Source organism: Dermacentor silvarum, chromosome 7, assembly GCF_013339745.2.
Source record: "Dermacentor silvarum isolate Dsil-2018 chromosome 7, BIME_Dsil_1.4, whole genome shotgun sequence".
NCBI classification, from domain to species: Eukaryota; Metazoa; Arthropoda; class Arachnida; order Ixodida; family Ixodidae; genus Dermacentor; species Dermacentor silvarum.
In genome coordinates this window covers 94,482,339-94,543,286 of record NC_051160.1, presented here as the reverse complement: position 1 = coordinate 94,543,286, position 60,948 = coordinate 94,482,339, and the positions used below count along the sequence as shown (strand labels likewise).

Below are 60,948 nucleotides of genomic sequence, written 5' to 3'. Positions count from 1 at the left end.
CACGCCGACTGCAGATGACCCTGACCCAGTTGACCCCAAGTATTCAGCAATCCTGAACTACCACAGAGGGAGTCGCTTGCGATATCCCCCACCCCATCAAATACTAAAGACGGAGGATGCCGCTGCCTGGCGTAGGCTCCAGACAGGCACTTACACGAACCTACACATATTACATCGCATGCACCCCACAGCCTACAGGGACGAATGCCCGTGGTGTGGGGCCACACCAACCCTATACCACATTACGTGGGAGTGCACGCTACACAACATAGAACACCATGACACGAACACCACGAGGGAGCAATGGGAGGCACTGCTGTCCAGCTCGGCCCTCGACGACCAGCTCAAGCTGATCCATAGAGCAGAGAAGATGGCAAGAGCCAGCGGAGCCCTGGACTAGGGCCTCCGACCATTAGCGATGCCCCATTGGGGCAAGACAAAACTCTATCTTTGCATTAAAGTTTATCTATCTATCTATCTATCGGTCAAAATGCTATAGTGAGGAAGCGTGGCAGCAGCAGCGAGTTAATTGACCTTTGTGCTGCGTTTCGCATGAACGCGAACTAAGCCGCGAAAACACAGCACACGGCGGACTGTGCTCCAGTCGCAGATGACTTTCAAGATACAGCAACCCCGGTGGGCGTGCCCGGCTGCCCCATTAGAGTGCCCCCTCCCACATACTCCCCCCGGAGCGTTGCGCGCGACGGAAGACCGCACTTCCTTCTCGTTCTGCTCGAGATTGAGCTGCCATTGCCGGCTCACCCTCGCACGCTATCGCTCGCACATACAGCATACGGCGTGCGGCGGCGATTTTATCGCCCTTGGTCTTTATAATAAATGTCATGACGACAGCGACGGCAGCAATGCGCCTGGAGTGTCCATATAATTGCTATCGCAATAAAATCGTTCTTTAGGTTATAGTGCAGATATTTATGAGTCCTGCGACTTGCTTTATAAGCGGTCTGCACTGTACATGCTCGATAATAAACCTGAAACGCTTCTCGGAAGGAATGTCGATGAATGAGAAGTCTCTGCACAGTGCCGCCGAGCACACGATGCTCCTAATAAGCATGTGCAAATGCCTTCACCGCATGAAACTTAGGGGGAAATGCGGATTGAAAAATCGCGCTTTTGTATGTTTTTTGCACCAATCATGTACATTTATATAGTAATAATGATTAAACATTTTAAGTTCGCAAATTACGCATTTTTTTGCAGATACAAGGCATTACATTTTTCGCTTGGCAGACATGTGGTACTCGCCAAAGAATGTTTAAGCATTAAAAATAGTGCTTAGCTGGCGACTTGTAGCCGCTTGCTCAACCCGGTGCAAAACACGTCAGCATATCGTATGCTCGACACAAGCCAGGCTTCACACCTCCGCAGACCAGCGCGAGCACTCAAACCTTCGAACGAACTTCTGCAGGATGCAACAAATTTGCAGCACCATAACCGCATGGGACGCAGCCGCAACAAAGAAGGCGCGCATCGGGAAGTGCTGCCGGTAGCGCGACTTGATCGCAGCGCTGTTAGTTCTCGCGACCGCCACGGAGCCCATGTTTTCAGCGGAGCTGTGAAACTGAGTTGGTTCTATTAACGTTGGTGCTGTGTTAAAGCAGTTTCTTTGTCTTGACCAAAACACTGCTCTAACACAGCGCTAAGTGCCGTAAATTGGTACGGTATTAGAAGGAAATAGCCTCTCGATGTGGCTAATAAAAACTTGTTGCAACTCAGGAGATCTTTTGAGATATAATTCTTAAAAACGCTGCCTATTAGGTCACGCTCGTGTGTTGCCGTAAAGTTCATGAAATTGTGTAAGGGGCAATGTCCAAAATTCCTGGACATGCAAAGAATTGCTTATCCTGTTTCTTTGTACATTCCATCTAACGGTCTTGCTCAAAGACTGGCGTTGAAGTCCTGTATCTCGACATGTTCGTGTGTGGATTGCAGTGTGGAAGCGGCCGTAAGTCTTAGTCTGTGTCGTATAGCTTTGTGTTAATCTCAGGCGTCTCAGTTTTCTGTCGCGTAATTATCTTGACATCTGCCTATTTGCTTTTGTATTGTTGCTTTTTGCTTCGACTCTTTCCATGACTGTGAAAGAGGCGTCCTGCAGGCAGTGGCTGCAGTGCGTGGCATTGCTATAGTTCCAGGTAGTCAGCGTCTTGATTTACACGGCAGTCTCACTTTTCGTTGGTATGGTGTACGTGTTGTCAATCCAGATGCTGTGCCGGCATAAGATTTCTGAGTGCTGAGGTCTTCGACTTGTCGATTTCGATTCTTGCGTCCAGCCCGTGTAACTTGTTTACTCGAGCTGTCAACTTGTGACTGTTCCTGCAACGAGCAAGCAGTTTGAGTTTTGCTGGCTGTGCCCGTTGCTAATGTCAAGTCTTCCACGTCTTTTCGAAGCACATAATCGTTTAACACTGCTCGGATGTGAGCACAGCCATATTCAAAATTATTAGGAAAAATATCTCGTCGCTGCTTGCGCATTTGCGGCTTCGCTTTCAGGAGTTCTGCTTGCTGTAGTTGGCTCGGCAGTACTCTCGGTTTTCTCAGAATTGCAGTGGGAGCATTCGGCACCGTGTGGCTATCGGCTGGCGCTGGACCCAGTGCTCTTTTGGCCTCTCTCTACACATCAGTAGACTCGAACAGTATGGCCAAACTACAAGTATCCTTTCCCATGGACGCACTGCATTTGCAGCAGTAGCCACGTCTGCCACTGATAATGCTGACGCGAGAGGCGGGTTCGCTTCTTTACGGTAGCTGCCCATCAAGGTGTCCCTGGACAGGGCTGTTATGTTTATGCGGCCGCTGTCATAAACACGTGCCGACATGGGGCTCCTTAGTCGCTTAATATGTTGCATGTGCTCTGGCCGACTAAGTCTGCACAGAAGCTAATCTAAATTAATCTTCGAAATTAATTCTATTGGGGGCTTGTACGTTCTAGCCGCATGTGGAATTAAACGGATGGTCTGGTTCACGTGCTTCTAAAATACGAACGCCTCATTAGGTTTAGTCGTAGTCATGAATGGTGGAGTCGAGCACCTGCCCATCGACGTGCTTCAGAATTAACTGACCATTAATGTTAAAGCGCGTCCTTGGCATGTAGAAGCTCCGACGGGGCCGATGCCTGATCTCCTCTACCTCCACGATGAATGACTTTGAGGCGGGTGAGATCGCTTGTCTGTATCGGGCTCACCAATGGCAGCTCTGTGTCAGGCGGCGATTCGGACGAGCGTGCCTTGTCCCTCGTCGTCAGCAGAAAGGGATTGTACGTAGATCCCGGGTTCCACGGCACCAGGTCTTCCGAATGGGACAGCAGCAGCTGAGAAAGTCCATGGAGGCCATTACTGATTTTATTGTTGTTCTTTTGTCCGAAACACTGGCTAACGTGCACCCACTACGGGGGATCGGCCAAGAAGTGAAACGCCCGCTTCTCGGTTTTATTCCAATCCAAGTAGATGCAGATGTATAGCCTAGGTGTTAAACCAGCAAGGGGGATTGCCCAATCCAAGCTTGTGATCCAAGCTGCCTCCGTCCTCTTTGCCTTCTAATTTGTAACAGTATTCGGAGCAAAATGTATCTCCTCGCTCGGCGTTCAAAGACTCATATAGACCGTTTCATTAAAGTTTTACATCCATCCATCGAGCGAAAAGAACATGGCGCGCGTTGAGCCTTTCCTCCTCTCTGGCGTGGGCGGGCCAGTGCGGGCTGCTTGAATGTGTTGCCGTCGTAGGGTTGGTAATATCGATGAACGATTATTCGATTAAATGTATTCCGCAAGACGATTAATCTTCAGCGATGTCCACTTTTCATTTAATCGACATGTTCGATTAATCGTTTTCTAGAGTTCGACAAAACTGGCACGAAAATTGTGAAATCGCGCTAGAATGGCGGAGCACGAGCAGTGACTGTGTGACTGTGGTAGAGCAATTGTCGACTGTTTTTGTGAGTCCTGAGTGATGCCGAGCCGAGCGCTTCACGCATCACACGTCAACAAGGCACCACCATCCGCAAAGCACAGACACCCTTCCAACCCTAGTCTGCCTTCACCTTCTCCAAAGTCTCACAGAAGATCCCCCTCCCTGCATACACTGTGGCGACCCCCGAACACCAATCATATCTCCTGGATATGCCACCCTCCCACTCCTAGACTTCCTTATCCCACCTCTTTATCCTTACCACCTGGGTGGCTGACTACACCACTACATATCATAAACAGGAATTACCTGGCAGTGTGCATCTCATCCGCTATCATGCACACTGACAGAGACGGCCTGGAGTGAGGCCACCTCCTCAGTAATCCACTGAGTGACAATAAAGCTTTCTTTCTCTCTCTGCCCTCTCTTCCTCCACACCGCACATGCCGGAGGCTTGAAATGTCCTCGCAATTCAAGGCACACTATGGCAACACAGTCGTTGATGGTCGTTTTACTCCCAGTCCACGAAAGACGTGGCACAGCATTCGCACCGGTTCGGAGCATGTATTTGAAATAGCGATAGAGTTCATGTCGATTCCAGCAAATCTATTGACACTTTTCGCGGTGATCCCGCGGGCGCGTCACGTGGTGAAGCGTCCATTGCTTGCCTCAACTGCCTCCGTTGCTGCCGTGTTTACAATGGATGTGTATGACGCCCGTGCGGCTTAGCAAACCTCTGTTTCGGGAAATATCGTAGGCGGTGACTGGGTGGACGACACGAAGCTTCGGCCACAGCTTCAGAGAACATGCAAAATCGCTTTCGGAGCGATTAAGCTATATATACGGAGAAACGGCGCGAGCAGCGTATCTGGTGCTTGCTCTAAAAGCGGGGCTAAATATGTATTCGAAGCTATCCAAACTTTCTGCTCATGAGTTAATAATTAGTGTTAGCGTGTTTTGCTCTTCGTTCTTCATTTGGCAAATAATTTGAAGCAGCGGCTTGTCATGTTTCCGACTCTAAGGTCCGCGGTGCGGTCCCTATCTGATTATTTTCAGCGTAATGGCTCGCGGGTGTGCTCACTGCTCAGTTCCATTAGATTGGTACTTGCTGCCCACAAGACTTGAAACGTAGCTTTTCTGTACATTGTAGTACCTTGTAGCAAATATGTATTATCGCTAGTAACTCACTTACTCTTGTAGACCATCACGGAACATTCATCGTGGACCGTACGTGCGCTATCAGTGTCGCTACCATTTTTGCAGCCAACTACTGTACACGCCTTCAATCCACATGGTCCAATCCAGCATGATTAGAGCACAGTGCGTTAGCGAAGACTGAGTTGCATTTCCGACAGCTGATCGCACAGAAGCAAGGTCGAAGTGGTAATGGTTTCGTATTCGTGGGCGGTCGCTGAGGCGACGTACCGCGCACCGCCGTAAGTGTCATCTCGTTTCTCTACAACAAACCGCTCCGCGAAAAGGGCCAATATGTTTCAAGGTTGCATTGGGTTGACTGTACAAGACACTCTTATGTGTTAGTTCATACGCCGAGCAATCAGACAGGGACAATATTTTCTATTTTACACTGGCTTTATTCACAGACGCCTGTTCTCTCGATCGAGTGAAAACGGATACAGCCAAAATATTTCACAACGCATACACGCACCGCGGCAAATGATGCGTGTCACATTTTTTGCGCAGCGAATATAGATTTCAGATACTGTAGCCACTGCTGGACCAGTGGTTCGACGATTTCGAATGACTTAACTAACATCACCCAAATTTCACGGAGAATGAGTTTAAACATCTCCAAATTGTTCTGCAGCACGCGACGGCATAGTAATGGTCTATTATTTTTTATGTGATTAACGATTAATGATTCATAATTTTAGCCTTAATGGAATAATCCCTTTCGATGCAGGGTTTTTCATGGATTAATTGAATAATCAAATTTTTTGCCGGGCACTTTGAAAAGGTTGAAACAGAGTTATCGACTTTTTTAGGACCCTGTTTTAATGCTTGAGAAGTGGAACCAAGTTAGAAATACAAGTGTATAAAGTTTGATGACGAATCATCTTTAATTTGTTAAAGATTGGAGTAGGCACTAGTAGCCTTTGAAAAGATAAACAATATATGGTATAAAATGGCACTTGGAGCAGAATTAAACAAGATAAATGGCGCTATAGCGAATTCCTGTAAAGTACAGTTAAACAAGAAATGAAAAAAAAAATATAGCAGAAGTGAAAGGTGAAGTCCAACTAAAATATGCAAGAAATTGCGTTGTGCACAGGCGAAAAGAAACTTACTGGTTTAGAATTTTAAACCACGTGCTCTTTTCTACAGAGCGAAGGAATGTCAATTGGCTCGGATGTTTGGGTGAAACCGACACTTTGCTTCAATGGCCACACAATCAGCATGCGAGAATAGACGCTCGGAAGCTATTGACCCTTTTCTCGGAGCAGTTTGTTCTTCGAGGAACGAGATGGCGCTTTCGGCGAAGCGCCGCACGTTGCCTCGGCGAAAGTGCACGACAACGAAACCATATACCGCTTCTGCCCTGTTTCTGAGAAATTAGCTGTCGGAAATGCAACTGGATTTTCGCTCATGCACTGTGCTCCATTCATGCTGCAAAATGTGGAGCGGTGGATTGAAGACGTGTGCAGTAGTTGACTGCAAAAATAGTGACTGGCATATTAAGGAATGGAATGAATGTGCGACCAAGGTCACGGATCGTTGCTACATACGGACAGCCTGTGTGGCCGGCCCTTCTCGCTGCACGACTTTCCTCGTGAATATACAAAAAAAAAAAATCAATCATCCGCCAGCGTTGTATCGCTAACCTTCAAAGAAAAGAACTCCGGAATGTTGTCGGCAAGAGTGAGTACCGCTCGTTAAGCAATAACAAAGGAAGTAGCGCCGCTTTCTGACATACAGTGGAATCTCGATGATACGAATCTCACGGGGTCACGAAAAATATTCGTATTAGCCGAATTCGTATCATCGAAACACAATTAAAACTAGCTAAATTATGGGGGGATGAGAGCATGATATAGCGAAAATCGCGAGAAAAAAATTATTTTTGAAAACCACGCGTTTCGGTATCTGCAACGCCTAATCTACGCTGTATCAAAATGGTTTGGCTGAAAACGCGCTAGAAGTGGCCGAAAAATATTTATTCGTCAGTGCGCAGGGCGAGAAAACAGCTTTAAATCGCGCAAAATCACCGCAATTCACGGAGGCATATCTCGTATTTCCCGCCATCTCGTATTTCTCGTATCGTTCGAAAGCTCAGTTTCGCCGTTCCGCTTCTCAATTCGTCCGTCGTCGCCATCTTGTAACAAACGCGCAAACTCAAAAGAAGCACGGTTCTGCGATAGGTAGTCACACGGACCCTCCGATGAAAGCGGCCTCCGATTGGCTGCCGTGCTGAAAGGCGTCTCTCCATTGGTTGCTGCTGTGGCAGGGGCAAGATGGCAACCGCAGTTGTCTGCTTCGTAAACCACGCCGGCGTCTTCGTTTGACACGCAGAATTCGGATTACTGAGAGCTCCCAGGTTAGTGATGGATCGTCGCTCGTTGGAGAAAAAAATTTGGACGAAGCACGCCTTCGGAATACGGAAGCGCAAGCCTCCTACGGCAAGAAAAATACGGCGATTAGCGGGAGAAGCGGAGGAGCGCCCGACTCGGTAGACCGAGATCGCCGAGATCGTATCTCGGTAGACATAGCTCCCTGCGACTAGGCAAAATGGCGCAAACACAAAGAACGCGGCCCGAAGCACAGCAGCCACTCCGTCCGATGGGCGGCCGCCGAAAAGGAGGAAAAGCACGAAGGCAAGAAAAGCGCCACCGCTTCAAATTCTTCGCGCCCAGTCGCGGCCTCCGCGCTGTCCGGCGCCTCCGCACCAAAAGAGAAAGGGAGAAAGCGCGTGACTGCGCGCTGTTCTCTTTCTCGGCCGTCGGTGGGGCGGCGTTTATTCGTATCAACTGACGCGGGTCGAAAATCGATTCGTAACAACCGTACTCTAGCACGTTGCAAAGTAATGGGGCTTGGCCGGGACCACAGAAATTCGTATCATCCGGAAATTCGTATTAGCCGTGATCGTATCATCGAGATTCCACTGTAGTAAGTTTCGCGCACGCTATCTGCACACACCTACCCCAACATTGCCACAAGCTTACGCCCACTCTATCGCCAGCGTATTAAGGATATGTGAATGGGAAGCACACTTGAATCAATGCGTTAAATCATGGGTGACAGCTACTAAACTGAGAGCACACGAATGGTCGAAGCTAAATCTTTCGTGACGATCCAGAGCAGTAAGCGAGTTGCCAGCGATAATACACCTTTGCCACAAGTTATCACAAAGTTCAGAACAGCCACGTTCCAAGCCTTGTGTGCAGTAAGAACAAATCTATTGCAACCGAGAAAACCCGCAAGCAATTAGCCAGAAAATAATCAGATAGTAACCGCATCGACGAACTTCACTGAGTCAGAAACGTGGCAAGCCGCTGTTTCAAAGTATTTTACAAATAAAGAACCAAGTGGAAAACACATTGATTCTATTCAATTCATAAGCGGGAAGTTTGGAATACATTTCTAGCGCTGCTTTACTACAATCACCGTATACGCTGCTCGCACCGTTTGGACAAAGCTTAATGAGCTCCGAAAGGGCTTTTACATGTCCTCTGAAGTTGTGGCCAAAGCTTCGTGTCATCCACCCAGTCAGCATCTACGATATCACCCGAAACGGAGGTTTCCTGAGCCGCACCCGGCCTCATGCACATTAATTGTAAACACGTCGGCAACGGAGGCAGCTGAGGCAAGCAATGGACGCGTCATCACGTGACCGACCATGGCAGCCCCACGGGATAGCCACGAAAAGGGCCAATAAGGGCTATGTAGTGTCGTGCTGCCCTCTGGCGCCATACAGAACACTCACCTTCAGAGCTTGTTATCTGCAGTGTCGGCGTCAGGGGGCTGTGCGCTCATGTCTGTTAGACATAAGAGTGACATTGTAATTCAAACTGTAAATAAACCAGGAGGAGTCATCAGATATAAATTGAGAGAAATGGAGACAGTGAATTGGATGCAAAGAATGGAAACAAAAAGGACCTTGGAAATTTACAAGAATGAGAATAGAGGAGAAGGAGGAAAAACATTACTTTCGTCAGATGTACAGTTATTTGAATTGCTGGGTTCCTTCTTCTGCTAGGCGGCGGTAGGTGGCCGTAAGCCCTTGACTTTCGGCCAACTCAAAAGCCTAGTTGACGGACCGCAGCTGCACCGCGGGATCCGAGCTGGACACCGCTACCTCCCAGTCAGAAGTGTTATTAAGTTGGAGTTCCGCCCTAGGTTTGAGCCCGGGGCAGTCTGAACGACATTGCCAATACATTTGTCAGGTCCACTTTATAGGCGTCGCAGTTTTTGCATTTAGGTGAGAAGCAGCCCGGATATATTAGAGAATACTTGTAAGTGTTGGCAAATGAGCCAGTCTGCAACTGTCTCCAGGTCACCTGTTGCAGTTTATGTAGTGATTTATGTGGAGGGGGTATTTTTGTCTACCTTCGCGGTAGTGCATAGTAATTTCAGAAATTAGGAGGGAAAATCTGTGAGAAAAATGGAGACAGTGATTTGGATGCAATGAATGGAAACAAAAAGGACCATGGAGAGTTACAAGAATGAGAAGTAAGAAATTAGGAGGGAAAATTTGTACGATAACACAAAGGGCAGTTCCTTGCTAAATGAGGCTCGAGCGGGTTGCCTAAGGACAAAAACATATCGAAGCAAATAGTCGGAAATATATGAGGCAAAACTCCGGAGACCACTCAGCACATCCTAATGGAATGTGAAATCGGACGTCATCTCGCTAGGGAGTAAGGGCACAACACAAGGTTCAGTACTCTCGCCTGTGCTTTTCAACATCACCCTCGTCGGACTCCTGCGGGAACGTATCTCTTTCATTCCCGCCTTCATCACGGTCTCTATGAGTACGACCTCACTCTCTGGATCGCAGGAGGCAGTGATGGTGAAATTCACCGGTACAATGCACCGGTACAATGCACCGGTACAAGCACCGGCACAATGCACCGGTACAAGCAGCCATCGATACAGTGATAGCATACATCGAACTACGCGGTCTTTCTTGTTCTTCGGCTAAATCCAAACTCCTCATACTCGAGCCTGTTCATTGGCGACGACGGTCAGAACCTCACTCTCCATCCATTGACCTGGCAGCCCACGGCGCCACGGCGCCCCTATCCCATGCATTCCTCTCCGAGGCCTCGGGCTCCGCTTACAGCAAAACGGCAAGAATACTGCAACTCTGCATCATCTTAGCACCCACGCTGCACAAGTAGGTCGGCTTATCTCACGTATCGCTACCCGACATACTGGTATGAAAGATGACAACATTCTTCGGCTAGTCCAGGCCTTCATCATCAGTCGCATCTTATATGTTGCGCCCTTCTTATGCCTCTGCCTGGTGTCCCACATGCTGAGAAACACAAGATTGATATCATCGTCAAGAAAGCATACAACAAGCAGTCCACCTTCCGGCAAATACCACCAATGTAAAGCTGGCCGAGTTGGGGCTTCATAATACTCTCGACGAGCTCATCGAGGCTTTGCGCCTAGCTCACTATGAACGCCTCTCCCACACCGCGACAGGACCCCAACTCCTCAGTAAGCTGAGCATGCCTTACCTCAAGCAGGCTGCATGGAGTCAAGCTTCCCATACGGTCGGCATACGCAACCTTTTCCTAATTCCCCCTCTCCCGAAGAACATGCACCCCGACTACAATACAGCACGTCGCACTGCAAGGGCTCAGCAACTCGGTAATAGGTATGAGGGTGCTTCGCACGTGGCTCATGTCGACGCCGCGGACTACTGGAACCACTCGGCCGCGACACTTGCCGCGGTCACGGGCTTGAATCTCGGTTCCACAATAACCAGCTCCATACACAGCAATCATCCTGAAGAAGGCGAAGATGCTTCTATAGCTCTCGCCTATCCATCGACTACTGCATCGTGCATCATCACTGATTGCAAGACGGCCCTGCGTAACTACACTAGAGGACTCATCTCGTCCCAAGCGCATCGCATCCCTTTAGGCACACACCCCTCCCGTCGCCGCAGCGTCCAGCTGATCTGGGCCCCGAGACACGCAGGTCTTAACGGAAATGAAGCCGCACACGACGCCGCCCGAGCAGTTCTTCTGGCCAGCAGTTTTCCGGACGGCCTCACTATCCGCAAGCCCCTGATCACGAGACTCCCGGTGCAGGGACGCGCGCGACCCCGTGATCACCTATGACGACATCCTCACGTACTACCGTAAAGCCCGCCTCAAATACCCGCTCCCGACAGTCTATCAGCAAGCATCAATCGACCACGTGGCGGCTCTTACAGACGCGCACCTTTCCTACACCGTCCTTTTACCATCATGTGTTCTACCCCGATGCCTTCACACAGCACTGCAAAACATGCCGCGCGCCACGCGCAGATCTCGACCACATTATCTGGGCATTTGGGCCCCGCAACATCACACACCAACAAACACAGCACCAATCCGACATTCAGAATCACCACGCCCGAGCAGTGGGAGGCCACGCTGCCCAGCGAATGCCCGAAGACCAACTCTGGGTAGTCCGGCTGGCCGATGACGCCGCCACGACGGTCTGGCGGCCGCCTGAAGAAGGGAGGCTCCGGTGGGGCTAGTCTCTCGGCCCCCCGCCTCCCTTGACCCCAGCAAGGACTTTCAATGACGTTTTGTCTCTCTCTCGTCCCGTGGAAAAAAAGCGCCACCTGCGCGCTGCGCGCAGCTTGTGTGTAAACGTTCTGAATACATTGTCTGTGTGGGTGCCGGTGAGTGTATGCGCTGCCTTCGTATTTATGTGATATGTATGTCACAACTGTCACCTAACACCTCAAGTGGAATTCAAGGTGATCAGTGAGGCTAATACCTCCAGCTTATCAGTAAAGTTTGTATTCCTCCCATTGCTACATAGTGTAAAATGGTTTCAACACAGTGTAAAGGGCATAGACGTGTTGTGAAGTGCTTGTTAAACAAATTTATCAGAGGAAACGCGCGTTCCACTTGCGGTTACAGCTTGTTCGCTGCAAGAAACGAAGATACTCATAGCTCTCATTTTTCGCCATCATCGCGTTTTCGTGGTTGCACTTTCATGCGAACGCGTTTCAGCGAGCGTGGCAAGTATATACAATACGCTATACGGCGTTTTGCGGTGTCAGCGCCGTCTGCGCGGAATGTACATAGTCTGGCCTATTGCCTCTACATAGCTGCATTTCAAGCAGGTTCCTGGCTCGTGACACCGAATTCTCCCAGCTCAGCGTCGAGCCCCAGCTCTGATGTATGGTGTATAACATTACCCCCTCAGCACGTTTCATTGCAGACTCTTGTCGTGTCCTTTTCTTTTTTTTTTTCCCTCGTAAGCACGTACGTACGTGTCCCGCCGACACCTCGAGAGCACGCATCGGCTACCGATCAGGTAATTAAGAAAGAGCCTGGCGCGTCTCCCCGCGACTATCCGGTTTCCTGGCGGCTCGCCTTCCTGCGACCGTAATAAAAAGGCGAACGCAAACAAAGCCGGGCTCGCAGAATAGCGCCTTTCTTCCGCGCTGACGACAGTCTCTGCCGCGACTCGCCAGAAGCGACCGCCACCTCCGGCCCCTTCCATATCAAGGCTGCGCAAGGCAAGTCTTGCACTTGCCTCACCGGCCCTATTATCGACGCGCCGGTGCATAACCGCCTCTACAGAGTGTCCCGGCTTTCTAGTCTTCACGGTGAGATCCAGTTTGTCGCATTGTATTCGATATGAGACAGGCAGGCGCTCGAAAGACAGTGGGCCAACTCAATTTGTCGTTCCGAATTGTTCAGCTAGGACAGCCCCAGGCGATGTGTTTGCGTCAGTACAAATTGTCCGGAAGCAGCGTTTCGAGCAGTCGTATGAGCTATCCGGGTCGATAAATTGAGGAGACCCAGTTTAGTTAGCTCGTACTTCAGAGTACTTTCACGTGCCTCACGACACCATATCCGATCGGCCTAGGCTGTTGTGAGGACACTGTGGGGAGGAATGTTGCGCTTTTGCGCAAAGTATGACGCAGTGACAGCGATAGCATGTTGCTGAGACCTCTAAAACTCCACACATTTCGCGCAGTACCATGAACCACCAGTGGCACGCGAACAGTCTGCTGAGACGTAGCACGGCTATTGCTTCCTTATCTTTCCTATTCGGGTGCATCGCTTGGTGCTGCTTGTTTCAACGAGACCTTTTTTACTTATCCGCGGATACTGTTTTGCCCGCATTCGGGGTTTCAACCGCTTCTAACGAGTTAAAAAGGGTATGGGAAATCATGAGCTCCGTGTCAGTAAGAATGATCGTCTTCTCACGAAGACGCAAGACGTCTTGCAACACGCAGTTGTTTAAATGTCGATTAAATACTCGGCGTTATTTGCCGCCCCGGTATACTCGTGACTTCAGCGGGATAGTAGTTTGTCCACCTTTTTTTCCGCCTAAGAGACACTGCAAAAAAAAAAAAAAATAATAACGTTGTACGGAAACTGTTACCAGTAACTGGGATCTTGCGGCGGACTCTTAGACTGGTCACTGGAGTCGCCTGATTTATCGTCTTGATGGAAGTGCTGGAACAGACAGCCAAGTAATACAGCGGCCACTATGGTGATTGACACTTAACCATGTCACTGAATGAAAATAAACAAATGGCTTTATTTGATATGATCGGCATTGCAGGCTGAATTTATATATTTATCCGCCGTGGTGCTTGACTTGCAGGAAATTCCACAAGAAACAAATAAATTTGCATTGGACGCTGGACGTCTGTCCTCACTGTCAGGCGATCGACACGAATAGAAGGTGGCCTTTAGAAACAGCAATGACTATCCATCGTTGCGATTAATGTTTGAAGATTTCAAAAATACACTCTGCAAGAGCTAAGGCGTCTAAAGTACTTTTAATGGCATGACCGATTAAACAAGTGCATTCGGCATACAGCACAAGTAGAAGGCATGCTAGAAGCACTGAAATCATTGGAAGGTACATGTACGATGTTACGTTGAAAAATGATCACCTCTGTTGGCTTGAGTGACTTTAGCGAATCGGCCAATAAACAAAAGAATGGCTATGTAAACATAATGGCACAGAGCCAAGGCTACACCATTTGCTTATTCCAGGGCTGCTAATGACCAGCTTTGAAATAAAATAACCGCTAGTACCTGTTCTCGAAACCAATTAAATTTTCTAGCTCCAATTACCTGACGTCTGCATGTTGGATGTTACCGGAGAAAATTCTAACAGTGGCCTATTTCAACTGGACCAACATATTGCAATAGCAGTTCGTATATGACATAAAGCAGCGCTAACGCCGGATAAGGACGATGAAGTAAGATTCACAATATGGGTGCTGCTGCATGTCAAGGATAGATAACTTTACTGAATCAGAGATACGATAGGATATGTGGGGGTGATGATTGAAGGCACTCCGTCCCGTACCACGAAAGTATAACAGGAAGAAGAAACGAGCTTGGAAAATGTAAATAATTTGTGTGTGCACATGTAGAGAAGAGAGTTTTGGATGTGAACGATGATGATGAAGAAAAAATTTAGGAGAAGAAATAGGAGAGTTGGCGATCGACGGTGGTGTCTATATACAGTCCTGGTTCAACCAGAAAGAGTTCGAGAGGTGTGCGATTTCGCTTTCTTGTGGGTGGTGGGCTGTCACGACCTTGCGACGTATGCTTTTAGTTGTGCATCCATCTTGAAGTCTTCATCTTGAAGCTCTTTGTCTTGAAGGCTGACAATTAATAAGACTCCTTTGTAGGATTGTGTCCTTGAAATCCTCTTGGATTGATGTGTATGATGCTCAGTGTTGCATGACGGTGTTTGTCGTTATTTTAATGTTTGTTGTGGTGACGAAGCAGGATTTGCTAACCATAAAGCTGCTCGGCCAGAGAAAGCACAATAGCAAGTCTTGCGTCTGTCTGCTCTAAAATATTTGTGGGGAAAAAGAGTGCTGCGTGAAAGCGATCAATTGAGGCCGCCAATAAAATTGACCATGGACAAGAACATCTCTACCTGAACATTTTAAACGGACAGGCGGCTGAAAGAAGCGTCGGGTATTATTTATTTATTTATTTCGTACTGCCAGCCTGTTTTTACAGGCCCTAGGCAGGAGTGGGATGTACATAAAAGGTTTAGCAAGCTAATAACATGTGAACACAAAAAAGAATGTAAAAAAAAAGAATGGTGGAAACAAGCAAAGCGTAATCTCGTTACACAAAAAAAGAAGAAAGAAACAACATTGAAAAAAGAAGAAAGAAAGCAACGAGGATATCGAGGAATTCTGCAATACAGTACACATTTACACAATGGCTTATACACACACAAAAATAAGGGTGCCCTTAACATGTTTTGATCTATATCACACAGTATATGGAATAGGACAGAGATCGTGGGAAACGTTTCGTGTCATAGATTAACGAGAGCGTGCACAAAGGATGATAAGGTTGAGCTTTGAAGAATGTTTTCAGGCAGAGCGTTCCAATCATGAATGGTTCGAGGGAAGAACGATTGCTTAAATAAAGTGGTATGGTGCGGATACTCGTCTAACCTGAATGAATGTGATGAACGCGTTAGGCGCCGGCTACAAGGTGTAATATACAATTTCTTATCTAATTTTACGTGCTCCCGATGAATTAAATATAACATTTTGAGCCTCTCTCGATATCGCCTTACCTCCAGGGTTTCCAGGTTCGCCTCCTGTAAAAGAGCGCTAACTGATGTATGACGGCGGTAGGAATTAAAAATAAACCTGACTGATTTCCGCTGTATCATTTCAATAATATTTATGTTTGCTTGGGTGTAAGGGTCCCAGACAGGAGTAGCGTATTCTAACAATGGTCTGATGAAAGTCTTGTACGCTAGTAATTTTATGTTACTTGTAGATTTAGCCAAGGTCCTCCTCAGGTATCCGAGCTTTTTCATGGCTTTTTTTTATGTAGGCTACATGGCCATTCCACCTAAGGTCCGACGTAATTACTACACCAAGATATTTATATTCTGTAACAGAGGATAAGTTATGGCCACTAATGCTGTATACAAAAGGTAACGGCTTCTTTTTCCGTGTAATGATCATTGATACTGTTTTTCTTAGGTTAATGCTCATTTGCCACTCTAAGCACCATGTCGCTATTGCTGATAAAGATGAATTTAGGATCGACTGATCTGCCTCGCTGTGAATTTCATGATAAAGTACGCAGTCATCTGCAAACAGCCGAATTTTAACTGGTATATTATTCACTATATCATTGATTAAAACTAAAAAGAACAGGGGGCCCAAGACTGATCCCTGTGGGATTCCAGATTGCACATCGGATAAGTCTGATTTCGCATTATCAAGGTCTGTCGCCTGCCCGTAAGATACGCCTCAATCCAGTGAAGTAGTTGGTCGTTTTTGAGAATAGGTCTTAACTTTGATAACAACTTTTGGTGGGACTTTTGGTGGTGGATATTATCACTTATCACTGGTGGATACTAACAACTTTTGGTGGTGGATATTATCAGGAAGCCAAAGCAGTTCAGATAGTTCACAAAGTTCATGCAGCTTGCAGTTCATTCAAATGAAAAAAACAAAAACAAAAACAAACAAACAAACAAACCACGAAGCAGGAAAAAAATTGTTGATCCCTCTTTCATAGGAATCGGTAGAACACGAACGCGAAACGTGTTTTCACAGAAGCTGTTGCACCTTTATTGCACGTAAAGAATTAATTTGCAAGTAGCCATCAGCGGCACCCGATACTGCACAGGGGTCCTCGACACTTGTCACACAAGCGAAAGTTCTCGAACGACCCGCGACCGGGGAACATCCTCCGGAGACATTAAATTGCATGCCCCGAAGCACTGCGCAAATACGCCATAAACCACAGGCGCTAGCACGGTCCCCAACAGCGAAAGGCGCACGATGAAAACGATGCATTGCGTACATATCACCCATAGTAGCGCCATAATAATGATAGAGGATACTTATTGTGTTCTACGAAACCAATGTTCTGAACGCGGAAAGTTAGAGTTCACTTTGTGTCCGAGGAAGTCGTACTATATAGGTGCAGCTGCACTTGCACTAAACAGTAGTATTCATCGAAGCTCTCTGCCTCCAGATTCGGTTGCACACTTTCCTAGAAACACATAGCTTAGCACTTGCCCATGTTTCACTGAGTACGATTTATTGTAAAAAAACATTCCAAAAATTTCCAATGTGTAAAAGCGAAAGAGTAATTCCTCTAAATAAAGACGCCAGTGTTTTCAGGCACCGTTCTAAACCGTTTTCTATAAATAACACTCAGAAAAAAAAATGCGTCACAATCCGAAAAATTTCGTATGTTTTCTTCTTTCTGCTCTTTTCTCGCCCTTAAAGGGCCCCTCACGAAGCCGCATAGCAAATTTTGGCTATACGCTGGAAGTGGTTACGTGACCTCTAGGGAGCGTTCTACGGCAAGAATTGTCAAATTGGTTCATTAATACCCGAGATAGAAAAATATTTCTGTAACGCGAATCTATGATTTCAGAAGGTGAGCGCTACTGCCAAAAGAGAGACTCTCTCCGCTTGCCCTGTCTTTTCCTTCCCTGAGTTCTCCCATGCTGCGGCCGGAGAATCGCGTGGCGCATACGCCACGGGCCCCGCCCTTTTCTCACGCGTAAAATGGCTTTAGATCCAGTTTTCGGCGACATTCAAGTGACCTTCAGCCAAAAGCCAGAGCTGTTATCCTGGCAGTCATACGAGACCATCTGGGCAACCAGTCAAAAGTTACGAAAATGCTTTCTCTGGCCCCCAACCCTTTTTACAGAGAGAGAGAGAAAAACATTTATTTAGACCATCGAGATCGTTGATCTTGAGGACGAGTGGACCGCATTACCATACGCTAGTTACTTCCAAAACAAGTTACAGGAAATATTGCTTCCGATGTCTTCCTAATGTTTGTTCGCAATATCACTCAAGCTGTAACTTCTATTACGACGAAGTTTTATTTGTTATTTCCAATAGCGACGTTCAAAAGGCCGGTAGAGAGCCCCATACATCATTTAGTGCAGAGATTGGGTTGCCTGTGCTCTTTGGAACGCCAGTGGTCCGTGAGTCGTGAGCGGTCCGCGACAAGAAGTAGCAACCGACGCTGAATGCGCTGCAGAAGTGGTTGAAGGCGGCACCACAGGTAGCAAAAGTGGACATATGGTAGCCATTTCACGCTTAAATCTACCCTCAATTGCGGGAGAGCCAGCATTATTTTTTCGCTTTTTTGCTGCGCGGCGCACTTCCGGTGACGGCTTCGAGCGCGAGCTGCTGCGTTTGTCTTGTTTCGCGCGGCGCACAATTTTGTGCACTGTGCACGAGAACACCCAACTAGCGGTATAAGTTAGTGCTGCACCACCACTGAGGCAGACGCAAGCGGATCACAGAGCATGATCGCGCGCTGGAACACGGTAGAAAATTTCATAGTTTCGTTCAGCGCACGCCTCTGCCCGACGTGGGAACAAGCAGTCGAAACGGGAGTACATCTCTCTTGCTGCGGTGCGAAGTAAAACAAGAACACGCAGACATTCGGCTTGTGTGTTTCATTATTTCTTTAAACTTTAATTCATCCATTGAAGCGACAGATCACACAAATAACAGGTATTGCCTTGAATAGTTCTAGCGGTCAGGTGTCACTATCAACGACGTCACAGCACAGACACATGTACGTAGGCGCACTTGCACAGATACGTCAACCCTCCGGCGTGGAACGCGGCGCCAGCGAGGGGAAGGGCAAACGGCGTTTAGTTTGAAATTTCAGCTCTGTCCGCGGCACGTACCGATGTAATGCTTAGCCACGGCCGCTGGATTAAAAAAAAAAAAAAAAAAAAAAAAAAAAAAAGGTGCGGCCTGCCGCGTCGGGCGCGTTGCAATGGGAGCGAATGTGACAGCCGTAGTTGCTTTGTCGAACGGCGCTAGTCATCGGCGATGGAACGCGCCGTCGGCTGACACGCGCGACGGCGTTCCAAGTGCGTTCCTGACGCATTTGCTATGCCGATGCCAGACAACAGCCCCCGACGTGTGGCGCCGTGGCGGATCACATCGTTTTCGATGCATGCGGCAGGCCGCACCTTTTTTAACACGAAAGTGTTTTATGCCGGGGTCCACCAAGACTTCACTGACGTATTTCCGTCACGGAAATACGTCATAGAACATAATACAAAGAAAGAAACCAGAAGAAAAAGTTCCACAAGCATGCAAAATTTGGAAATCGAACCCACGACCTCTCGGTCCGCGACGATAGATCGCCGAGCGTTTAACCCATTGCGCCACAAACGCATTTACAGAGAGCTACACAGACGCGCCTTATATATCTAACACTCCTCCGTGTACCCGCGCTCTTGCTCGGGCGGTGCCGCCGCCTACGAGCAGAAAAGAGAAGTACTGCATTATGACACTAACGCGCACCGACAGTGAACGCTTCGGTGGTCTCAGCACTACGACGCCTCGATGCCAGCATTCGAAGGGACGCTGGCATCAAGAATAAAGTCCCTAAAAAATAAAGTAGCGCCATTCGTGTCGCCCATGCAGGCTCCTCCTCTCCCGCGTGTCTTGCAGATTGTAAATGGAGCCAGTTGAGGGGTGGAATGGCTGTTGGCCGAAAAGATGGGCTTGTTCAAATCTTTCCGCTAAACGGACTAGAGCGCTGCGGTCTAAAGCGATTCATTGGAAGAGTGTTCGAGAGATAAATACGGCAAGTATCATGCTTTGTAGACCAGTGAAATAATAAAAACGCTTGCACTGCAAAAAACATCACCTCAAGCAAGCAATACTGGATGCGAGAGCCGACCGTTTGCTTGCGGACGCGCTCGGCGCTGACGCTCTCGATGGCAGCGCTACTATCGCCGTGTAAACTCGGCGGCGCTAAGAATCTGCAAGCATGACGCACTAGCTTTTCTGAAGGTAGTGAAGGCGCCATTTTGTCTGTCCACTGCGTTGTTTATTTTGGCACGCGATGCCGACCCGAAGAGCCGCGCGCCGCTTTCGCTTTCGCGTCCGTAGTTTCCTCCTGGACGCTGTAGGGGCGCTGCTGCAGCTACTGAGAGAGGAGGCAGAGGCGAAGGGGTGCGGTTGGCGCTACTTTATTTTTTTAGGGACTTTAATCAAGAAGCACTACCAACGCCACCTAGGTGGCGTTCACCGTACTCAGCACAGCGTAGCGTGGCCTCCGCAATTAGCTCTGAAAATGTTTCTAAGTTGATCGCGGAGGCTGCAATTACGACGCGCTGTACGCGCTGATTTGACTCGGTGACGATTCAGTTACGTGCTTTGTCTTGCGCGTTGTATTAGTGTGTCAGTTACGTGCTTCGTCTTTCGCGTTGTGCTAGCGTGTGCAGCGTAGTGCAGCTTCCATATGCACGACGGTTGCTCATGGTCATCGACGTTGGTAGTCGTGATGGAGGAGACGTGCCACCAGGCGTCAGCGTGGGTGCATCAACGCCTAAGGGCGCTTTAGCCACAAAACACCAATAGACATTATATATCAATGTGCAATAAACATTACACTACTTCTGTGAAGACACGTTTCACTTTCGTGTTCTATACCGATTCCTATATAAGAGGGATCAACCACATTTTTTTTATCCAGCGGCCGTGGCTTAGCAGACACGATCTCTAGCGCTTGTTGAATGCTCTTCGCTTGTCAGCTCAATATGACCACACCTGGTGAGGGGCCCTTTAAACTACAACAAGATACCAATTATGCCTTATTTTCAAATGTTTGCTGCATTTCATTTCTGCATCCCACTTTCTAGATTTCAGCCCTACTACATTTTACTAAATTCTTTCTAGTCTCTGCCAGCTGCTTCGATATATACATCAAAGCTTGTCCTATTTATAGATCGGCTGGCAAAGGTGCATAATGAAATAACTTCCTAATGATAGGTTTTGCAGAAGGCAGACGATTTCCACACACTGTGGGTTTTTTTTCTCAGCTGTTGCACGGACGTATCATAAAAAGCTTTTTTTTTTGTCCAGCATGCATGCCGGACGGACAGACCTTGAAATAACTTTCGTAATAAATGAACATCATTACGACAAGACACGATGGCGCGGGCTTGACAATATTTTGGTGCCAGCATTCACTTATTTCCTTCATCGCTTAGTCCGCACGCTCTCCTTGACCTTGGACCAGCTTGCCGTATTTACCTTCCTTTTATAGACGAGGCAGCTCATGGTGTTCTATAGTTGCCACACAGTTTCGTGCGGCTCGTGTCAAGGAAGCCGCACACGCCTGTGCACGCGCCCTCTAAGCCGACACTCGGCAGAATGGATCGCGCCATTAGTGAAGAAACCTCGTCAATGACTCGCTGCTAGCTTTCCCTTGTAGTTTTCTCGAGTAAACCATGGAAGACTTCAGATAAGTTCTCCACCACACAGTATAAAGAGAGTTAGACATGAAAGTTTCATCAGCTCGAGGTCACGGAATGCGATATCGTTTGGCGACCCGCGTTTGGGGCGCCGACTGTTTAGAATGTTGCGCGTTGACGCACGCTACTTTCTGCAATCTCTAAATTTTAAATCGTCATCATTGCTCGACAATATAAATGTGAGTAGAGACACGCTGGCTTCGTTACATACAGCAGAAGCATATGCGTGAATATTTTTTTTTTCATTCTTGGTTAATGCCCTCATTTTATGTTGGCTTATTACCAAGAGAATGATGATTGTCAGCTTGAGGAGTTTTGTTTGTTGGTATTTGAGTTATTTTGATATTTGTGTTCACCTTTAACATTTTACATTCGCATCATGTATTAAATATATCCTCAATGCACATATTTATTGAATAAATGCCTTCGTTCTATTTGTAATAACGATTTATTTTTAAAACGTTATCTATTTTAAGTGACTTTTGTTAATACTTGATTGCGCTGCTGTACATTTCTCCGAACCTGGACTGTAATACCGCTACCACGTACGTTGGCCCTCGGGCACATTCTATTGGTTTGTAACCGCTTTTCAGCTGAGGGATCCCCAGTTGCTGTTGCAAAATAAAGAATTAACTGATTGATTGATTATTGGTGAGGGTATGCCGACGTAGTGGGCGCGCCTCGCCGAGACTGGCGCATACGTTTCCCCTCTGTAGGAAAAGCAACTACACTCCCTGTCCATTCCACATTTCAGTGCCAGGCCTTGCCGGATGTTATCTGGACTTTATCTCCCTAGTTGGCACTTGCTGCACACTGCGTTGTAATTGAAGTGCAGAAACTCTCTAGGTTCAAAGCAAGTTCAGGCTGTGTCGCTGGCAGTTGGCAACGTTGATGCCTATCTTTTCGTTTTTTTAAATTTATTTTTGCCTTTATTTTTTCATGTGTAAAAGCACTGCCCCTGGCATTGCACTTTTGGCTGTTGGCTTCTTTCGTAATTACATCCTTGGCACCTCTGCCGTTAGAGGATTTGATAGTTGATTTCCCATCGAATAGCTTGAGTGGCAGTTATCGGTCGTTAGTTTCCATGATGCCGTAACAGCTTCTTCTATAATTGCTCCCTTGGAATCAGCCGCTCTTGACTCGTTTGGCGGCTCTTGACCTTGGCTTCAGTGATAGCATTTACGATTTATTGTTTGCTTGATTTCAGCTTTCGTATACACTGTAGGTAGTTATACTTTGCCTCGAATTCGAAGGCAGTTTTTGTTGGTCGTTAACTTTTTTTGGCATGAGTGTTTTTTTTCTTCTGTAATTACTTTTCTTTTAGGCAATATCAGCTACTTTGGTAGTATTTACTAAACCTTCGCTCCACTGACGGTCAGCTTCTGTAGTTCCTTTGCTAAACAAAGCTCCTCAGCCGCTCCATACCCTCCTTCCGGAGCATTGCGCGCGACTGGAAGACGGCGCGCTACCTTCCCGCTCCCCTCCCTTGAGTGCGCGAAATTTAGTTGCGATCACTGACTCACCCTCGCACGCATTCACTCGCACATACAGCATATGGCGCACGGAGACGGTTTTCTCCCCTTGGACTTCATATGGAACCTCACGGCGACGGCGACGGCAGAAATTCGCCTGGAGTGTCCATATAGCTGCTATCGCAATAAAAAGAATGTACAGATTCCACGCACTGTGAGAATCGATGCTATGCGATATAATTTGCTGGTAGCTGGCTATCTATATAGCGTTGTTTGGGGTTCCGCAAAGTGTTGGCAGAAGGACCAACGCTTTGGTGTAAATTGAGTAGTTATGTGTGCGACTCGAGTGAACGTGTGTGTGATGACAGTAGCAGCAAGACGACGACGACGATGGTGACGCCTATCGTATGACGGTGGCTCAGTCAGCTAAGGCGTTGCGCTGCTGAGCACGAGATCGCGGGATCGAATCCCGGCCCCGGCGGCCGCATTTCGATGGAGGCGAAATGCAAAAACGCCTGTGTGCTTGCGTTGTAGTGCACGTTAAAGAACCCCAGGTGGTCGAAATTAATCCGGAGCCCTCCACTACGGCGTGCCTCATAATCAGAACTGGTTTTGGCACGTAAAACACTAGAAAAGAAGAAGAAGAAGACGGCAACGGCACGATGCCCACAGCGTACGGTTCGATGCCAATTTATACGCCATGCCAATTCTTGGGTTCTGCATTGCGTACTTAACGGGCGTAAGCAAGATATACGCGTATTGCGATGGGATCTGCGGCTAAGTACTTGCAGGCTCAATGTCCCTGTCATGTGGTCTATGTTTAAACGATGATGGCGTTTGTGCTCCGAAGAAAAAAAAAATTAAAGCTTGATTAACCTAGGCCACTCAAGAAATGTGGCACAACGCAGCACAAATGGCGTCAATCCCGCTACCTCGCGTGTGTATTAGAGACGCAGCCAATCCTGAATAATCCGTGAAGTTGGCCAGCCTGCAATATGCCTTATCTCGTACGTGGGTGGATCCCCATTGCGTACTTAACGGGCGTAAGCAAGATATACGCGTATTGCGATGTTATCTGCGGCTAAGTACTTGTAGGCTCAATGTCCCTGTCATGTTGTCTATGTTTAAACGATGATGGCGTTTGTACTCCGAAGAAAAAAAAAATAAAGCTTGATTAACCTAGGCCACTCAAGAAGGTGGCCCAACGCAGCACAAATGGCGTCAATCCCGCTACCTCGCGTGTGTATTAGAGACGCAGCCAATCCTGAATGATCCGTGAAGTTGGCCAGCCTGCAATATGCCTTATCTCGTACGTGGGTGGATCCCTGCGGCCAGAGGAGACATTCCGTGACGTCGACGGAAAGACCAAGTGCTCGTTGCGCAACGTTTACACAAGTAACAATGGACTGGAAAGGTAGGTGTGAGCCCTCCAGAAGAGTGGCAAAAGAAAAGGGGAAAAAAGAAAGGACACTGAAACGGCACATTATATTAATAAAGATAAGAATGTAAAAGAATGATGATTGCGAAGCAGCGCACTAATGTGCTACTTTGCAATCATGACAGTTTTGCATTCTCCAAGTGTGAAAAGAAAGGTAGTCCTGTAAATGAACACATTAATGACACCGGTGCATTATGCGAATCGAAGAAGGAAATAATGAAAATTCGTTCATTTTACCGTTTGCCTTTGCTTCCCGCGCTGCATACTTTGCGCTGCATTGCCCCCATTCACGGAACTAGACGACTCACCCAAACTGCTGTCCCGATGGAAGAGTCGGATAGAGAAAACAGGAAGAAAGGTTTAAATGAAGAACAATAACAACCATTTGGGCGAAACAATGAGAATAATGAAAAAGTTACTTTGCTGTGACTTTTTCTTGACTCTCATCGATAGAGGCCTTATTTTCCTCTCATCTGTGCAGCTCACGGAGCAGTTCTGTCATTTTTTGTCGCTATTGTAATGATGAAGAAGAGCACATGGACAAGGCCAGCCAGATCGTCTATTTGATGCCTGCTGTGCAACCACTGAGCCAGCCGGATCGCTAGTGCTCGGCACGAGCGTAAGCCGCTCGGGCAACCAGCTGTGGGTATGCGCCACAACCACTCAGGTCAACAACAACAACCAGCTGTTCCTGCTCTGCGTCGCCTCGCTTATCGGTTACACTTGTCGCTACCAGCTGAACTGTTCAGTACACCCCTTTACACTCTGTTAATTTTTTGGAGGATTTCTCTTGCCGTCCCAAAGGATAAGTTCGTGTTGATGTCTCCCTTTGACGGGCGGCAGGAAGTGGAGTCGAGTGTAACGTGTACACTGGCGTTCTCTGCAGCGACTTCGCGGTTCTCCTGAAAGCGACAAACCATGGGTTCACCCAGCGTCGCCGTAGTGCTTGCAGTCGTGATTCTTCTGGTCGCCGCCGTCACCTGTCACGGAGACGGTCCCCCGGGTGCCTGGCAGAAGAGGGAGGTGGGCGAAGACCCTGCGTTCGAGGAGATGGCGCACTTCGCGATTTCGCAGCAGGTCGGCGGCGACAGGGAAAACTTCGACACGGTGCTCGAGATCCTCGATGTCGAGACTCAGGTAAGTGAAGGCATTAACGCGGTTTTAAAGAATGTTGAGCGAGAAGAAAAGGGCGAAGGGAAAGGCGATTTTTTTTAAAATTTACAACAAGAAGCAAACGGAAAAACGAAAGCATGCAAAGCATTCGCAAACGTTACTGCTAGTTTTTTTCTGAAATGTAGTGGTAATAAGGAAAACATGTGAATGAAAAGACAACTTGACGCAGGTGGGAGCTGAAACCACGTTGCATTGTCAATGCAACATGGTTTGACATTGACATTAAGCTACAGTGGCTGTCGTCCTGCCGTAAGCTTTCTTGGCAAATTGCCACGTACGCAAGAGCAGCACTGGGAGTGGTAGCCAGCGCAATTCACGGCTATGTCGGCGGATGTGAAACATACAGCTAGTTAAGCGCAAAAAATATAAACACGGGCAGAGGGATCACACGACATGTGTGACAAATCTACTCCCTCTATCCGTGCTTCTTCTTTTTTCTGCGCTTGCAGTATGCCGCACCCACAAGACCGAATGTCAACCCTTCTTGTGAGAAAGCTCTTTTCAACAGCAGGCGTCACGTAGTATGCGAACTAAGGAGCAGGCGACTGGCCAATAAACCCTCGTACGCTACCTGAAGGCATCAAACCCACTGAACACACATTGGTCTAGAAGCCGTCTTCAAGACGTCTTGACAAGATAAGCAAGACGTCTTCAAAACCATTTTAAACGTTGACAGGACGTCTTGGAGACGTTCTGGCAAGATTTTAAGACTTCTTGAAGACATCTTACCAAGATTTTGTCGGACGTCTTAAAACGTTCTGTAGCCGTCTCTAAGACCGTCTAATGCACCGCCAAATTTGGGATATCAGACGTCTTGCAAGACATCTGGTAGACGTCTTAAAGACGGCTAGAAAGCGTCTTGCAAGACATCTTGCGAACGTTTTGAAAACGGCTACAAAACGTTCTGCTGGACGTTTTGAGGATGTCTTGAAAACGTTTTTAAATGCTTTGAACATCTACTTGCCAACTAAGGCATGACCTTTTCTAGCCGTTCGTATTTAGCTAATTAAGCCCTAAATTGGTTTACAGTATTTACAAAAGATAGTGAGTGTAAATATACTTAGTCTAAAGTGCACAGGACGTGAAATCTGAACACGACGTAGGTTATTTCAACACAATGTATTCCATAAAGTTACCAAGTCTTCCCGTTGTGGAAAAAAAGTGAAGAAACAAATAAGGAATAAACACGGTGACTGTCAATATATACATACTATATTAAGTACAACGGATTTGAACTATCTAAACTTTAGTTCAACACGTAATCTATTGTGAGCTAGGGGAAGCACTAGCATACTTTAAAGTCTGTAGAAGCTGAAATTACGTCATATTACAATCGAGATGGTCTGTCTCCTTCCGATGTCAACTATCCAACGAAATGTTGCGTAGCTTCAGTGATCTTGCTAGACACGGCATACATTGCTCATTATGGTCCGGGAAGACCCAATATAATTTTACTTACGTTGTCAACACTGATCTAGATTTGCAGATGGAATAATATCAGACTCCTGCAACACTATTACAGAATTTTTCCTTGCATGGATGTTTGGCACACTCAAGAATTTAGATACACCAAACACCCTTCCATTATAGCATTAATTATAAAGGAATTGAGTGTCTCCTTGTTATCTGCTACATAGAGAAATCAATGAGGATGTTCGTATTCTTTGCAATATTGAAAAAAGGTTGGCTTTACCGACAGTACCAATCCCTATGGCCCATTTCTTACAACCTACCATAGCAACACTGAAACATTGGCAAAGCCACAAAAGCGATAAACACGTGTCAAAGCCACGTAGGCTTAACATAAAGCAAGATTGTTCACACAAATGAATTGCTAAAGTGGTCAATGGTTTGAAAGAATTTTTAATAAATCAGTAACATGCCACTACATAAGCAAAATGTTTCTAATGCACTTCCTAGAGTTTTGCATTGTGGCTGTCTGTTATAATTGGTCACTTCAAAATTCAGGGAACTGGCTTAGACATTTCCACAGGCTGATGATGCACCCGCAGAAAATTTAGCGCGTTCTAATGATGCTTGGCCTCAGATTTTGCACCTGCAATTAGAAGGTAAGACAAAAGATTAACAAATATGTTACAGTGAAACTTCGTTATAGCGAAACAGGATATAACAAATTACTGTATACAACAAAATGACGTTCCCGCTGAAATCACCGAGGAGATGAATGTTTTTATAACCTCGTTTCAACGAAGTAAAATTATCCTGCCAATAGATACACCAAACTTCAGTTTTCTCCGAAGAAAGAAATGCCCGACCCTTGCAGGCTCGCTTCTGCTTTCCGCAGGGTAGAGCACACATTCCTTGCCGATGTTTAAAACGTTTACGTATTTGCGTTGAATCCACCGTTCAACACTGGCCCTTGTCACCACTACGCGTAGGTGCGCATAAGCAGACTCTAGATCGCCGTGGCAATTCCTCTCACTGCGGCACCGCGCAGGCTAGTTAGTGCAGCTATAGGCGAGGCCTCAGAGATTGCGCCGGTGCAATTTCAGAGGCCACGCCTCCCTGTGTGTACCACGTGCTGCTCGCACATGACGAGCATTGTTGGTGTCGCAGCGTGCAACCTATTCAACCGTCACCGTTTCAGCGGTTTCGCGATGCTGGAGACGACCCAAATAAAAGCGGTAACGAAAGATCATCACATTGAAACAGAAGGCAGCTATCGTAAAGGCAATCGTGTCAGATGCTAAGAAGTGGTGTGTTAAGGACACCGAAGTTTCTTTTGCTGTTTTATCAGAAGTTCAGCGAGCACGTGGCCATGTAGTGGTTCTGCTGGCCGAAAAGCCGTCTTCTTCTATACAAGTTGAAATTTGTGCGCGACATTGCGCATGTATTGCAGTGAACGGCAGTAATGAATATAATGACGTAATTTTGGCTCCCCCTTGGGCTTCGCTATAAAAAGATTTTATTGCATATGACTGGTAAGAGTTCCGACTCATTTATACCGCAGCCTTGTTTGGAAACACTAACTGTTAGAAATCCGACCTAGGTATCTTCCGTATGCAGATGCAACAATGCCATCGCTGCGATTCGGCCTTATCTGTAGCCCCGGTAGCAAGCTCCCGATATACTACCGTGAAATCCGGATTCTTGGCGATAACAACATCCTTGTCCAAGAAGGCCAGTGCCATGGTTGGAGGTTGCCACGTCATCCACAACTACATCGCAAGCGACATTTTTCGTTTTCAAATCATACACATGCTGCAAGCCCTTTTTCGAAATTGCATCTTTTGTTGATTTAAATGTAGTAGCAGTTTGCGCCGAAAAACAATTCTACACCGTGTCCTTCACATGTACCAGTTCCTGATGCAACGTGCAGGCAGGAACATATATGCGCCGCGCGTCATAGGTTTTCAGAAAACGTGACAAGGCCTCCTCTTGGGACATGTTGAATGGCAGCGTCGACTCAAGGACGCGCGGCCAAGCGAGGTCACTGGTCAACTTGAACGATGTTCTACGCAACGAATGAAACACTTCCGGGGTAACCGCACTCAGAATGTTCGCGACGTAATTTGAGCCAGGCGCGTAGCCCGGATATTTTTTTCAGGGGTGGGGTTGGGGGAGCTAAAGCACTGCGATCGTCCTGACTGTGGTGCTTCGTTCTTTTAAGCTCCCAGGCGTCGGAGAAGCGTTGAGACGCGAATGCCCATAATAGCCGCACGTTCGAAGGATACGCGCCTTTGTTAATATAGGCGACGTGCCAGGCACAAAAGGGAGCAGGGCGCCGGCCGTAAAGAAATAGACAAAATTAGGAGAGGGGGAGGGGCGGAAGCCCGGTCACCCACCCCCACCTGATACGCCACTGCCCTGAGCGTTCTGATTTAGAGCAAATTTGCCGGGATCGCCGTAAAATTTTTGCTTTAAAATCCTCGCGACCAGATTTCTGACAATGACTTGCACAGATTACGTCCGAGTGAGCATAACCGGAAATGTTCATTCGTTCCATGAAATATCGTTGAGGCCTGCCCCATTGCCCGCCACGCGCGCCCTCGAGCTCGCACGACCCTCGCCTATGTCACTTGAGTGAGCAAGGCCATCGCAATTGTTCTGAAACCCTATGAAGTCAATGTCCCACGTTTAGGCCCGCTAGTTGCAGCATGAACAGGCAGATGTGAAGATTCAGAAGATATGTTCCAAGCATTGTATACAGAACAGCCTGCGCGAATCGCGACTATCTTTACATCAGCGAAAGCAGTCTCTCTGAAACCGCTTGAAGCAAGAAATTATGTCAAAGAGATGAATTAGAAATGAATCAGAAGTGAAGAAACAATGTCGTTTACATTGCAGTTGCGGAGCACGTGGCAGGCTGAATATGCCACCGACGAGAAAAGGCTTCTATCATTGCTAAAGAAACTGGATTTGAAAAGAGTTTCCCGAATACCTTGCTATCCAGACTACAGAAAACTACAGAAAAAAAAAACGCTGTATCGCAACGATGGCAATATCCTGCCTGCAGACGCAGAATGCCGTCGTTTCGAGCAGTTCGTGTTTTGATCAAGGCTTCCGTACGTCAAATTCTTATTAGCACTTTTTGATCGGCGTCCTTTGTTTTTTTTTTTCTTCTTGTAACATGAACTCCAGAACCAAGAGAAAACATAAGCCAGATGCAGCATTGAATTTGAACTGATTATCCTAGCTGTTGCAAAGTATGCAAGTCAATGTGAGCAAAATTCTACGTATTAATCATTCTTGTGGTTTAAATTAGGACTGATAGATTTGTCAATAACCAAGTGAAGAAGCATAAAAAAAATTCGGTCGAAACTAGCAGTTAATGAGGACACAAAAATGCATATGCCGCACATACAGGCCACACTTAGAATTTATTTATTTAAAGGCGCAAACGATTTGACATTGCATCCGTGTGTTATTCTTAAGGCCAACATCTTGTTCTGTCATTACTGAGGCCTCAATGGCGTATTCACTTTCTTCTGTCATCCTCGCCTCAGTCATCATCCTCGCCGCGGCTCAACCTACTTAGCGGTTGGTTCAGCTTACCGGTAACAACATACTCAATTAAAATGACAATTACATGACAAGCGCCATAGGCTAGTCATATCACTACTTCAAACCATTAAGTTATTAAGCACCTGGAATAGCATGTCAGGCGAATAGCCAGGCTACCATCTCCAGCATTTCATTAAACAATGTTTCTCTCTCTCTCTCTATGTGACACAGAAAGCAGCTTAATAACGTAATGGTTTGAGGCATGTGATATGACTGGACCATTGCACTTGCCTAAGTGCTATCTGCCACATGCAATGTTTTTTTTTTTTTAATTTGGATCAGTTTAAAAAAAATAAAACCTTGTAGAATGAGAACATACGGTATGTTCTCATTCTACATGGTCCTTTTTATTTCAGCTGAACTAAATTTTAAGAACATGTGGCAGACAGCACAATTGTGCTGTCCAAATTGTTCTAAATTACTCGATGAGGCGGCCTATTACTTCTACGAAAAATCAAAACTTTTAATTGAACAATTGACAGTTACAATAAAGAACTTTTATTGATTACCTCACTGCACATATTTTAATCGTAGCTAGTGATTATGCCAGGCATATCGACTTGGAACAAATTCTGAGGATGGCAACGGTTTCGATATATGCAGTATCAAACTTGCAGTAAAAATGCACAGTTTTTAAACTTAATTTTTAAGAAAAGGCTGATTCATACATTGAAGCACACACTAACTGGAACGCCAATGCATTTCGGTGGACACATTCAAAATTATTATATCGAAACTAGCGTAGTCCTCAAATCTCGTTCTAAGTCGATATGCATTTCATACCCACTAACTACAATGCGTAGATTAAAATATGCGCTGCAAAGTAGTTAGTGTTTATTAGCGCAATTAAGTAAATTATTCGAAAAGCATATTGATTTCTCGTAACGTAATGGCCGCCTTATCGAGTAATTTTGATCAAGGGTTATAATTGTGCTATCTGCCACAGGCATTTTTTTTTAATTGTTGCCGCTAAAAAAAAGACACCATGTATATGAACACATAATCCGCTCTGGAACAATAATGCGGCCTGACTTGTAAACTATATTTCCGCATGTCTATGGAACAATAGGAATAAGAAATGACCTTTTCAGCGGTGCAAATAATTAGTCTTGCGATAACAAAGGCCCATCGTTGTGCGCATCACAGGAAACCACTCTCTCATGCATCGGTCTGTTTACCAGCGCTTCAGCTTGCTGATACAACGCTGCAAGTGTCTAAGTTTGCTCAACGCTTGACGCTACGCGCGAGTAGATTATGAGTTGAGGTTATAACTTGCAGCACAAACGCCGATGCGAATTAATTTAAGCCACGCACAGTTACTGGGTTAAATTGATAGTGCGAAAGAAAATTATGCGCAAAACGGCGTGTTCCTGAGTCTGCATCCATGAGCAGGCACCCACAAAGTCGCAATATTTTAGAAGTGCCAACCAGCAATCAATAGATTCGAAACGTGGGTCACTGTAGCTCGACCGAATTCATATTACAAGTTACATTACCGTCACTAAACGGAAATCAAAATAATAAAACAGGTGGCCCACACGCAAACAGTACAATACGAGTTGAAACGTAACACATTGCAAGCAAGCGCAGTAACACGCAACAGCAAGCGCGCGATTTTACGCAAGAACAATGGGGATCAAGATTCCAGGCGGGAATATTTTTGAACGGCGCTACCGCGCCAGCCAGGAATTGAATAACAATAAACATGCCAAACAAATTATGTCGGCTACGCAAGTTTGCCTGATCGCGTTCGTGATCGCCAACAATGCGGGAATGGTGGGCCACTATAAGAGGAAGCAGCGTTCTGTATCGCCAAACGAGCGACGCTAGTTGAAGCCCTAAAGTTTCGGCATGCCTACAGCAGCAGCTGTGATAAACCTGTCATGAGTATTTGACTCTCCTTAACGTTCAAAAATTATGGGGTTTTACGCGCCAGTACCACGATCTGCATTATGAGGCACGCCAAAGTGAGGAATTGCGGAATAATTTATACCACCTGGGAATCGTTAGCGTGCACCTAAATCTAAGTACACGGGTGTTTTAGCATTTCGCCCCCACAGGGACACTAACTGTCCCGAACGCATTCCACGGACCATGGATGACTGCAATATAATAAGGAATTAAATTTGTCAGTGCAGCGCTATATCTCGCACGTTGTCAGGATCATCGAGGAAAACACGAAAACGCGTCATGAAAGTTATTCACAAATGGATATTCGCAAGCATTATTTGATCTGTGACAAACATGTATCAACGTTTAATTCAAGACAGCGGCAAGCTCACAGTATACTTTTCGAACGCATCGAGCAAACGTGGCATGCCCATACAAAGGGCATTTGGGGGTAACAATTCCCAGAAATAAGGCACTTTCGTGCGGTACTCACTTTTTTTGTCCGTATCGACGAGGCAGGATCCGCTTTCCGAGTCAAAGAAGCGACGCCGCGTACTCCGAGGGTCAGCAACGGTCCTTGGTTAACGCATCGTAGACACAAAATGGAGAGCACGCTCTGCTAGTTTTCAAAGAGAAAAATAGTTGCAGTGGCTTAGCTCGGCTATGCCAGGATATACGTAGCGTTAGCAAAGGTTCTGCTGATTATTCTTAGCTTTCCTGGTTGTCTCCTACGCTCAACCGCTAATTGCCAGGCAACTACTTCGGGATCCGATGAGTCAAGCTTCTCCGTTCTTCTGCGCTGTTGAGCAGCATTTGCGATCTCCTTCTCCATGGCTATACCACACTGGCAAACGCCAGTCAGAAGCGCAGCGGCTCCAGCGCAGTGTCAGACGACGACTGCACAGCGAGCGAGCGCCGGCGCCAGTGCGTCTACCACGGCTACGACGTCACTCCTCTGGAATGCGCAGACCGGCGGCGGTGAGTCGCGCGCGGCGGCGGCGGAGTGAGCGAGAGGTGCCGGCTCCGGTGCGCAAGCCGTGTGACATCACTGATCCTTGCGCATGCGCAGCACGGCTCTTTATGTGCCGCGCGAAACGGGCTTGGCTAGGCCAGTGTAGCTAACGCTACAAAATAAGGACGAGAACCGACTTGCCCGAGCAACCGGCGCCGCTTCCCGCCGTGAAAGATGTGAAAGGGGAAAGATTCGAAGGGCAGGTCGTGAGAGAGAACGGCAAAGTGAGGTTGGAGGCGTCGAGAGAGAGTGGTTGTGAAGAGGCAACGGCGCTATGCAGCCAGGGCCGTCGGGCATGGGGGGAGGTAGAAAATTCCAATCTCATCCTCCTTCCATGTCTGCCAGTCACGGCGCCGTTAGCCTTTCGTTAGCATGGAGAAAGGAAACTCCGGAAACGCGCTCGTGTAGAGCGCGCGCACTGAAATGCGCAATGCTTGCAGCGTTAGCTCCGGATAGTTAGGAATGGTGAAATCGACATTCTCAGGAATCGCTACACCGATTTCGATGACGTTTTTTGCATTTAAAATAAAATGTAAAATCAAGTATGGGCTGGAAGCAGATGTTGATTTAATGTCGGCGCTGTCTTTCGAAAGAGTCTCGAAAATTCGAAAGTGTCAAGTTTAAAACTCTGCGACATAGCAATACTAAACGATATCGCAATTTTGTAATGCGCACCTAAGAACACGTCCAAAGCAGACAGAGTAGATTCAGTATACGCGGCTCTGAAAGATACCGCGAATTATCGAAGGTGTTTTATGTTGGGCAAAGCCCTTGTAAACGTTGTGAGAAGTGCACGTGGACTACAAACTTCCTTCGAAAGCAAATTTGCCCGCCTTAAGCGCTCCAATCTAGGTAGACGCTGGCATAATACCCCCCCCCCCCCCCCGCCCCCCCCGCCATGCATCGGCTGTATATGGCTGCACTGAGCTGCTGGCCAACCGTGCGCAGTCCTGGTGACTGCAATATCGGTTTTGGTGCAGTGTTACGAGTTTGCGCGCTTCTATTGTGAAAAATATTCCAAGTAAATATACAAAGCAAGGTCATTCAAAACATTTCAAAAATGTCGCAAATAAACGTTGCAGTATTAAAATTTCGGGCAAAGCTTACTACAATATGTGGTGCACTTCTAAAATCGCCGTGCGGTACGTGGTTGCAAATAATTGGGCAAAACGAACACGTCTAGATGAAATGCCATGATATGCTGCTCTCCCCCCAACGTGCACATCATTATTTATAGCGCCAGTTTTAGCTATAGCTTTTGAGCGTATATAGGTATTTAATTTGAAAGAGCGATGAAATGAACGATTCAGTCTCACAACTTCGGAGTACACGACGATGAAAAGTGTTATAAGAAATTGATGAAGTTGCGATACTATAGTTTTTTTTTTTACTACTGGATTGAACAGCTGACAGCGGAATTTTGATGCAGCTCAATGTGCAGATTGCCGTAGGAGCTAAAAACTGTCAAATAACGCGCTGGCGGGGAGGTTGAACTAGCATCGTGCGAAAAACGCCCATTGTGGCAGCCTGCAGAAAACCGCACAGGTAAAAACCCGATCGATCTTCTGCCACAAAATATATCATCGGACTCACCATGTTCATCTATCTGAAATTAACGCTCACACTAAATTTGCGCCGCTGCTCAGCGTAGGCACACGTTTTTCTGTTACCCGCCACGGTAGGTAAGTGGCTATAGCATCGCGCTGCTCAGCTAGAGATCGCGGGTACGACAGGATCGAAACGCAACAACGATCGTGTACTTAGATTGATGTGCATCTTAAAGAACCCAGGTGGTCAGAATTAATCCGGAGTCTCCACCTACGGTCTGCTTCATATTTTAGGCACGTACAACCCTTGAATTTATTTTTCACTTTTTCAGTTTCCTCAATTAACGTGGTTAAAGGCCTTAGGTCTTGCATGTATGCTGCCTTCAATCTAGCACATTTTTTACGTTTGCTTCATGTTTTTTTTTTCTTCGTGAAATACGTATAGACGCTACGACCGGACGTACAGCGCAGCCAATGGAATTGTACACCTTACAGGATGGTAATATGACAAACCAAAGGAAAGGCAGTGCATGTACATGTTTTTAAGTACATACTGCGTGGCCAGTATGGGTGCTAAATATATAACAACCGTATAAAGCAGCGGAAAGAACTGAAATGCATATTGTATACATATACCTGGATAAGGATCCGCACAGATATCTTCGAGACATTTTTACAAATCGTTTTGTAGCTGTCTTAGCAAGATGATAGCTTAAAACAGCTTAGCAAGACACCTTCAAGCCGTCCCTCGCAAGACATCTTCAAGACGTACATATAAAGACGTCTTGTAGCCATCTTGAATAGTTGTAGACGTTCTAGTTCATTTTGGCTGGTCCAAGACGGCTACAAAACGTCTTGTGTTCAGTGGGAAAGGTGCCCAAGTCGAGGCGCTCACTGTGCAATGAGCGGGGACAATGAGGAGATCGGGAAGGCTCAGCTTTTGTTAGCCACAGGTAGCAAGACGACAACGAAGCCTGTCAAAGAAGAAGTGGTACCCTGCCCGTTCGCCTCTTCAGTGACTGTTGGTAAATGCGTCAAAATTGCATAATTTTATGACACGGTTCTCCAGACTGCATTGCAAGAAATTGAAGATGATTGATAACATCTTTCGTGCATTTTCTACTTTCGACAAACTACAAGATAATTAAGTTTCAGATTTCTATTAAAAAGACTGACACCTCCGGCTCAAAGAAACTGTGCAAGTTAATTATTGGCCGCACGCCAATTATCAGAAAATAAAATTTATACATTCACTGTTGTTGACGGAAACCGGCTGAATATCCTATCAAACTCAGTAGTGTTTTTGAATGAAATGACCATATATTGCACTACCACACACACTGAAATGAAATGAAGCCACGTTGAGTTAGAAGGAGGTTTAATTTACTCACACATTAACGTCCGTAGTATCTTTCTTGCCACAAAAAGAGAACTGTCAAAGAAAAGTCCTGGGCACACGAATGTGCCCGGGATGGGTTATTTACCAAAGTTGCGAGAAGCATGGCGACACTAGGGCCTAGCAACGCATCAGGCAGCTCTTAGCGGTCTAACATAGCCAAGACTGCATCAAGCAGCAAAATGACTGTCTCTTTGCAGCGCAATCGACAAATGCTGCTCCCTGGTGCGTCAAAATTTGCAGTGACATTTGACGAATTGTGTACCGTGAAAGGCACTGCGGATGTTATAATAAAGAGAAGGTCTCAAATGGTATCATGCTTCGAGCGCAAGTGCAGGGTTGAAATGTTGGATGGGTAGTAAAGGGCTGCTGGGGACGTTTTCTGCAAGGGTCCACCTAGTGGACATGTCCATTTGATCTGCTGCTGCGATTGGCTGTGGCGTCTGGCGCCTGCGGATGCCCACCTCAGCTCAGCCAATCAGAACTTCCCCAGGAGGCGAAATGGACTTGTCCACCAGGTAGACCTTTACAGAATACCTCCCCTCCCCTGGCCCACTGCTGGTTCGAATACGATGCTTTTCTTCTCCTCGTGACAGCCCTAAAATGCCGGAATCTGAAAGTATCGCCTCGATCGTAGCAAGATGCCTCGAAGCCTGGAGATATTAGGTCATGCCAGTACGCTGATTTTTCTATAAATGAGAAGCACGAAGAATCGCTGGGGCCATAGTGGAGACTTAATTGCCATAGTTTCCACAACGTTGTTGGAAATTAGATAAATTTAGACGAATCTTTGTACAAAGTACTTTTCGCTCGCACCTACTGTTACTTAACGTGTCTCAAAACCAGGCCACATTTCATACTGTGAATCCATATATCTGCAGAGCAACGTTGAAATCGTGAACAAGAATATGTACCACCGCAGGATGTGTGGTTTTGCAGCCCCTAAGCGTGAAGCAGTGGCTCCGACATTTTGAAGTCCAATCTGAAGCCCTGGCGGTGTTGCTACGACCCTACGCTAGCGAAGTACGTGCTGTCTTCACTGATACGCTATCACCTAGGCATATTTTTTATTCGACCCCATGATATTATGCCTCCTTACGTGGATTTATATTTGGTTTGGCTTCTCATATATTCTCGTCTTGTAATAATCAGGAACAGTTGGATGTGGTTGGTCACGATTGTCGCTTTCAATGTCAATTTTATGTCTCTTCCTCATTGACAGTAGTATATTACATATAAGGATTACTGCTCACAGCCGCAACCAGTGCGTTTCGGAGTCCAGAAGAGAAGCGCAAGGGTTAAATAGAAAGGGAGCTTCTCAAAGCTCGTGGAAGAATTCTCGAAAGGGCTGTTGTTAGTCGCAGTTATAATCGAGATAGGCGGTTGTTGCGATCCACATCGCCAGCGACCTGTCGAGGCCAAAAGGGAGGATGAAGAGGAAAGTATAATTCAGACTGCAACAAACAACAATGATACCCTGCAGTTACGTTGTCTAAGCGAAATCTTACAGGTTTGTCAATCTCGAACAAGGCATCTGATATAAAACACCAATACGCAGATTCCATTGGTTATTTGTTATGCAGAGTAGGCCCCAAAAGTTTACAAGAAGGGGTATTTGCGAAAAAAGCAGCATTCCCGTTGAAGTCTCGGCATATAACCTCGAACTCAGAGTTTAATTCTGCAGTAAGACTTTGCGTCCTACAGAGTTGATTCAGTATATATGTAGATTAGAAGCACCGTGCCTTATAACAGAGAATATTCACAATGTTTATGGAACTAATGTACCGTGAAGTTTTGTGGCCGACTGTGGGGCGCTGTAACTCATCACGTGCAAAGTGAGACGACGTGACAAGAATGGGAATATTTAATTCAAACGTATTTATTATGCATTTTTTCTTCATTCTGTCTCGCAGCTGGTTGCCGGCACGAACTACCGAATCAAGTTCAAGACAGCCGAGTCCACTTGCAAGTTGACAGAAACTTACAGCAAGGAGAACTGCCGTCCGAAGACAGGAGATGTAAGCATTTTGCCGCAGAGCTTACTGCAATTAGAAAGACTGCAGCAACTAAGAACGCGTGATGCAGCGTGAAAGGCGAAAGGAATGAAGAGAACGTAAAAGGCAAGACGGACAAGCGTAGTCACGTGGTACAGTGATAGTACATAAAGAGAAACTCTGGCTGAAGAGATGAAGAAGTACAATAGAACCTGTTTATAAAATACCATTTAAGCTTCTATGCAACATAGACAAATGAACACTCGACAACTCTGCAATTTGTATTCTTCTATGTTGCACGGAACCTAACATATACACCCACACAAACTTGCTAAATAACGTGCACTTCTGGACTTTGCTGTATCACTTTATGTTCAGCGGGCAAACAAGCACTTCGATGGCGAAAGAGGCAAGCATGGTTAGCGATCATGGAATCACATTCCAGTGCCGAAGTCCATCAGCTCTTTAGTATATATATATATATCTTCTTTCTGGGGTTTTACGTGCCAAAACCAGTTCTGATTATGAGGCACGCCGTAGTGGAGGGCTCCGGAATAATTTCGACCACCTGGGGTTCTTTAACGTGCACTACAACGCAAGCACACGGGCGTTTTTGCATTTCGCCTCCATCGAAATGCGGCCGCCGCGGCCGGGATTCGATCCCGCGATCTCGAGCTCAGCAGCGCAACGCCTTAGCTGACTGAGCTACCCCGGCGGGTATATATATATATATATATATATATATATATATATATAAAGTATAGTATAGGGCTGCAGTATTCGTGTAGCACGTGCAGTTAAACCTTTTTATAGCTATTGAATTGGGCGACAGCGCCACAAGCACGTCTTCCTCGAGAGCAATAAGAAGTTACGGTGTTAATCCTCTAGAACTGATGACCAGCAAAAGTATCAGAAAGTTCGCGAAGCAGTATTGGGGACAAGTGCATATCTGGAAGATGTATGCCTAGAAGCAATTGGAGTGTCGTATGGCCGCAACATACCGCAACAATTGAGGCGCCACGCTATCAGGCCTTAACTCTAAAAGCGATCGGTGGCAGAATGGCATCGTCGCAAATCTACGGCTGTAGTGGCGACAATTCCTTTTACGCAGTTGCTTACGTTGTTATTGAGGACGTTTATGTATAGATATTGACTTAATTTTGTTTAAGGGTGACAACTGGTTACAGGTGCTTTAGGGTAATGCGTGCAATGTCACTGTGGGTGGAGTGGCAGTGTAACGTGGAGCAGAGATCCATAAGCGATTGGGGTAATCACACGTGGTGAAAACGGAATGAATGGAATTGGAAAATGGAATAATAATGAGCCAGTTAGATTGGTCGGTACATTCATAGCATTGCTCTCTCAGCCACTATATATATATATATATATATATATATATATATATATATATCATGAGAAAATAGTCGCGTTTAGCCGCTATCGGTATTGAAAGTTCGCCAAATTTTCGATATAGTGAATAAGATGCAGTGCCACAATTAAAATCAGTTATTATTGTTGGTCAAGAACTGAAACTAATCTAGAAACACCTGGTGAGTGTTTTATAAAATTTCTTTCGTAAAATTTTCTCTCCGCAGGTAAAGGAGACTTGCACCGCTGTAGTCTACGACGTGCCCTGGGAAAGCAAGCGATCCGTCACGTCTATCGCCTGCTCAGCTGCTAGTAGTTCAAAGTAGACAGAAACGACGCCGCCGGACATTGACCTCGTTCCAGGACTTGGTTTCTGGAACTTCGCACTTTTGACGTGTTTCATGTAGTGCCCTCAATAAAGTAGCTGACAGTGCGCAATGAAATAGACGCGTCACAAGCAAATAAAATGCCACTTCATAAAATTCCGAACACTTGAGTTCGATTCGGCAGCCCTGTGTCGCCGCACCACAGCTCTCAGTATTTATTTATTTATTTATTTATTTATTTATTTATTTATTTATTTATTTATTTATTTATTTATTTATTTATTTATTTATTTATTTATTTATGACATGCATATGCTTGGCTGACAGTCACGTATTTATTGCGGCACTGTTCTGGTGTTGTGATAGACAGAACCGCAAGGTGGCATTACGTGACTGCAGGCACGGACGACGCCACCCCCGATGCCGATGCCCTGCTATTAACTACATGGGAGTTAGCGCGCGAGGCCGGAGTGACAAACAGGTTATGGGGGCGTTCATTTCGTTTCCTTTACTGGCGCTTTACTGGCCTAGTCGAGCGAGTTTCGCCGTGCGTGAAAGTTTGACCTTGAAGTGAGGAAGTGATACCACGTGACTCGCCACCGCTGCACCGACCACCGCCTCACTGGCTGTGTCCACGTGACTACGTGCTCACCGATCGCTTAAAAATTAGAGGATGGTTAAGCACTTGTTAAAATAGATTGACAATATTTACCCGGAGGAGTCTACGATGTTTAACATGCCATGCTCACTGACATGTCTCATGAAATCCTGGCACTTATCCGTCGGCAGCATCGCGCAAAAAAGATGGCGACAGCGGGGGCGTGGCATGGCTTGCCAAAGGAGGTCCCTGACTTCCGGCACTTTGAAAAAGTCAGCGAAAAGATAAGTGTACTGTGGTGTACGTAATGTTGAACGAGATTTTATAAAGCAAAAAAATACTGTGCGCGACTTCCATTACTCGTCTTGGAAAGCTGCGACAGTTACGCCATCGCAACGTCGCCCTTCTGTTGCATGTTCTGTTGTGTGCAAATGGCGGCGCCCTAGGACGAGCTCTACTGGCTGCGCGTTGGTCGAGCGCCCCAGCCTGCAGAAAGCGAAATGTGAGTAAAGCTTTACATCATTGTGCTGTGCTTTCTCAACCGATATGCTTGACTGTGCAACTAGAAAGCGCTACTGTGGGCTTCTTCCTATTTTTATTTATGTCGCGTTCGTAGCATTTCTTCTGTTGACGTAGATGCGCTCTAAGCAAACGTGCTCCACTGAGCACTCCACCTGCGGCAATGGCAAGTTGGAATTGTTGGTCGCTGCGAGCGCGGGTTCTAGGAAATAAAGATGCATTGTTTTCTACAGAAAATTGGCAATCTCAGTGGCATACAACAAATGCAATAGAGAGAGTCAATGTATGTAACTACTTATTTAGATAGTCGCTCACTTACCATGAGAAACTTCAAGTAGGATGCTGGGCAAGCTTTGCACTTCTCTGTTCGCGCTTTTTAAGTGTGCGAAGAGGACAACGCGCGGATAATGGGACATATGCATGCAACATTACGAACTATTTGAATCGACTGTAAACAAAACTTTGATGGTGATGCTTTTCGTTACCTCCTGTCTCTTTTATCCGCATTATGCTTATTGGAGGTTTGGTGGAAACTTCAAAAGGAAAAGGAAAAACCGCGAAACTCTCCGCTGCACAGGCAAGAATTTTTGTTGGCTGCATAAAGATGCTCTATTACAAACTCCAGAAGCTTGTTTGATGAGGCCCTGGATGAGCCAATAGACGAGAATTGAGTGACTCTTCGCGATATGGAGACTTAGTCACAAAACACGATGAAATCACAACGCAGGGCTACCTGCCTTCTCGGGTGGTTCACCCAACCCAGGAAAACACATCGACCTATGGTAAACTTAAGTTCCGCCAGCTGGAGCCGTTCAAGTTCCATGGGAGTCGTCGATTGTGGCACATGTCTTGAATTAACTTGGAGCATATGCCATTCACAATAGCACTGACTTCACTGTAGCTGATGAATTTAATTAGTTCAACTGACTTGTTACTTGGATCAGCTGAATTTGATATTTTAGAGATCCAAGCAATATGAAAGGATGTTTAAGACGCAATTAAGATTCTATCGGAAAGATGTAAAATTTGCAAGATCATCTGCAAAGCCTGCTTCAATGGCAGCCAGTAGCTGGAGGCAACCATCAGCTTTCGCCTGATGACGTGAAAAGCCTGTGCGCCGTCAGAAGCTTAAATGCCATTGTTACAAGTCTCGCCACATAGTGTTAGATGTGGTACTGTGTTCTTCAAATTCTGCAAATAAATGCATTCCTTTAGTTTTATGAAATACATTATTTGTCATGAGTGGGCAGCAAGGAAACTCGTGGGAATGAATGAGTCTGCCTGAACGAAATCTGCAGTGTCTTCTGATGTTCATCAGCACATAACTTAGTGCAGGTATTTTTATTTATTGGTAATTTCTTAGTAATACCTACATCGCCCAAAGGCATTGTTGTAGGGGGAGGGGAAGCAGGTACAAGCATTGGCAGTTATAGTCAACTGCACTGAAAACAATGTATACGAAAGCACTTTTGAATAAAGAGGACAAGCACCAAAAGAAAAGAGGTTACTTCAGGCTGTACGCTGTGGCCGAGACCAAGGTGCATATAGTTCAGAAGAGCAGTGGTGCCCACATACACTGACATTTCACACAAAAACATCGACCACAGCGACCATTAAAAGCGCGCGCAGTATAGGCAGAAGCACCCCCTTGTTTTTGTGATTCTGCGGAACCTAGTGCATCGAGCAAAAAAAAAAAAAACTGCTCACTAAAGCTGGGAGATGTTTGTACCACCTAGAAAGCAAGGGCCTCTGTCAAGGAAATGAAGAGACATGTGTATTGCAGTCTATGTTAGAACATTGATTGCATTAGTACTGCAGCAAATAAATGTTGAAGCATGGTCGACCTGGGTCAATCATGAAGGTGGCACAACGTCTTACAGTTTCTACGTAGCGTTAGGTGGTAAAAGGAAAGTACTAGAGAATGTGAGCCAATCCCGTGCATTTTAACACAGCGCCTGAAAGCACGAGCTCCCAAGAAACTACCCTGTGGCACACTCGCCACACATCCCAAAGGGCTAGTGTTGTCATTTGTTGTGTTCAGCAGCTGCTAACAGTAGTTACTGGCACACTGATAACAGTGTGCCAGTGGCTGAGCCAGTGAAGGGTGAAGAAAATGAAAAATTAAATGTATTAAAAAAATATAGCTCCTGTACAAACCTTTCTTTTTAAAAGCAGTTTCCTCAACTCTTGCTAAATAAATTTCGATTTGAACACCTCTACTTCGGGTGTGTCGGTAGGCCTACACTACCACCAATGCCAGGATTGGTTTAAAATAATAACAGCACGAGAAATAGGGACAAATGATGAAAGACACACTCAGCACTGACTTCCCACCTGTTTCTTGCGCTGTACATATTTTCAACATGAACTACCAACATGCCCAAGTCTCTACCCTTCATAACCAGAATTTGCTTCCTAGCTAGTGGATCAGCAACATGCTCACATTCATTTGTTTTCAGCTCTGTGAATGCTTTATCTTCAACTTTTAGAATATTCATATAATGCTACCTTTCGCAACTGTGTAGTGAGCAGATGTGCCATTTGTGCCATCAATTTAGTGACAGAATGTGGTGTGATGTTTCGCTTCTGCAAATTTGTCACAGCAGTTCTTTTACATTATGTTGCAGAAAGAGCACATTTTGCAAAGGTGTACTTATTTCTATAACTCAAACTTGAAATCCGTTCTTGAAGTAGCTCAGTGCACCATTGCTGACACTTTCTTAGCATGCTTAGAATCCCTATTCTTTTGCCAATCATGCATAGCATACATGGGCTGACTGGTATACTGTGTTGGCGCAACGGAAGAGCTGTGGGTTTCTTTGTGGTAGCAATTCAGATGAATATAGATTGCTATTTTTTTTTCTTTTTTGCAGGCGCATGTCATATGCTGCTGCAGCGTCAACTTTTGCCAGCAGTTGACCTTCTGCAAGTGTCGACAGAACGGCTCTTCTGTTTTATCTACATTGCAATAAATAGCTTTTAAACAAGATCTTTATCTTGCATGAGGTGCTATTTATTATTCTTCAAGGACAGACTTCATCTGCTTTGTTGCAATAAAATTAACATCATGGCAGTTAAGGTTGCGCAGTGAAATCTTTCACTGCCAGGTTGTGATACACTGAAATGACTTGACATGTGTTTTGATGCATTGGTTTAGTAGGAGAGCCGTGTCTAAGCAATAATATTAAATCTCTACCAACTACAAATATACTGATGTGTGCATTGTGGTCTGCCTCTGCACGTCTTTGTCATAATTGATAGAAAAATTGGTACAAATCGAAGCAATCCTTAGAGTAAAATAATGCAGAGACTTCGTGCTGAATTGAACAGCGCTAAGACAGGATGGTTGACGAGACAATTAAATGCTGACTTCTAAAAAGGTTTTATCGAAAGAAGGTGTGAATATGTTTTCATTTGCTGTGTGTTTTGAAATGGATGACCAGCACAGGTGCTCAAGCTGTAATAGTTTGTATGTACTCACACCTTGTTTGAATTTTTAGAAGTCAGCCTCGTCCATCCTCATCCTCTGCCTGCCAAATCATTTTGGTATGGATTACCGACATGCCAATGCTTTAGTTAGTGTCATATTTACGGCTTAACTATCGTGCTAGAAAAGGGGTCACTGCTGTGTTCTGATTAACTGATGTTTGATATCCCTTCCAAAAGGTTAACCAACTGTGAAGTGGCAAATTCTAAGAGAATTTGGCATCCGACTTATACGCTTGCTTAATAAAAAATGCAAGCACATAGGTGGGCATGTGATAGCTAACCGAGATTTTGATGCCCTTTAGCAATGTAATCAAAGCCAGTATTGCAACACCATATTCCAAACATTAAGTAATAATGGTTTGTTCTCTCCACCACAGCAACAGCATCTCAATTAATCCCGCCCACACTTCGATGAGGGTGAAATGCTTAAACGCTCGTGTACCATGCGTTGGGCGCACGTTAAAGAACCCCAGGTGTTCCAAATGATTCGGAGTCCTTCACTATGGTGTGGCTCATAATAAAATTGTGGTTTTGGCACCTAAAACCCCAGAATGAAAATTTTCAGGCAAGTGGTTGAAATTAACCAGATTCTCTCCTCCGCATGTGTTTCTGTGTAAATGTTTTGACTGCTCTTGGAAAGGATTGCGTAGAAGGTAGGTTAATGGCAAACTTCATAAAGGGACAGTAAAAAGAACTATGCCATAAAAGAGACAAACTTCGAGTCAAAAATTATCACCACTGTCTAGAATAATCTATGCAGCTCAGATGTAAACTCTATTGAAACAGTCCTGTTAGCTAGACTTGGGTCAGTTGGCCACTCCTCAAGTGTGTGGAATCTTGTAGGTAGTCCATACTTTTAGGAGTCGCACAAACCTTAAGAAACGACTTGAAAGTCTCACCTGCACCCTGTCTACTCTTTCTCCTGTTGCTTTTTACCAGCATACAACAGGAAACGAGGCGGCTGCTGATGCATTTTTCTCTCGGAATTCTATTTTAACTTGCAAGACAGTCTTTACTCGGAGTGCACTTCAAAAGCTTAAATTCCCTGTGTAGTGTCCTGGCCAGACAAAAAGCAATGCAATATTTAACAGTAGGCTGGAAATAAGTGAAATATTACCGAGATGGGAAGTACTGAGAGCCTCACCTTAGCACAACACTATGCAAGCTTTTTATTATTTAAGTGTAGAATTTGGCTTGGCAGGGAAGACTGATTGCTGTGGTAACAGAAATGTCTGTCGTTCTTTGTTTTCAGGGATTTTTTCGCTGGTACTTCATCTTACGAGTTGCACTTGTGAGGAATTTGTCAGCAGTACAAACGTTTCTTGAGGGGTCACTTGTATGCTACAGTCGGGAGCTCCTCTAAAAACAAATGCTGAAGCGAAAGTTTGGTGTTGAAATGTTACCCGTGGCAAGGATGATATATAGCATGCTTTAAAAAGTTATTTTCAGAACTCCATCAGCATATAAACCAAACTTCTTTACTTTGAACTTTGTATTTAAGCTGAAACTAATTTCATTTGGATTTGTGTGGAATTCTACATTTCTAGATTTGTCATTATGTAGCAAGCGTTAATCACTTATCACTATGATTTTTTGATGCTACATACACCTGCTGTAAACTGTGTTTCATGCTATGAAATGTGCACATAGGCTCAATTTTCAGAATTCCCCGTAATTGTATGGTTCTTCTGGGTAATAGAGGTCTTACTCGAGAAATGTATTTTTCAAATCTTTTATTACACAGTTATTGTATTGAGTGTGTGTGTAACACAAAAATGAAAGCTTGCACCAAGTGGTCGTACAGACAGACTGGCTGCATTAAAATTGCTGGCTTTACGCCAACCTTCTGAAGAAGTCGATGTGCATTCTTGAGCAGCATCTGCAAGAAGTGCAGAATTAATGCAGCTCAAACAAGGCACTCGTATAATGGAACATTTGTCAAAATCGGCCAATAACTTTCACCTTAGATTAGTCAATTCTAATCAAAATGGAATGAGAATGTAAACAGCATATATTGTCCTGGGACCTGAAGAGAGCGCAGGGCCTTCAAGTTAGTTATATACTATTACGGCCTGATAGGCCTTGCATATCTGCCAACTGTTATGATTTTATCATATTTCGAGACCTTGTTTACGAATGTCGTATTGACACTAATCATTTCATTTGGTTCCTATTTAAGGACGAACTCATCTCAGCAGAATGCAAACATATAGTCGTGAAGGTATTTTTTCCGAGCCTTACTTTTTGTACCCGTTATATTATTTTGACCTATTGGCAGCAGCACCACCGCAAATGGCAGGGGAAATTTTGGCTGTCATTATATGGATATTTCACGAATAAGCATCATGAACATTCCCCTTTTTCTGGGATGCAAATATTGTTTTGATGTGAGTTTCCTATGCAAATTTCTGAAGCGTCTCTACAGGTAATTTTATTTAACAAACTGTGCGTCTTCACTAATGAAGAACATTTAGTATTTTTCAGCAAATTTTGGTGTTATTGCGGTAGTATATGTTTCACATCTTAAGGTTGGCAGGTCTGGCTTTGCATTGGAGACTCAAGATAACGAACCCACTTGCACTGAGTGAAGCTCCATTGTGCTAGGGCACTCCATTTTCTTCTATGTTAGTAAATAATGCAGTTGGGCATGGTCTTCCTGGCCTTCGAATTATTCACTAATTTATCGTCATGCAGCAGAAAAGTGCTACCTTTGTTGCACGTCTCTCTTTACATATGTAGTTTTGAACAAATTGCAGAAAGTGTCAGGTATGCAGGTTCAATACACAGGACTGACCAACACCTTTTGCATAATGCTATAGCGAGTAGACAATTTTTTTCTGTGAAATTGCTGGAACTTGCAAATAGTACATATTGTCAAACAGTTATGAGAATGCGAATATTTGAGACAATGTTGGGCCTTTCTAAAGATCATGGGGCAACTGAAGTTTAAAACACATTTGCTGGTGGTACGTATGCACTGCGTTTCCCAGACAATTTCGTTACTACGTTTGAACATCTCGCACATCCAAATATTATCAGAAGTTTCATTCTAAATGTCTGTAAGGAAGAAATATATATAATCCTTGCGGCCGATCAGAACAACCATACTTGAATAAACTTTTCCTTATGCCAGCTTTGAAAGCAAAGCGTGTACAGCAGTAATTGCGCTACTTCGTGCAACGCCGCAGCTCGCACGGTCATGAATATAGCGAAAGAAAATTATTTCTGGCGCTAGTACAAGGGCAAGTCGAATGTAAAGATACGCTGTGTTGGTGCCCCTTTGTGCCATAGATGTAGCCAGCGAATATTATGTTACTCAGTTGATCACCACAAGCCCCTCAGCACCAGCATGCACCAGACGGGTGGATGGTGGTGAATTCTTTATTTCGCTCAAAAAGAGGGGACCAGTCCAAGGACTGGTTGCGCTGGCTTAGAGGAGATCGGCGGGGATCCCTTGGAATTCCGCGGCCTCTACCGCACGCTGGATGAGCCGACGTTGGTCTGGTGCACCAGACGGGCTGCGCTGTACAATATCAGGCGCACGCCAAAGTGTCAAACTTCACGGAAAGCGCGTAGTTATTTCTGGCGCGAAGAGCTCCGCGCTCAGGAGGAGTTGGGTGTAGCATTGTATAGCCCAGTTAGAGCTCCGTCAGGTTCACTGCACTACGCGATAATTGTAGTAAAGCCAGCGATAAAAGTAAATCGTGTGAAGTCGCAGGCAAGTACTGAACGCGATTGAAAACATGCGCTGCCTCATTTTAACGACGCGTGAACGGGTGAACGAAAACACCACTTTAAGCATTATATTACTTACGTGACATAAGTCGTGGCCTCCAGGAACGCGAACAATACTTCCGCCTTCGACGTCCATGTGCATGTGCGATGTGATGACGCTGGCGAAAAGGGCGGACACGGTGACGTTGTTACACAGCACCGGCTCGCAAATTGCGTTGCCGAGGCGCTAAGCCACGTGAATATTTCGAACGTCAGCACCACCGAATTTTTCAGAAATACGGATCTTACACCACCAGATTAGAATAAACACTAGAATAAAGCGCGGTCGGCGTGGCCCAGACACCGTCAGACATTCAACGCGCCCTAAACGATTCGCTCCCTACGCACGTGGGATGCAAGGTCGCTGCGCCCGGTCCTGGAGATAAGAGAGCCACGCTCAGCTGAGACGAGTGCCTCAAAAGTCCCTAAGCGATTATGTCCCTAGGCATCTAGGAGCTTCACGATTGCCATGCCAACCCGTGTTAAGCGGAAGTCACATGACCCACAGTGCCACGCCCACTCCGAACCTTCTAGCAACTGGAAGGACGCATCCCGGCCACGGCGGCCGCATTTCGATGGGGCGAAATGCAAAAACACTCTTGTACTTAGATTTAGATGCACGTTAAAGAACCCCAGGTGGTCCAAATTTCCGGAGTCCCCCACTACGGCGTGCCTCATAATCAGATCATGGTTCTGGCGCGTAAAACGCCGTAATTTATTTTAATTTTTTAAAACTTGAAGACAGCGAATAAAAAGACAGCGAAAACTTGAAGAAAGCACGCTCTGGCAACCTAACGTTAACACAGCGGCTGGTTCGGTTCACATACACTTTGCTGATGGGCAGCTGAGTGGAATTCACCACATTCACTCTGCATGGACATAACTGTGCATTGAAAGTATGAGAGACACAGACAATTGTGACCGAGCCTTTCATCACCGACAGGATATCTCCTACCTAATTTTCCTGGAGCAAAAAAGAAAAAAAAAAGAAGTAAGCTACTTGTGTGATAAACATAACTCACACAAGTTATACACACAAGTGATAGACAAGTTACTCACAGGGTACTACAAACGAGGGTTCTGCGATTCTTCTGGCCCGCGGCCGTATTTTCCCGGCGTGCGCCTCGCTGACGACGCCGCTGCAGATGGGGTGTTGAATCTAGGCACTTTTTATTCAGACCTGTGTATTTAAACCACTTCGACATGAAACAGTTTTATCCTGTATCTCATTTAATAGAAATATAAAAATGTGCAGCTGCAACGGAAAAGGATTAGTACAAATCACCGATGACCGGAGCAGGGAAATTATGGTAAGCGGTGCCCTTGTTCCCGTGCACACTGGTATCGAAAGCGCCAGATGATTTATGTTTCAAAGAGCCTGGCACTCGCGTTTTAGATGGGTTAGGCAAAAACAACGCCGCATAACGCAACTTATCTGCTCAGGTGATTGGTCACTTGTGTTAATATTTTTCCGCTGTAGCTGTACGTATAGTCGAGAGCAACAGTCTAGAGACCATGGCATCAGCAAAAAAAAAAAAAAAGGCATTTCTTCTAGCACAGCCGTGCAACGCGAAACTGTATTAATGCATGACGCCGGTCGAACAGGCGCACGTAGGCAGTGTCGCTTGATTTCAGTCTTTATGTCTATAGGCTGCGAAAAAAATTAGCACACCTTAAACGTTCGCACTCGACTGTACATAAAACATTCTATTAGCGGCCATTCAAAGTTAGTATCTGGCCATGGTCTGAGAACCGCATCGTCCGACAGTGGCTGCCTGCCGACGTCTGCCGCTCCAGGATAATCCCTATCGGCAATCACAAAACATGTGCTCCAGCGTTTCAGGCGTCTGGCAGTATTCACAATCACGGCTGTTCGAGTGGCCGATTAGGAGTGCATAGCGGCGGGTGAAGCCGACGTCAAGATGAATACTGCGTCGCAATGATGTTTTGCTCCGCGTAATCTTCGGGCGGCAAAGGGAATTTGCCATCTGGCTCGATCACATGTAGACGTCTGTGGATGGATTCAGCATGGCCTCTGTATGTGTTTGTAAGGTCCTGCATGATCGCCTCTATCAGTGAGGTAATGTCAGGTCACGAGGAGGCAATAGACACTTCATCACAAGAAGAAATGAAGAAAGTTTAGAAATGTCTACTCGGCGTTTGAAAGAATCCACTGCACGTTTAGAAACTTCGAATTGTAGGCGTTCTACGGCACTACAATATAGACTATAGAGCGCTTAGATCGGAGCCCCCTTAAATAGGAGGCAAACATATACTTCATCAACAGTGGATTCCAGTCCGGTGGGAAGTCCCTTTGATCATGAAATTATTTTGGCTGTCAAACTTTTTGAATGAAATTTGACTGCGAAGACACAATAGGGGGGGCGGGGGGGGAGTGTTCTCTATCCGATCCAGCATGCGAGATTTCCATAGCCTGTGCAGCCCCATAAGTACCAGCATGTCAAAAGGCACACAAACGCTTTTCGATGACATGATATGTTGTACAGTATGAGGATTTATATCTACATTTTTTAGAGCGCAGGCTATTAGGCGCCCGTTCCTGAGGCTAGCGTCGGCGTCCTTGACGCAATAAAGCGAACGAACGCAGCGAAAGATGAAAGAGCGAACGCGGAGCGCAGCGGGAGATGAAAGACGGCAATAGCGAAAAGAGCACGGGGGAAAGCGGAGGAGGAAATCGCATATCTTTTTTGGAGGATTGGCCGCGAATGGGCGCGCGCCTAGTGGCAAATGTCAATACATCAAATAAAAAATACACAACATTGTATCCCGACAACGGGATGCCTCGCGGTGATCCTTTTACGTCGTTGGAACTAACACGCCGCCGGTAATACAGCATATAAGAAAACGTATTTAGCTCGTTTTCTTTTGAAGAAGAGTCATACCAAAATGCTTGTTTAGCGGAAGACCACTATGACTGTTTTTTATTTTAAATTTACAAAAAAAAAAGAATCAGCTGAATGCAGAAGCCATGAAATCAAAGGGTCATGTTGCATCGTATATGTATACGGTTGGGGTGCTTGCTGTTCATGTTCAAAGGTATGGTTTGTTTCCATGCCTATTTGTGACTGTCAGCGCGGCAGAAAAAGAGTACTGCTTGTTACTTACCTGAATGATGAAATGGACCCTTCACTCGCCGCGGTGGCTTAGTCAGCTAAGGCGTTGCGCTGCTGAGCACGAGATCGCGGGATGGAATCCCGGCCGCGGCGGCCGCATTTCGATGGAGGCGAAATGCAAAAACGCCCGTGTGCTTGCGTTGTAGTGCACGTTAAAGAACTCCCGGTGGTCAAAATTAATCCGGAGCCCTCCACTACTGCGTGCCTCATACTCAGAATTGGTTTTGTTGTTGTTGTTGCCTATCACGCATGTGGCTACTGGTTTTGGCACGTAAAACCACAGAAAGAAGAATAAGAAATGGACCCTTCAAAAACTGATGATTGGAACGGAAATCATTTTGATACCTCGAAATACGCTGTTTTTTTGCAAGCCAATTCTTTTGTTCACCATTATCAGCATCCTTTAAAGCGCAGTTTTCCCTCTCCTAAATTTTTCTATAGGTGCACCCACGCTACCTCTCATTCTTGCGATACTAAATCAATTTCTCTCTCCCAATAACAACGTTTCACCTTCCCAATCTTTCAATTTGAACACCTCACAGCATTGTCAATTAAACTTAAACAATTTAATTACCTCCAAATTCGCTATCATTTTTTAAATCAGAAATTTTTGGCTAAAAAAGTGCAAAGGTATTTTGTTTTAGTATTATTTGTGGAAATCCGCATTACCATGCCGTACATCTAGTTTCATCTCCCCTCTCCAGTCCATCCTCTTGGTTTGACTCACAAGGCCGCTGCTCGCCGCTCGCCTGCTGTCTTCGTCTGCTGTCCTGTCTCGGGTGTGGTCAAGTATCGGGCGGCGGTTATCTATTGCTCTTTTAACGTCTCGATTGTTCTTTTGATTTATTTATTGATCTTTTTTCTTCACCTTTAGGATTATTGTGTCGCGAGTGTAAAGTCAGACTAACCTGATGTCTCTTTGTTCCCCCGGTCAAGGGCATTCCCCTTGGCTAGCCTCAATCCCTTCCCGAGAGTGGCCAATAGACTCTTTTTTACGCAGTGGCAACAAAAGTGTCCCTGTGGCTCTTGTGCCTACAAATGGGGGATCGATTCAGATGAAGAATCCGAAAGCGATTCAGGTGGAGCTTCGAAAGGCCTCCTCCCAGTTCCAAAAGATCACCGAGGTCCGCCAGTTTGGTCGCGGTGGTATTCTTTGCTGCTCATCGGATCAGGAGTGCGTTCGAGACCTTCTAAACTGTTCTGAATTCGCATCGAATCCGGTGAGCCCGTTTATTCCACCACACCTTGCATGCTCGAAAGGCTTAGTTCGTGGGGTCGACGCGAGCCTGGACCCCTCAGAAGTGCTAGACTTATTTTCAGTTGCTGGAGCTGTATCCGTATACCGGTGTAGCCGAATTATTGAGAACAGGAAGTCACCTACGGAGTCGGTGATTGTTACGTTCGCGGGAACAGTTCGTCCAACTGAAATCAAGGCATGGCCCCTGATATACAGAGTAGAGCCACTTTCCCCAAGACCACTACAGTGCTTGAAATGTTGGCGCTACGGACACACTATAAAAGGATGCAGATCGGTTACTCGATGCCGCCTATGTGGAGAGAATCACGACAGCACAGAATGTAAGTCGCAGGAAGAAACCTGCTGCCTATGCAATGAAGCACACCCTGCAGACTATTCAAACTGTTCTGCAAAGGAACGAGAATTAAGAATACTAGAAGTGGTGGAACGCAGGCGTTGCTCACGTAGGGAAGCAGTTACAGAAGTTCAGGGAAGATCCCAGGGCTACGCAGGCGTAACAGCTCGTCACACCGCTAGTATGGATGTTTCTCTATCCAAGGCCATAGCAGAGGCAGTAGAGAAAGCTATGGAAAAGGCAATGGAACGACTTGCAACAACTCTTTTTGAGTCCTTGACACAAATGATGACTAGCCAGATGGCGCAGGTCATTGGTGCAGCCTCTACCCAATCTCCTGCATACCAGGTTGCAAATGTACTAAACATAACTCAAAAACAAACATTGTCATCAAACTCGTCAGCTGACTCCCCTTGCGCAGGACCTTCTACTCAAGTAGAACGGACGGAACCGGAACCCCTAACGGAAGAGTATGAAGACTACCAGGATGTAGACATGGAACACAAAAGTCTAAAACGCACACGATCTCCTCCCCACAAAATTTCTTCAAAGTCAAAAACTCAAAAATATGAAAAAGTGAACCTTTCCAAGAAGGACTTTTTGAAAGAGACTATTTTGGATCAGGCGGTTTCCGCTGCCGTTCTATCTTCACCATAGGGTCTCTAAAAATCTTGCAGTGGAATTGTCGTTCAATTGTTTCTGCTACTACAGATCTATCGTATATTTCTTCTCAATTTTCTCCAGACATCATTATCTTACAAGAAACCTGGCTTTCAAATGGTCAAAAATATTCTCTAAAATATTATCGAATGTTTCGTTTGGATCGGCCTGCCAGAGGTGGTGGCGTTGCTTTCTTGGTTTCAAATAAATTTAGTCACAAAGCAACGATATCGTTTCAAAGAATGTCTACCGAATGTGAAATTTTAGCATTAGACATTTCACTCCCCGACTGCTCCCCTTTTACCTTAGTTAATTTATATTTCCCAGCAGGAGTGCAGGATACATTTTCTCTAGACACCGTATTAGCTTCCTGCAGAAAAGACATAGTATTCGCTGGTGACTTTAATTCACACCATGTATCTTGGGGTTTTAAAACTGATTCAGAAGGAAAACGCCTGTGGGAATGGACTCTTGATAATAATCTATCTTGTCTAAATTCAAAAGTTATTACGTTTCTTCGCGGACAGTCTCAATCGGCTATAGATCTCACTTTCTCCAGCTCATCTTTAGCTATATCATCGTGGAATACTATAGACTGTGCTACGAACAGCGACCACCTCCCAATTATTTTTCAAATTGATTTCCCTGTGATTTCTCTTAGAAGGACAAATAACTCATTTATAAACTATAACAAACTTCAAAAAGACTTGAAGTCTACGATACTTTCACGTACGGATATGCAAGCGGATATTAGGGCTCTGAGCCTCTGTGCAGTTTTAAAGCGTTCCGCGAAGAATGCAACAGTTAATTTAACCTGCAACACAGGTAAACCATTAAGTCCGTGGTGGAATTCAGATTGCGCGAGGGCCCACCGAAAACGAAAAGCTGCCTGGAAGCAACTTCTTTGTAATCAATGTCCAAAGAATTGGAGTGATTACCAATTTGTTGCTGCAACATTCAAGCGTACGATAGATAAAGCCAAAGAGGAGTATGATATGAATAAATACAATCATCTGTCTAAATCAAAAAACAAAAAAGCCCTTTTTAGGTTTTTACGCTCTCGAAAAATGATTCCAGTTCCAGCAAATATTGTCTCTTCCGTGCTTTCGCCACGTGAATTATCCGAATTATTAGAAAATATTGGAAAAGGACTGAAAGATAGGTTCACTTCAATCATTCCACCGTACATAGTGAAACCGTTACCACTAGAGGAATTTAGGGAAGTCACAACACAAGAACTGGCGGATGTTGTTCGCTATCTGCCTCCTTCAGCGCCAGGACCAGATGGAGTTACCACAGCCGTGATAAAAATTCTGTATGATTTGTCCCCAGAAGAAATTTTGAATATGGTAAATTACTCTTTAAAAAATGCGTGGGTACCTTCAGAATGGAAACTTGCTAAGGTAATTCCGATACTTAAAAAACAGGGAGGTCGATATGATTTAGATAATATTAGACCAATTTCCCTAACATCAAACTTAGTTAAACTAATTGAACGAATTTTAAATTGTCGAATTACGACCTACATTTCTGAAAACTTAATACTTAGCCCCTGTCAAATTGGTTTTAGATCAGGGTGCTCGATTTGGTGTGCGCACGTAGATTTAGAGAGTCGCATAAAACTTGCTCGTCGCCGAAGAGAATATTCAGCATTAGTGACCCTGGATCTAGCAAAAGCTTATGATTCCGTGGAACATAGCATACTGATAAAGCAATTAGAGAATTACAGGTTTCCGAAATACATCACGGCGTGGTTGTCAGAATTCTTAAGGGAAAGAGAGTTCTACTGTTTTCAAAACGGATGTTCATCGTCTAGGTATAAGCAACAGAGGGGAGTACCACAAGGATCAGTATTATCTCCTGTTTTATTTAATATATTTTTAAGCTCCATCCCGCTGCTCCAGGACATTCATGTGTACGTTTATGCTGATGACATCGCTTTTTTTGCATCGAATGCTGATCTACATTCACTTTATCAAATGTTACAAAATTACTTATCTATGCTTGAAACTTGGATTGAAACCATACATATGTCTCTGAACGTTAGTAAAAGTGCACTCCTTCTCTTTCCTTTAGATGTTCCCGTTCACATTTCACTGATGTATCGTCAAGAGTTCATTCCTCAGGTGGATTCTCTTAAATATCTGGGAATTACATATGATGGAACACTAAACTGGAAAAGCCACATTGATAACGTCGCGTTTAAGGCAACTCGGGCTGTAGGATGGTTGCGTAAAATCAGTAACCGACGATACGGGCTGCGAAGAAACACATTAATTATGATATATAAAATGTATGTCCGACCAATCATGGAATTTGGATGTGTCTTATTTTCTGGGTGTCCAGCTTATAAAATTAAACCTTTGGTACTATTAGAAAAGGAAGCTCTGCGTTTGTGCCTTGGACTCCCTAAGTTTGTTGCAAACAACGTTCTGTATATGGAAGCGCGACTACCATGTTTAATTAGTAGATTCCAAATCCTTACTGTCCAAACGTACCTAAAGTTTTACGATTCTCCCCAAAGAAGATCAATGTATGTTTTCATTAATGAACCAAGTACGTTTTTTAATACTCATTGGTCGCGACTGCACACCCCTCAGATCGTATTCGTACAGGCACAGCTAACACCACTGAATGTACAAATTCAATGTATTCACCCAATAAGTCAATCCAAGAAAATCCTCCAAATTGAATTTGACGATATCTTCCCCTCGAATGCTAAACTAATGCCATTCCAATATTTAAATGACCAATTACAAGATTACCTCTCTCACCAGGAAACAAACAATATAATAGCCACGGACGCTTCAATGTTAAACGAAAAGGCTGGCGTAGGCATCTTTTCTCCTTCTCTTAGTTGGTCCTTTTCTATTCGCCTTCCGGATTACACGACTATTTTCATAGCAGAATTATTGGCGATTGTTTTAGCACTGCGCAAACTACCCCCGAATCAATTATCAGCTGTCGTAGTAACAGACTCTCGGTCGGTATGTGTGTCGCTTTCCTCGGCAACGAATTCAACTATCTTAAATGTGTTTCACAATTTAATCCCTACAACGTTACAAAAAATTAATTTACTCTGGGTTCCTGGACACTGCGGTTTATACATAAACGAAATGGCAGATTTATTAGCCAGAACATCTTTAAATGGACCTGTGCTTCATATTTTACCGGATACAGCTTACGTCACTGCATCGAGATTCAGAACGTTTAGCCTACGAAATGACTTAATCAAATTATCGCTGATCCCATCTACAGACTTTCAGCATCTCGGTTTTGGCTGGAATAATCAGTGGTGTCCTTCTCGGCAGTTAGAAGTTACATTCTCCAAATTACGCTGTCGCATCCCGGAATTGAATTTCTATTTACACAGAGCTGGTCTGACGATGTCCCCTCTGTGCCAAAATTGTAAGGAAATTGAAACAATAGACCACTACTTTTTATCATGCCGACGTTATTCAAACCAGAGAACGAAATTTCTCGAAGCTCCACTCTGCAAAATTGGATTAAGATTAAGTACACCAGTATTATTATCATTTGGGGCCTCCTCCCTCGGCTATTGTCACAGAGACGTTTGTTGCGCAGTCTTTCAATTTTTAACAGAAACAAGACGATTACCCTGTTAATTATAGTAACCTTATTCTACCTATCAGATCAGTATTCATTTCACTGAAATTTGTTTCTCCAAATTCGTTAGTAACATTATATATTTTCTGACCTTGATAATAACTATATTTTTCACCTTTCGGTTAGTCTGACTGCTCGTTGGCACAATACTCTAGGTATACAAAATTTTCTTTGTTTTTGTTTGTGCCTTCTTTGCGTATCTCATTGTCAAAAAGAATTTTTTTTTAGCTACCTACTGCCGCCCGATTCTTGGCCTATCCCCCTCAGTGGGTGCGAGCCATGGTGAAGGATCATCATCATCATCATCATCATCTCCCCTCTCTTTACCCTCCGGCTTCTGGGCTAATCCCCGGTAGTGGGAAAGCGGCATGTTTCGAGGACCACGCAAGCGAGGAAGCAAGAAAGGAAGCTACAAGGTTTCAACTGGCCGGTAAGTACTGCGCTATGGCTTAAGCGCTTCCTTTCGTAGTTTTGCTGATGTAGCAATGCTCTTCCAGTACTCTGCGTATAGGCTGCGTTGTCTTGGGCATCGTTGCCCGTTATCTGTCCGCCACTACAGCGCTCTGAAATATCGCCAGTCGCCAACACAGTCGGTTAAAAAGCGGTTGCACCGGACGGTATGTTCGCTTTGTTTATTTCACTTCAAAGATTGTTGCATGATGTTGTTCGGAGCACAAAAATCAGGAAAAAAAAAAAAGGATACAAAGGCAACGAAAGGCTGTACGTCCTCCTTTCTTGTATTTCTTGGCGACTGATTCAGGCAGCTCTCACGTACGTTTTAGTAGAACTGTAGCGTCTGATAAAACGATGATGCGGATTAGATGTGAAAATGCTAGAGGGATCGCGTGATGACTAAAACAAATTTGTTATTTATCACACCATCCGTATATACTTTTGTAAGAGATGGATTATCTCTTACACACAGCTTATCAATCGCGTTATTTATCACGTACGTAAACCAAAGTTTGCTCATTTTTATTCTGTCCACAAAATACAGCACATTGTAGTACGGCGCAAGTGCATGACGGATGACTTCTCTTACCGGCACGCTGTTTGGAAAGGTGGCAGGAATGCAGGCTAGCTCTTGAATTTTGCTTGCGTTCGTGAGTAAATATTTACATAGAGTATGAACTTTTCGAAGTTCTTGCATGATGTGTGTAAGAACGCTCAGTAAGATGACGATTTGAAAGGCATAAAGGTTACGTGAGTTCTTTCTTTTAAGCCTGCTTGGGTGTACCGTCTTGCGACATCCTGTAATATACCACTAAATATTACTGCAAAAGAGTGGCTACTTGGGCTGCTTGGTGAATCACTCTAGTTGGGGATTTTTCCGAGCCTAAACAGTATACCACTAACGTGGCAGGGCAGGTACAATAGTGAAAATTGATTTCGTCTTGTACAAATGACTGCTCACATTATTTCGGTGGTGCTGTGGGCCGATATACGATGTTCCAGAATTTTAAGGATAAGCATTGGACAGGGACGAGAGGAGACAAATGCGGCGCTGACAGACAGACAATGAACTTTATTTTAGGTCCTGAGGAGCGACTCCGAGACCCCCTTACGGGGGAGGAGTCATCTCGAGCCGCTCCCACGTCGGGACGGGCAGGCCGTGCCTGACCGCCACTAACAACAATTTTTATTGCGATAGCAATTATATGGACACTTGAACCGGATTTCTGCCGTCGGCGTCGTCGTCGCCGTCGTCGTCGCCGTCGTCGTCGCCGTCGTCGTCGCCGTCGGCGTCGCCGTCGCCGTCGCCGTCGCCGTCGCCGTGACGTTCCCTATAGATAAAATCTTCGCCGCGCGCCGTATGCCCGAGAGGAAGCGTGCGGAGACGCGCGCTATCACGGAGAGTGAACGCACTCAATCTCCCACGCGCAAGCAAGGAAGCAGGAAGCCAGCGCCGGAGAGAGCAAGGGGGGGGGGGGGGGGGCGCACTTCTCTGCCAACAACCGCGCTCGTCGCTCGCTCGCACCGTCTCTTATCTCCACACGGCTCTGACCTTTAAGTGCATTCGCCGCTCAGTTTCCGTTGAAGCGATAGACCGCACGTACCTTCGCCCGTTGCGGCATATGCTTGCTGCCAGCGTTTTGACAGTCGTTGTCTGCTGTCATTCAGTGTGATCTCTTCGTGTTTGTGCGCGCTCACACCACGCTTGTTCATTCAGTTCGTAATAGTCGGGCCACATTTTCCAACGCACGCTACACACGCAATGCTGCCCGGATCGGCAGTGCAGCGCTACAGGTGTGTCCCTTCGCACGCGCTGCCCACGGGAAGCGCTTCTCATCAACACCACCGTTTCACATGCGCCTTCTCGTGGTCATCGAGTCTCTCTTCATGTCGGTCTACTTACGCCGCAGCACACCTGCTTACTTAATCAGCTCATGTTTACTACAATTCATATTGCTACCAAAGCCGCTCACCTTACTTCGTATGACATTGCTGTGTTGCTATCGCATTCATTGCTTCGCCCTTAGGGCGAAACTGTGACATTTTTTTTTGTGGCATGTTGACGTTAATACATACTGGAAGTACAATCAGTACTAGTGAACGAACAAACAAGGACATAAGGTATTAGCCCTAACACTGGCATTTCACATTGCTGGACATGTATACATGATTTCACCGAGGTGTGGCGACAGTGAAGACACGCTGATACAACTTTCACCATGTTTATGGATGGCAAGAGTTTCAAAAATTTTGCGCTTGCGTTGTTGAAGTGTTTACCTAAAAATGCGCACTCGGCAAGCATGGGTTTACAGTTACATTTCTTGCATTGTTTAGCTAAGTGGCTGCTAACCGAATTTTTTAGAGAGTACGGACGTTTGCGAAGTCTATGATTATTACATAAGCCTGTTTGGCCTATGTGGCATACAGTTTAATTTAACTTCGTCCTATACATGGTAACTGAGCAGCAGAGACACTGTAAAACATTCAGTTGATGTGCTGTATTTTCTGGACTATAGTTCACACCCAGTGTGCAGTCTTCAGGAGGCAATCGGGGTCTAAAAGAGCATGTTTATTTTTAAACAGTGCGCACCCCCTGTAGAGTCCGCAGGGACGAACCTGTATACAATAGGGGAAAAAGATTTTATTGTTAACTAGCAAAAGTCCAAGCCCTTTATTAGAGTACATATAGTAGTTAACCCTAAAACCCATCATAAAACCCATCATAATCACTCTCGTCGAGGCTGTCACACTAAAAGAAGTCAACCATGTCAGATTTGACGAATGCCTCGTCAATATCTTCATCGCCTTTACGATTCCACCGACATCCGTGCACGTTTTTCATCGACGTCAACTTCTTTCGCCTCTGCTCGGTTGGACTTCAGGCTCTTGCGTACACACCTATTGCTTGATGACACTGAGCTTGAATGATGCCGTGAAGGCTCTACATCTTTTCGGATACATCGCAATTGTTATTGGGTTTTGCTCATCTATGAAGTTCCGTATAAATGCTTGGCACATTCTGCGATGAGGGTTCGCGCATGTCCTCACAAGTCTAAGTACTCAAAGGCAGCC

General features: G+C 45.5%; 1 protein-coding gene across 1 annotated transcript; it reads left to right on the top strand.

Moving 5' to 3' along the window:
- Nucleotides 1-12,524: 12,524 nt before the first annotated feature.
- On the top strand, nt 12,525-40,212 carry LOC119459639 (salivary cystatin-L2-like). Its single transcript, XM_037721317.2, has 4 exons — nt 12,525-12,720; nt 25,186-25,436; nt 38,256-38,360; nt 39,932-40,212. The coding sequence occupies exons 2-4, from the start codon at nt 25,218-25,220 to the stop codon at nt 40,028-40,030; spliced, it is 423 nt and encodes a 140-aa protein (XP_037577245.1). The 5' UTR covers nt 12,525-12,720; nt 25,186-25,217; the 3' UTR covers nt 40,031-40,212.
- Nucleotides 40,213-60,948: the final 20,736 nt, after the last annotated feature.

What these genes read in the sequence shown, in the direction of transcription:
- LOC119459639 (XM_037721317.2), top strand. Translation starts at nt 25,218, where the DNA reads ATGGGTTCACCCAGCGTCGCCGTAGTGCTTGCAGTCGTGATTCTTCTG. An exon ending in TCCTCGATGTCGAGACTCAG is followed by an intron (nt 25,437 to 38,255) that starts GTAAGTGAAGGC and finishes TCTGTCTCGCAG; the next exon opens with CTGGTTGCCGGCACGAACTA. An exon ending in GCCGTCCGAAGACAGGAGAT is followed by an intron (nt 38,361 to 39,931) that starts GTAAGCATTTTG and finishes TTCTCTCCGCAG; the next exon opens with GTAAAGGAGACTTGCACCGC.